A 72,089-nucleotide genomic window follows, 5' to 3' on the forward strand; every position below is an offset into this window, starting at 1 on the left:
TAGATAGATAGATAGATAGAGAGATAGATGAATGGATGTATCGATAGAGAGATAAATAGAGAGAGATAGGCAGATAGATAGATAGAGAGATAGAGAGATAGACAGATAGACAGATAAATAGATAGATAGATAGATAGATAGATAGATAGATAGATAGATAGAAATAGATAGATAGATAGATAGAAAGATAAATAGATATGATAGACAGATAGATATAGAGATAGATAGAGAGATTGGCAGATAGATAGATTGAGAGATATATGTATATATAAATAGATAGAAAGATAAATAGATAGATAGATAGATAGATAGATAGATAAATAGATAGATAGATAGATAGAGAGAGAGAGAGAGAGAGAGAGGGAGAGACACCTTGACATCGCCGACGCACGACATCTTGCACGTCGTGTTCTCGGTAACATATTATTCTCGTAGTCATCCTGTGGGAAACAAAAATCAGTTTAACAAATGAAGTCATTCTGATTACACTGGGTGCAGCTGAATGATGACGATACCCCCCCCCCCCCACCCCCCACCCCCCCACACACACACACTTCGATCCCATGTTACTTCATAAGCAGAGACGCGGAGAAGATTCGCCCTTGCTTGTTATTTTGGAGTTGTTGAAAATGACCGAGTGGATCCACAAATTGGAGAGGGTATACCGATGATTTATTGACTTGTACCAAGCACATCCCATCTCGAGTCTATCTTCCCTCGCTCCTTAAAAAGTCACTTCCTTTCAGAACTTCGCTAACGTTAATTCAAAAGTTATGGTAAAAACATGTGCGTATAAGTTTGCTTACGCTCGGTGTATACATCGTTTTTGTGCTTTGAGATTTTATATCTTTATTGTTGGTCTGTTTGTCTGACGTGTATATAATCATGATCATTAGACCATTCTGACTTGTATAAAAATAGATCCAGATCGTTGATTCATGTAGGCACCTAGGTGTTATCTGTCATTTTCACCTCCATCTCTTTTCTCTCTCCTTTTATTTCTTTCTGCCTCTTTTTTTCTTTGCCATTTTTGTTTCTCCATATATCAATTATCACAATTATAAACACTTATTCGCACTGCTGATATCTTCGCCGGAACCCGCAGTTATAAAATCCGCTCTTGGGGTTCCTTCATACTTCACAATCTTGCATGTAAAACGCATTTTCCTTTTCCTTTTTTTGCTTATGATAATCATTGCGTAGTTTGATTATTGTATATTTATATCTTATAATTGTACCACTTTAGTGACATATACTGTAATTATGTAAAATGAATACACTGGAATTGTCCATCAAGTCTCGGGTGTAAGATCCATGCAAATTCAGAAATCGAATCAAATGAAAATCAAGAACAAGAGATGTCCATACCGACAATATCCCATTTGACCCTCGACGAAAATCATGGTCTCAGGCAAAGATGGTTGGCTATAACTGTGATAGCAGGAAGCCTCTGGAAAATGGAAAAGCAGTACTGCTGGCACTGAAGAGGCTTGTCAGATAAAATATTGTTATTATCATCATCATTATTATTAATATTATTGTTATCATTATCATGTCATTAGCATCGTTATCATTACTATCAAAATTATTATCATCATTATTATTATTGTTATTATCATCATTATTATTATTACTACTACTACTATTATTACTATTACTATTACTATTATCATTGATATATCATCATAATCATGATCATGATCATCATCATTATCAATATTACGAGTCCTATTGTGTACTGTACTGTGATAGCGTGATTGTGAACACGAGGAATGGTGTAGCATTACCGCAGACACTAATGGCTGCTGTCATACCACAAACTCAATGGATTAGTAATATACGGGGACAGTATTGTCTGTTCAGCGACAGGAAACTTTTCCCTACAGTCATGTTCACAGTAATGCGAAACACGCGCATTCATGAGAGATTGCACGAACACGTACGTGCAGTCCGTTATACTGGCAATGGGGAAAAAAAAAAGATAAAGCCTGTGCGTGAAAACAGCGATTATGATGGTCGAAATTTGTGAATCACACATACACATTAACACGATCCCGGAAGAAGGAAAGAATATTCGGGAAGAGTAGCAGCAGAATCAGGGCTTGCCGGAAGTTCTCGTGCTAAACATGACCACGGTTACAGTAATTTGCACATTGATATATCATGGACACAATATAACCGAACGAAACCTCGCTTCACAGATAGAACATCCCAGATGTGACAAGATGATATTATTAAGACAGTAAGATTGTCACAATGTCACGTGATCTGCTGTTTAATCCAATACAAAAGTGTATAGTAAATCCCAGAAACAACATCATGGGATTTTGGCTTTGGAACTTTATATCTCATTAACGTTTACTACCCAATACTAATGTATTCCATAAGGTGCCATTTCATTATTGAGTCCCTTGTTGTCTATCTGCATAGATACTATTTGTTTTGGTCAGGGAAATATTATTATTTTTTTTTTATTTATAACTGTACACCTGACACGTTTTTAACCCGTTGAGGACGGGCTGATTTTGCTACAACACGCATTTCCCACTATAGTCCCCTGCCCGAGTATACTCGGGACTCGTCCTTAACAAGTTTAAAGTTTAAAGTTCCGTTTTTTCTGTTTATCCGTCTGTCTTTTTTGGGTAAATTTTACTTAGATTCAATGAATTCAATCAGTTCCAGCCATCCCCCCACCCATAAAACACAGAGGAGCCAACTCAACGGTAATAGGAGGATAATCAATTCTACAGCAAACATCTGGGTCAAGCTCAACCGTGCAGCTCTTGCATTTAGATCACTCCGATTTCGTTCATTACGGAGTAAAATGACATGCCGATATGATTCACATTCTTCTCACATCCAAATCTTCCTGTAATGATACTAAAGGAAAATAAGTTTTCCATTTCATAGTACGAAACAAATAACTTGCCCTAACCGACATTTCCGAGCAATTTCACGCTTATTTCCGGTTATTTTGTGTGAAACCAACTGAGAACTTTGACCCAAATGACGTCATCGTCTACTGTTTCACACATCTCTTTAGACTGTTAGAATAAGATGCTAATATCATGTTATATTTTCAGTGGTCTGTTGTTGTCCTAAATCATTTTTTTTTTCAAATATATATATAAAACTGACCTGACTAATTGAATTTTACCAAGAACAACAATTTCCAAGAAATTCCACGCCGGGTTGTTTTTTGTTTTTGTTTTTGTTTTTGTTTTTTGGCTGAAACTTTGAGAGCTTTGACCCAAGTGACGTCACCATCGTCTAATGTTTCAGATTTCTCTTTAGAATAAGGTGTTATTATCATCATATGTCCTCGAAATTTTCAGTGGTCGGTTGTAGCCCTTTCATCATTTTATTGATAATAATGGCCAATTTGAATTTTGACCAAGAACATAAATTTCCAAGCAATTCTATTCCGGTTTTTTTTTTCTTTTTTTTTAAGCCAAACTGAGAGCCTCGACCCAAGTGACGTCATTGTTTCGGACATCTCTTTGGAATAAGATGTTAGTATCATTATAAGTCATTTAAAGGGATCGTATAGTTTTGGTTGAGACCTAATATCACGTTTCTAACATTTTTTGGTGAGATTATGAGAAACCTCATAGGAAATATGAAAGAGCATGTAATTCCAAGAGGAATTCAACGTTTGTTTGATGAAAATTGGTTTTGAAATGGCTGAAATATCCAAAACAGAGCGATTCTAGTAAAGTGTGGGACCCACACTTTATTACGATCGCTTTGTTTTACTTTGTTTATGGATGTTTCAGTCATTCCAAACCTGATTTTCATCGAATAAACTTTGTATTCCTCTTAAAATGATATGCTCTGTATTATTTCGTAAGTGCTTTTTTGGTATCTCTCAAAAAGTTAAAAGCCCAATTCTCATCTCCACCAATACTGTACCCTCCTTTTAAGTTATTAGAGGTTGGTTGTTGTCCTTGATTGATTTGATTGATTGATTTGATTGATTGATTGATTTGATTGAATTGTTTATTGATCATCAAACTTCGCAGCCGAGTAGCTGAATTGCGTCTGATATACAGGGATAAAGATACAGTGAGACAAAATAGATTACAAATACAAAACACGAACAAATCACTTTTATTGGTAGATATGGTCTGATTATTTGAATTTTGGGCTTCTATTGGTCGGCTGTTGTCCTTTCATCACTTTTAGTGAAAACAGTGGTCTGCTTAAACAAATTTTGCCAAGAAATTACAAACAAACTGTGTGTGGAAATGTTTTGACTACAGGTAAGTAAGCGCAAATAAACCACTTCAGAGGATCGACCTTGGTCATTGTTTGTATATAGGATTTCATATCGCCTCTGGTTAAATTATTGTTGCACAGTGAACATGTTAAATGGACATTTCATGCATTTTTCTTGAACAATTACGTCCCAGTTATTTTGTTAAGTGTCACTTTTCATTTCCTCTCTCCCTCCCTCTCTCTTTATCTCTTTCATATATATAATTTTCAAAAAGGCTATTATTTGGTGGCCCAATCTGGTAGCTAAAGTTGAAATAATTCAAGTTTTATGTTTCTTATTATTTCGGGCCACAAAAATTTAAAATTCGAAGATTTTCATGGTCCGAACGGGCAAACAGAGAATCCATTTTCGCCACTAAAGTCCTTGAATCTGATATTCTGTTGGCCCCCCCCCCCAAAAAAAAAAAAAAAAAAAATGGAAACATAACAATCCATGTTGAATGTAAGTGCTAGATCTGACCACCAAAGGATAGTATTTTTTAGAAACTTGGTTTACCAACATGAATTACAATTGTATGAGTGGTCCTGGGCCATCGGGTTACTGCTAATGCCCAGCCCTATATGATAATATACAGTATATCATATCCTTTTGCAGTAATGACACCCATGAAATACTCCATTTGTAGTACTTCTAATTGCTCTACTTCTGTTGCACTATACTTCAAAAACACATGCGCGCACACACACACACACACACACACACACACACACACATCCCCTCTCTTCAATATAGCCATTACACTATCATTTTTATCACTTACTATGCTACAGAACCCACATGCAAATACACAGACACCAACACACACACACACAGACACAGGATTTTACTCTTCCTTGGTAGTATTCATTGCAATGGGTAAATTCAAGAACAAATCTACTCTGTGTGCACACTAAAAGAATAATACATTGAGCAGGATTCCACAATTTATGTTGACATTTCCACAATTTATTTTCAGAACTCATATCTGTCAATTCAGAGAGACCAGTTGTCTCTATTCAAGGCACAGTAACATAACTCAGGCAACGATAACATAACATAATGCATGTGGTTGCTTCACACATATTTCCCTTTGTAGAAAAAAAAAAAGCAAATCATTTGAAACAAACTCATAACATGGTTTCAATCATGCCACTTCAGTCCAATATCATCTCAGAGAATCAAAACTTATGATGCAAAGTTTAATATCCGTAACGAGTCGAACTTTACAGCACTTGTATCATTTCTCTGACAGTAATATGTGAAGAGTGGATTTCCAAAGGAAAATTATCAAGGCAATGAAAGAAAAATTACAGCAAAATATTAGATTGGTCTTCACGTGTGGTGTATATCAAAAGTAGATGTCGTGAGTGCCAGCACTAAACAACACCACTATAAACAAAACAAACATAAATATTTAACTCTCATTCTGTGATTAACAAAAAGTTTTACATAGAAAATTGTGAAAAATACAAACATATTCATTTCCATGTGTCAAAGGCCTTTTTACAACAAATGCATCTGGACTTCTGTTTGCTTTTATTTTACAACATGCACTACAGACAGTGCAAATACCAGTGACATACTCACAGTAAGCTATATACAGAACGTGAGTTGTGCATTCAATCTGTTAGTTTGTCCTCTCTCCCGATGCAGTACAGTGCTCATGAATGCAAGAGTGAATGTGCACTGAATGGCCAGCTGACACTCACTGAATGCTGTGTGAACACACATTGAATGCATTCATTGAATGCACTGTGAACACATTGAATGCATTATGAACACATATTGAATGCACTGTGAACACAAATGAATGCATTGTGTACACACACACTGAATGCATGGCATACACATACAGACTGCAGTGAACACACAATGTCTGCAGTGAGCACATAGTGAATGCACAGTGAATGCATGGTGAGTGCATGACACATACACCCTATTCTGTGACATGAACATGTACATACAAGTTGATTCTCCACCACTCACTAATATCAAAGGCAATGCATATTATCAATCTTCTCTCTCTCTCCACACACACACACACACACACACACACACACACACACAATTTCTCTCTATGTATTCTTCTGTTTTATACAATGAAGCACAAATTGCACACTCATTAAAACATACATGTACAAACAAGTTAACACACTCAATCACGCATACATACAACAGGCTTGCAAAGTTTCTCTGTACAGAAAATTGTAAGTACAAATATAAAAAATGTGTTTTTCTGAATGTCGCCTGTACTAAAAACTATCCATGTCGTAACTCTCTCTCTCAGTACATTTCTAGAAGGCAATATTTTCTCAAAACTATATCAAGGCACAAACAACGTGAAGACAACAAACGACCCTACGATGCATCTGCAAGCCAAATGGGGGAGGTACCTCCCCATGAATGCATCCATGCGAGTTTGCCATCCAAAAAGCAAAGGCATAAACTAGCAGCTTACAATAATAGGGTTGGGTTCTGCCAACGCTTTCCCCATCCCTTTGACTTCTCAGTCTGAATTCAAACATATCTTCTCTCAGACAATCTGCATGTTTGTTGCATACATCTTGCCTCGCTCTGAATCGCTTAAAATGCAGGTAAGAAAAGCACAAAATAGAAAAGGATGTTGCACAGCGCCCAAATTGTAAAAAAATCAAACGAGACACTCTTTATACAAAACTACTCTGAAGGAATGATATGACATAGCACCTTTCGTCTGCCATGAGACATTGTCAGACATCATCAGACATTTTATCTGACAAGTATGGACAATAAATGGAATTGTATTCTTTGTATCTTTTGGACATTGATACGTTGTATGTATGAGCACCAAAGGAATTTGTCCTGTGAGATGACACATTATCGTATGGAGTTACATGTCGCTCCTGCAGGAATGTAAACTACACATCATTTTAAACAACGACAAAACAAAAAAAAATTATCAGAAAGTGGAATGTGTGTTTCGATGGATAAAGACTGACTGTTTGTAGAGGAATTTTTCCTTCATATTAGATAAGTGGCGGCAAGTTTTTCACATTCTTTTGAAAAATTCAAATGGAACTGTATCCCTGTTAAATGAAAGCCTTATGAGCATACCAATTCGAACCGAGACAAACATTCCTTTCTGGTTGAAAATGAAAATTATCTGACACATTCGCATTTGTAACACTGTAATAAATCTTAAAATCAATATTTTGTTGTTGTAGTTGTCAGGACTGAAAAACAAAATGAATCAACTATTCGCATATCCTTGAATCTGGACACTACTTCTGCACAAGCGTAAATACATACAAAGACAATAGTTCTGTTTTTCAGCCTTTCTTTACAACACAGGAAGTGCTTAGGACTTTATCATCTAAAATAGTACATGTTCATTTAAAAAACAGGAGAGAACTGCTAAATCCACCATGTCAAGCCAGCTGACATTAGCATCAATCTTTTTTTTTTAGCTTAATGTACAAAAGCATGCATCAGCACCTCTGTGTAAGTACATTCTAGACAAACTCTGGACATCCAACTACCAAGTTTTTCCTGTCTTTTCATCGTAAAACAGTCTTAAAACATGTTTAAAAAACTACTAGGAGGTGCTTGGCGAGTATCGCTAGAACGCGGTGCCCTCCTCTCTCGACATTTTTGGACGAAAAAGCACTGCATGTGCAAAAATACATAATTTTCCATCTTGTTGTGTGGTGAATGGTACGTGTACAACAGACAGTTTTGAATTCGCTCTTACCAAGGTAATCTTTAGCTGTGCGAAGCATGAATTCCACAGTGAGTGCCTCTATTCTCCTCATTATGGCAGGAGATACAAACATCTACAGATCACACTCCGCTGACCACATCCCAATCTTATGCAATCAACAGGCGATTTACACTGGACGAGATGTCACCGCTTGCACGATCTAGCACTAAACTCACAGGTTTCTCACGCATACCACGTTCAGTGACGGAGTCATAGCGGTCCTGTCGGTGGCACGGCGGAGAAACCTGCCAGCACAAGCATGAAAACCAAGTCTCGTGTGAAAAGGTAGGTAGAGGCAAGCAGTTCGTGTGATTCAAGAAAGTCTTTCCATCTCTGCGGCAACGCTTATCAGTCATCGTCCCGCGCGGGGCTGACTCCGACCATCTCGTGGAGCTCCTCCGGCGAGTACCCCAGCAGGCTCTGCAGGTCGCAGACGAAGCGGTAGACGTACCGCTTGCCCGCCGTCTTGTGGATGATATTCTTGTCGTAGTAATAGCGCAGGCCACGGCTGAGCTTCTCGTAGTTCATCTTGGGCTTGTTCTTCCGCTTGCCCCACCTCCGGGCCACCTCGTCCGGGTCGGACAGCTTGAACTCCCAACCGTCCCCGGTCCAGCTGATGATGTGTTGGCAGGTCTTGTCTGTCAGCAACTCCAACAGAAACTGCCACAGCTGGATCGGTCCACTTCCTGTAGGAGGTAAACCAAAACAACAACAATGCACTGGTCAGTGAGGTGACCAATGGACACTGGTCTCAGTGCTAGAAAGATCGGAATTAGGTCCACCCAGTGATCATAGTGAGTGGCTATTAACAACAAAGAAGAATGCCTGCCTTGCAAACATTTATGTCTGCAACAAGCATTTAAAAACTTTTAACCAATATTTGTGGGGGTGCCAAAAAAAACAAACAACCCAAAACAAAACATAGAAGGATGAAGAGTACAACTTAGTAAGCATATTCACATCAAGCACAAAAATCACTTCTTCCATTTTTGAACCTGTCAATCATGCAATACAAGTCTAGCTTTTCACAAACCTTACTGCATATGAGGAATGCATACTTAATACATGTATCTGGAAGCCAAGCAACAAAGCATGAAGTGACCGTTTCTATTGCATATATCACTCTACTGCAGAACAGATTCCATTGTAAAAAGTATGTGCACGAATATAATGGTAGAGGTGTATCAAGAAATTATATCCCACAGATATACACATGTAGGCCGTCAAGTCAATGACTTGAAGTGACATTCCAGCGACCCTACAGTCCTTCAATAACAATGCAGTCTCGTCACACCAGGAAAGCACACAGATGTAACACTTCAGAAGTCACTATGGTAGCGCAAAAGAATTAAAACTTGGCACGTTTCTGTCTAGTTTTCATTGTCATCTTGTTTCTCCTTGTTTAATAAGAGATGAAGGGGACATCTGAGAGTCACCTAGGTAAATGACACACAAGTTCATTACACAGCTAGAGAGGCGACAAGTAAGACCTGAATGCACTTTGCCATGGGAAATTGCACTCGCGGGCGCCGCCGAACGCACCTATCTTTAAAGAAAGAGGGTGCGGTTGACTGAATCTACGGTTCCAGACAAGAGGAAAGATAGCTCGCAGACCCGGTCCCGCATGAGCGCGTACGATAAACAATAACAAACGACATGAATGGCTTCGTAATTGTCACACATCGCGTCAGACAGCATTGAATATGATGCTAGCAATACCAAAATATTTAGGAAATGAGCAGAAAACCACAACAATCCTCCCCTACCTCCATCAAATCACTGAGAATGATAAAACAAAAAATCTCATGTTTGAACGAACAGGGGGTCAATCCAGGCCCTCCGTGTGGAATCCTCTGGAAAACTTTTGGTGATAACAATGTATCTCCACACTAGCTATTCAAGTGTTTGTCATAAATTACTAATTACGCAGCAAAAAAGAATGTATATTTCCCAACACAAAGAATTAGTGGACCAAAAATTATCACACACAACATAATGAATATCTTTATTCTACAAAGCTACTAACAAGAGAATTCCTATTTCAGCTATTATAACATCGTTTCATAACAAACTGTGGTGGTAACCTATTGGGTTCAACAACGTGAAATATTATGCTTTACCGGGTATTTGCAATGCAAAATTAAAATACTGGTGGGGATCTGAAGCAGTGATTGCCAATTTGAGGATGCCTTGTATCTAATGCTGATGTTGGCTGAAATAGAGGCATGCCCAATGCACACGCTGTCCTTTGAAAGAGGAAAATATGTTACTTTGGATTATTTACCAACAAACTTTCACACTTTTTCTCAGATTTCACAAACACTTCTGCTAAACTTTTGTTACTCTCTTCCTTAGATTTCAACCATTCTGATCCAGACAGCTTTCCCATCAATCATAAAAAGTTTCCTCAGACAGTCTCCCATAAAAAAGAAAGGTATTTGATAATTATCTGGTCTTGTGATAATTCAGCAGCACTGAAAAGGCCCAGAACGCATGCACGAACCGGTGTGACACAATGGTCTCGTATCTGAAAAGCTCAGCGGCAGCTAATTGGCAAGCCTCATTGTCAAGTGCGCCACCAGGCATGTCGAGGCCGGAGTCGCCACGGTGGCTGGGTTGGCCCCGGCCTGTCCTTCAACTCAAACCACAATCATCTCTCAGCAGCTATGGCTTCGTCTTGACAATGGCATGAGGTGTTACAAATATTATTGCCAGAAGTCTGTTTTGATTCTATCAATCTGCTCATTTACAACAGTCCCCCCACACACATACATCAAAGTTGGCTCAGTTTATTATAGATCTGTTTTGACCAAAATTCTAGCGATTATTACATAAACTCTCCGCAATCTTAATTGAATTGAGATTAATGTTGCCTTCAAAAATCTAAAATAAACACACACATTTTCTTAATTAGAAATGCCTGGCAATTAAGAAAATACCCTCATATAAAGAGACAACTTTAGCATAAACTCATTTGAAAGTTTAATTGAATATCATTTGCAGTGCTGCATTCTAAAAGTGTCTGCTATTAAAGGGAAGTGTAGTGATGAAGGTTACACACAATTTTGCAGGTTTTGTAGTGTTCATCAAATCATCTTGTTGAAATGAAATATTGGATGAAATTTCAACCTATTTCAGCACTTGAATATTTGCTTCTTCAAGACACAGAGTGTGGGAATTACACAACCATCTAGGCATTAAGAACGTGAAAATATTTGGGCGATGACAACATTATTTAGTGTGTTTTTGGTTGCATCATCTCACAGGTACAATGTACCAGGTAGTACTGTTCATGCATGGGGTTCAGGGGAGAGGGGGGTGGGGGAACAGCGAAGAATAAAGCCTTGTGTGCATTGTGAGGGGTAAGATGCAACAACACAAACATGGCACAAACAGGGATAGACGACTGTCCATGCTGAATTAACTGACGCAAAGGCTTGCTTGGAAGTTCGCCATGTCAGCAGGTAATAATGCCTCTGTCGAAATTGGCGGACTCCTCATTGGCTGACAGAAACTTTCACAGACATACTGGCATTTAATGGCAGCCAAGCTCGCCCCTTAGAAAATGTTGAGCCCTCTACAATGGCACTGTGTCAATCTGCTGCGCTTGAAACAAAGAACATGAATGCAGGCCGAAAGAGAAGGTAAATTAGGCAGATGGATTTGCCTTTACGTCATCACGGCAGGCATTCATGTTCCCGGCAGAGTTTGTTTTCTTCTTTTTCATAATGATGACATCATGATGAGGTGCCAATGAGCTTCATTGGAAAGGATCTGAGAGTCTCTTCAACCAGTACGCCACCAAGGCGAGACATTGCCAAAACAATGCCCTTTAGATGAGATAAGTATCTAATACACTTGCACAGATGAATAAATCATACCTATCCCCTCTTAAGACAATTAAAATGATTTTAAACAAAACAACAAAGAGTGGGACACATTGGAGGAATGGTCTTACCGGAGTAGCCCGCCAGCACAGCGGCCGGGATTACGGGGTTTGACGAGACGTCCCCAGCAAGGGGCGAGTCTGACCGCGAGGCCCCGCTGATGCTACTCAGATCGGAGCTAGTACAACTGTCAGACAGGGAACGTGGGACTTGTTGGTAAGGGGCGGGGCTGGGCTGGTGCCCCTCATAGGTCTCAAAGGGGGTGAACTGGTTGCCTACATGAGAAAGAGAACAAAAAAAGGGATCAGGAATTAGAAAAAGCAATGAAAGGGTGAAAACTGATCCTACAGATCAAACAAAATGTCAATGAAGGAATGAGGTTGATGCAAGCAAACAGAAATAAATTCAAAGAGGTGAAAGTCAATGCAAATGAAAAGAACTAAAAAAGCAGCAAAGCAGACAACCATCTCATAATACTACATAATATTGCAAAATGTGTGAAGACACTTTAAGTATGTCCTCTGTAACAAGATAACACTCCAATTGCCAGGGAGGACGAATATAATGGTTGCATTTTGTGATCATTTGAGAAAATGACCAGTTTAATCAGTGCCTTGATTGCATATTCTGGTGTTCACCACTTCTCACTCCAGAAAGAATTCTGTACGCGGTGGACCAAAATCACCAATGTTACGCCTCTTGCCATGGAATACTTTCCAAGACTACTTAGTAACTCTTCAAAATTAGCCAACTAATTCAAATGTACCTGCCATCATACGCCCTTGAGTTTTGTTTGTACTAATGTAGTCGACAAAGTTTCACTTGGGGGTTGGTGTCTATAACAAAGCATTTAATCGTGTTTTTTAGGGGCTGGCATTTGCCATAAATTCATTCCTGCTAAAAACCTACACTTACTTAACTCTTCTGCGATGTTTTCTTTCTCAAGATAATAGCATAGTAACAGAGAAACAGCACATTCTTTTTTGAGCGGTCTAAACTCCGGCTCTCAACAAGTACTTTAAGCTGTGTCATGTTATGTTTGTGTGCTACTGCACCCCAGCGACCTGCTGTCTGTTGTTTTCCATCCACCAAGGATCATACTATATTTGGTTCTTTGCCAGTGCGGCACATCTCTTCTCTCTCTCTGCTTAAAGGCAGTAATCGCGTCTAGCGCCAGATGGATTCTAATGTTTGCGTTCACGTGGAAGGTCATAGGGCTTTAAATTTAGATCACAGGATATACAGCGAGTTTTCACACTCTGAACGGGAGAAGAGACTCGCTCCAAGTTCAGAGTACCATTTCCTACTTCTCCCAGACTCTGTGACTCTTAGTCTTTCCACATGAAGCTTCCAGGCACGAGTAGTTGGATTACATACTGCTTGATGCTAGCAGCTGCTGCTCTTTCCAATGCACTAAGACAAGATTACACCATGCTTTAAGCAACAGAGTCATAATATAGTGGCACTTGAGTTCATGTTTTTATGTTTCATCACAATAACAACAACTACTGATAAAGACAGCTATGGAGATCTTAATTTGAACTGTTAATTCATTACTGAATGCTGTAGGTCAGGATACTCTACGTGATAAGTGAATAGTTCTACTTTGCAGTGGTACTTGAAGTGTAGACAGCCACTCTGACATGTCCAAGGGGAAATCATAGATGCTTTTGAACATAGATGATTTTTTTGACAATTTGCCATATTTTGCATGAATCATTCACCTCCCTATATTCTCTGCAACAGTTTTCTATTGCTGACTTGTTACAAAAACATATTTTTCCATGAAAGTTGTTGTGATGCACAATATTGTTATTATTACTGTGATGGTTTTAAGTATACATACTTAATCTCTGGTTGTTTGTGCATTGTTGGACAATGAGCTCAGGGTGAGGGGGCAAAGCATTTCAAAGAGCGGCAGTAGAAGGGGGAGGGGGACATGAGCACTTCTAAGCCAGAGGTAAACAAGTCGGCTACACTCCCTGGAGTAGGATGACAGCAACTGGGTTGGGTTGGAGAGTGTATTAGTGTGTGTGTGTGGGGGGGGGGGGGGGGGGGGGGGGGGGGGGGGGAAGAGTGGCTGATAACCATACCAAATGGAAAAAACTCCCATCTTTTAGGCTATGATACATCCTTCAACGTTACAGCAATCAATGAGTGTCATTTTGTAAAAATATGCACACTGGTTTATAAAGTAACAATAAGATATCACAGTGGACCTGTCATCTGCACCTAGACAGAACCTGTCCATAAATATGATTTTTTTTTTTTTTTTTTTGGCCATTGCAGGAACTCAACCAACAGAATGGCCATATGTGAAATCCTTTTGAAGAAGGTGTAGCTTACTGTTTTCCCTCATTTACTTTCAAGAAAAAAAAAATCATCTTCTACTACTTGTATATTTCCAAAGAGTTTTCATGATAGAAAGAGCATTGACAAATGTCCAAAGAGAAAAACTTCAGGGCCATGTTTTATGAGGAGTTGTAATTGATAGTTGATTTCTATCATAAGTCTATGGCAGCCTGTGTGGTAAGGGAATTTATAATCAAGTATATCTTTTGATAAAACGTAGCCCTGATTTGTTATATTTAACAGTGAATGGTGAGTAGCAGCATTTGACTGCCATTGGAGATGTGATAGGACCATGTCTGGGGCATAGCACCTGCGATATGAAGGTTGTGTCATCATATGCGTTCCGCTGAGGAGTACTGTAAAAGAGGAAAATTTGGCAGCGTGGAAGTTTTCGCGCATTTTGCGCAAACCAGAAAGTAGCGCAAAAATCACATGCATATTTTCACATGTCATATGTTCCAGTAAATTATGTCCTGATTCCGCGGAATTAAAAACATGCGAAATTTATCTAACCCAGCCGAGCGCGAAAAATTAATCATGCAAAAATATCCACTTTTACAGTATCTCATCCTGCCCGGGGAGGACAGGAGCATCCTCCTCGCCCGTCTCACGTGATGCCATGCTGCCTGAAGAAGATGGCAGCCGAATTCCATCAGAGCGTGCCCGCTTCTCAAAGCCTTCACAAACAGGAATTAATTGATCAATGTCATCTCTGGCTGTTTGCCCTCCTCCTGTCCGTACCGAATCAAACTTTCTTCTACATTTGGACACAAGCTGCTCCCATCCCCCCCCCCCCACCAACCCAAATATACATTGGGCTTCTGTACGCATTACTCACTACAGAAGAGCTGCTGTAGGAAACGAGTCCTGCATGCAGATTGGAACGGGAAGCCAGGAAAAGGCGCAGCGGGGCTCAGGAAGTGCCCTGCAGCAAACGCCTCGCACGTCACTTCCTCCGTCCGCCCTTATATGGGCAAAAGTCGGTGGTGAATGAACGATGTTGACAACATTCAACTCATCACTTCGGCTCTGTTTCCATGCCCCCCCCCCCCCCTTCCCTCCTTCCCTGCCATCTTTGAAGTTCATGAAGGAGTTTAGCATTGGAGATTGCTTTGGTAACCCATGGCTGACAAACGGGGATTTAGCATTTCTGGGTTGTTTTATTCGTGGGGCTTTCCTGTACGCGGCTCACGGAGAGGAACTTGTTAATTACGCCTTGGAAATCTGTTGCTTATTCTCTATTTATAGCCGTGCTGGGGCTTAACATGGCTGGTGCAATTTGTAGGGACGGCTTCGGAGTTAAATTTGGGGGATTGGGGAGGGTGAAGTAGGACCAGCGTGAGCTAAAACCATGTCTGACAAACATGGGATGACAAATACACAGACTGGGATGATGCTATGGTTCCACGCGCAGCACTCCTCAACTGCTACATGCACACATACCGATACGCTATGTGATACCAATGGTGAATGAACAGTTCGCTCTCTACCTGGCCACAGTGTTCCAAACCCTAACACGCAAACATTAAGGAGTGCTAAAAATAAGCTTGGGGGCAAAGAGGTCTGCATGCTCTACTACATGGTAAACGTGATGACACTCCACTGGAATTTTTTTTTAATAGGAAATCAACCAAAGTCACCAGAGGGAAAAGGCATTTGTGGATACGGTCACACCCTGATTTAATTCCGATTGCGATGAGCAAGCCTGTTCTATCAATTTCCTTTGCCTGTTTTCCTGACTTTTTATAGCCCCATGGGATCTCCCTCTGCTCTAACACCAGTGGAAGGCCAATGTTCAAGACTGCCTGATACCATATACTACAACGCACTGATTCTATTACCAAAAGACAATGCAAAGGGATGCCCCATAGTCACATACCCTGTGAAAAACAATGCCAGGATTCACAAGTGCTTTGTGCACTTGATGTTCTGTATGCCAAAGGGTAGTCCAAGGTGGCCCATCTCATAAACGTGACTACCAGTACTCAGTTAGATGTTAACTCTACCTTGCAGGCATGCCAGTAGATGGGGATGATTGCAAGGTGCGATTTCTGCAGTCTCTACCACTTTTGTGCTACTGATTAGATGTCAACGCATGCATGCATTGGTCCATAACATGTAAGTGGGAAGATTATCAAGTAGTAGAGCAAAGATCAGGGACTATATGGATCCATGTCTCAGCTGAAGCCCGGACGGAGGGCACGATCCGGAAGAGTGACCGTAAATGGACCGCACACCATTCCTTCAACAGTCACCCACAAAGGAATACCAGTGCCATGAGCCCTGCTCTACTTTAATAATGCTAGCACTCTGTAAAGTTGACTAACTTTTGGTACTGCTATATTAATCACAAGTTAAGGATTGAGTGAGCCTCTACCAATCTTGTATGATTGTGGTACCAGTTCTCCTGATTTCAGCACTTACGGTGACAACAAACAAAATCGATTTCATCACAAACTGAAGAACAATTCTCGGTGTTCTGATGAAATTTTTTCCCAGTGATTACATCCAGAAGATAAATATGAATCGAATGAAAGCAATGCCACAAAAGCATCAGATTTCCAACGTAAAATTGAGCACAGAGTGTAAAGATGAGTCTTCAGAAGGCTTCGACAACTTGGGATGTCAGTGAGTCAACTGATGTGGTGTCCCAAGGGAACCTTGAAATAGCTGGCTTGGTCACGTAACCACGACGTCCCCAAAGTCTCCCCCCCCCCCCCCCATCACACTGGATGACTCTAAGAAAGTCAAACTGTGTAGGAAGCTTACTTGGTACTTACTTGCCTGATTCACTCAAATCTTTGCTGACGTGTCACTTTGATTTAACATGTATTGAAAAGAACCTCACCCAATTTGTCCTTGCAGAGAATTTTGTGAGAAAATTATGCCACCTTGTACAAACTATAAGACAGGTTGACACTAAGATGTTCTATCAACGATTTGGCAAAGTTGGACCAGTTTCAACTTTGGTCAGCTTTCTATGGATATATGGGGGGGTGGGGGTGGGGGTGAGGGCCCCATGGTGTTAGTGCTGCTAGAAGGTATGGGTTCACTCTCACCTTTGAATGTACTGTGGCCGCTAAAGTAAGGCATGGGTGGTTCGTACATGAGGGGGTTGTTGTAGCACTCGGGCGTTGGCGTTTCCAGGAAGTGCTGGTTGGAGTTGGGCGAGGACTCGAGGCTGTAGTAGTCCGAGCTGCTGCCCGTGTCCTCCTGCTTGATGTTGAGGATGTCCTCGGCGTTGAACTCATTGAGCGTCTGGAGGGACTCGGAGACCTGGTACATGCCATCGCTGAAGCCGGAGGACTGGGGGGCGGAGACTGGCACCGCTTGGGGCTGGTCTACAGAGAAACCTGGTGAGTGGGTGGAGTGGGATATATTTTTTGGTGAGTGAGCATTGATCATCTCATCTTAGAAATAAATACAACATGGATTACAAAAGCAAATAAACCCTATAGCTTATGAAAAGATGCTGCTGAAATTCACTTAAACAAGAAAAACCCAACCCAACAAAAATGGTAGAAACTTGAATAGTCTGCTGGTCTGTGTTTATCTGTCTGTCCGTCTGTCTGTGCTTTTGCATCAGGTATGACTTGAAAGCAAAAAGGAAAATGAAAATATCAATCAATTTCATTACTAGCATGGCACATCACAAAACTGGTAAGAACTGATTAGACTGGGATAGGCAGAGAGCCAGGTACGCCTTGTGTAGGCAGCAGAGGTTCAGATAACCAGTCAGTTTTCAAAACTCTCGAAAAGGAAATGTTACAAATATCTGTCGGGAGTGAGACACATTGGTGCAATCCTGTTCACTACATTTTCACATTTCAAAACACCAAGAGCCGCATGAGCCTCATCCATCCTCTCTTGGCTAAAATAATCCAGGTTCCTTTCCAGGAGCAGTCACATGCCTCACAACAGGCCGATAAGTCATCGTCTCACTCAAAAAATGATACCACTCTGTTGCCAAGCAACTGCATCACAAACTTCAGCTACAACGAACCCGATAAAGTGAGCCTCTGATATCTAAACGGCGGCAAACTTCTTTGGAAACGGAACTGACCAAAACTCCTTACTACAGGAAAGAGATTCCTAAGTTTCTCAAGTGGAAGTGTAACATACCGTAGTAACAATTAGGTGGATACATCCTGGGTTCTGGTCGGATGAACGGAAGAGACATTTGTTTGCATAAAATAAAGAAGCACAGGAAATCGGAAAACCAGGCAGCAGAGTTTATTGTTTCGGTCAGCAGGTACACTCGAGGGCTTTCATCTGACATGCAGTGAAAAGGTTTCTGTCACGTCCTGTCCAATATTTCACACATTGTAAGCGAACAATTCACACGCCAGATGATATGATAGCTGCACACAATATGATCGCGGCAGCCCCTTAACAAAAAGGCGTCGCGATAGCATCAAAAGAGACTCAATGACAGTATCTCAAGAGGCACTCCCACTGACTCCCAGTGGCTCTAAGGACCAGCACTTGACTAACTAGACCAGCTGTGCCGCGTAGCAGTCAGCAACAGTGGGGAGAACAGATAGAACGAATGTTTGGGAAACTTAACACTCTGGCCTGCAAAAACCACAGAGAGATAAATCAGAAAACACACACACACACACACACACACACACGAACACACCACAACACACCACACGAGGATTGTTTTATCATCCAGCTTGTTTTGTTCTTTTTTATGAATGAGGAAAGGCAGAGTACGCCCAGAGCGTGTGGCTGGGTGAAATGAATCTGTTATATCGGGTCTTCCCACTCTTCCTGTTTCTCGGCTTAACCTGGTCTGCAGACCAGAGGAATGAGCCTCTGACGTTCAGGAACTCCCAACTTCCTCTTCTTCACTGGTATCAATGCCTAGCTATCCCACCACCAAACAAAATATCCGCTCGTGACAAACACCTCTCGACTTTCCCTTTTTGACTACATGTAGTCCTTGAGTCTTATTTCGGGCATGTTTTCTCTTCCCTTTCCAAGGACCAACCGTGTTACGCAGCATGCTCAAAACGGACACGTTGTGATAAGGATGTATTCTTACACTCCATTAAAGATGATTTACACCAGAACAGAAATCTTGTAGCACAACAAATCCTCTGGAAAAAAAAACAATGCCCTCTCAAAACAGTGTGCTGGCTCAAATTGGAAATGCACAAAGGAGAAAACTTTTTTAGAGAAAGTCATAGAAAATAACAAGCATGAAACTACTGACCCCCTTCCCCATGTTTATTTGTTTTTTAACTGCTTCATCTCACGGGAAATAAATTTCACAACAAATCTTAAGTCTTAAACTTGTTTAAGCAGCAAACTGTATGGATTACAATAATCATTGGAGCCTAACTGGTTGTCTAAACCAACCAATGGTGTGCGCTTGTTTATTGATAGTCTTGAATGCCATTTTGCTTGGCATACGGAGATAAGTATACATATACTAAAATGTTGCAGTGCATAACACTGTTCACATGCACTAGATTTATATTCAAGAAACAGGTTTAATTCTGTGGACCATCTCAAGACGATCACTTTGAAACTGCCTTGTACATAATGTACAGTAGCAGAGTAATCAAAGTAACAATATGGTTATTAAGGGGTCACTGGGTTAGTAAGTACCCAGCTGGGAGTGAACCGCTGGCAAAACAACTCACACGCATCATGACCTGTGAGGGAACTACTATGTTTAAGTTGTGTAAAGTCTTTTCCTGACAAAAGGTTTTACTGAAGTGGTGGCACTTCTGACTACTGTCTTATCACATCCATCAAGGAAGTTCAACCAATGTCAGTTGAACAAACTTCCTGGAGAGGCGTTACGAGCCTATTTGGATCGAGCCAAGCTTCACGCCAATAACATTCCCCTTTTCGGGCTAGAAAGCACACTACCTCCTCGTATTTACCGACGCACGTCCGGTGCACTGTGTGTTGTGTGAAATGTTTCTCCTGAACAGGAGTCTTGTTAATAACGCATCACTGCACGGTTTCTGAATGATGTCAAAACTTGTTATCGTGTTAGCACTGAAATTCTATTTTGTGGTTTTTCAGTGATAAAACAAATAATTTGAGGAAAACAAATAATTTGAGAAAAACAAATATCTGGTTGCAGTTTCTTCTACTTTGTCACTTACGGAAAGAAAAAAAAAAAAACCCTCAGGCAGTATTGATCATGTGTATGATATAAATTTTCAACAGTAAACTACACTGATAACTATTTGTTAATTTTGTTGGTTGACAATGATATGGTCATAAGTATGTAAAAAACTTTGATATTTGAATATAGGTAAATTGAAAATGAAAATAATAATGATAATGATAACAAAACAAAATAAAGACATTAATAATAACACACTGATAATTATGATAATAGTTAACAATAATAATACACAAATATAGGTGGTGTATCAGTAATCATCTTCAAAATGGCAGTGTTGGAAACCAAGATGTGGCAATACTGCATATCAAAGAATAACAGATGTCAACACTAAATGCCACGTTTCCTTTGCAGAGCCTGCTGATATTTAGGACAGCATCCAGTATTGTGGACATTGGGAGCTCCATCATAGTGTTGTAGTCTTGAGATTAGGGATTGTCTTTAGTGATTAACCTGACCCTGTTGTTATCTTTCCCCTAAAATCTTTTTAGTGGGCAATCCGCAGGAGTCACATCCCTCTATGCCACCAGGAATAGCAGGCAGAAGATAAAAATACACCCGTAGTTTCCTCTTGTAGGTTTCAATGAGATAACACCCAATCGATTCTGACTACATTGCAAGAAGCAAACTTTCAGCTAGTAGCTATACATGGGATGCTCATTGGGAAGTTCATTTGCTTTTTCTTGCCTGATTATACTGTACATAACTTGTGTGCACATACATGGTGTACAGGGAGGGGTGCCAACCTCTGCCTATTAACAAATATACTAATGCAGTGTAACAACGCATTTTTACAGCTACAATCACATTTTGGCTTAGAAATGAGAAAATTGTTATCACTGTGCATGCTAAATGAAATTTTTAGGAAAAGACAGCCTTTTTTGCATTTAATGAAAATATTCTTCTCTTTTCAAGAATACAAATCATACTAAATATCATAGGAACATACTTGTTAAATGCTCTGCTAGTGCATTTAATTGAGCTTCTTAAGGATGAGCATCTTATTTAAAGATAATAACAAGTTTTGGTACCTCAAAAGCTTCCCTGAATTTCCTTGTCTTGGTTTGTGTTTCAGGTTAAAGTACGTTGTCTGTGAGAATTACTCGCCCCAAAGTGCTCTCATGTCTTAGTAATCATGCAATAATGGTTTCGTACCAGAGCCGACGCTGACCAGCGTCGATAAATATTGTACGAAACCACTGACTGCGACCAGCAGCGTGCAGCCCATTGTACGCATAGCTAACTGCGACCAGCAGCCCCATACGCATAACGCAATGGGGCTTCGCATTGTAGCATTCAGGATCATGACAGAATTAGTATCGCGGGTAAATGTCAACTTAAAATCCAAAAATTTCTTCGATTTGAAGACTTACCAATTAAGTTGAAGTATTGAAAACAGGCTTCGAACAACGTTTGTTTCTGCCAATAGTCCCTTTCTGTTCGAATTGATGACTGAATGTGACTCGGTCGAGAGGACCTTGGGAGAGCTACATACACTGGATACCATGGCCAGCGCATGCGCACACAAACATCTTATCCGTTCATGGATTTGAAATTTGTGTGCACAGATGTGTTCGCATGCACTGGCTGTAGTATTCAGTGTATTGTATGTAGCTCTCCTAAGGTCCTGTCGACCGAGTCACATTCAGTCATCAATTCGAACAGAAAGGGACTATAGGCAGAACCAAACGTTGCCCGAAGCCTGTTTTCAATACTTCAAGTTAATTGGTAAGTCTTCAAATTGAAGAATTTATGGGATTTTAAGTTGACATTTACCCTGCGATACTAAATCTGTCATGATCCTGAATGCTACAATGCGAAGCTCGATTACGCTATGCGTATGGGACTGCTGGTCGCTATGCGTATGGGGCTGCTGATCGCAGTTAATTGCATGATTACTAAGACATGAAAGCACTTTGGGGCGAGTAAGTCTCACAGTGTTAGTTATATGAAAGGTACTTTAACCTGAAACACAAACTAAGACAAGGAAATTCAAGGACACTTTTGAGGTACCAAAACTTTTTATTATCTTTAAACAATGCCCAATACCCTTCTAAAGTTTTTCCAAGTAACTTAAATATTTCCACTTGCTGACGGTAGGAAGCTACTTCTACTACTCCTAATCCTGCTCATTTTTCTACTGCTTTTAAATGCTACTGTTGATAAAAGTAGTGCATTGTTTATGCAACAGGTCAGAGCAAATTTGGCTTAAAAAATGAATGAAATAAGTTTGTATACCCATCATCAAACATCGTGTAATCAAACAAACGTAATAAAATAACAACCTTAATGGCATGCAGATAAAATGGCCTTCATGGTCATATGACAGCAACTTGCTTCAACAAATTTCTTATTTGTACTATGAAGACAGAGACAAACGTGTTTGTCAACGCTATATTTTTCAATTTGTTGGGAAAGATAGAGTTGTATGATCCTGGAGGACATTTAATACCAACATTATGTTTGATATATATATTGAACAAAACAGTGAAGACAACATTTCTTTCTGGAAAACTTGAAATTGATAGCAACTAAAGAACATTGCAGTAGTTGGTGGAAAGTTTGGTACAGTATTACATTGTGAAAACGATGAGTTGATGATGAAAAAGAACCATATCTTGGCCTGCATTTGTCTCTGATATGAGATGATGGGTTTCATACAGGGCAGGGTTACGCACTTGATCCAGCGTGTTTTGGCCAAAAGTCGTAAGGCAAGACATAAGACGGTCCCTGTCACGTGTTGTAAGTTACAGGAAATACTCATTAAGACGTCTAAAATTCTGCTAATCCGATATCACACTCTGCTCAGAAGCAGACTGTCTTTACTCGATGCGTTTGAAATGAGAGTGATGAAGATCGAGAAACAAGGTCATATCGCCATGGTTACTAAGTCTCGCAGTGCTACACTAGTTGCAAACTGTTATTGTAAGCAGTTTTAATTGCGCTGACATCGCTAATATGAATATCAGGGGGAGAAGCTCGGTAGCAATATTTCACAAATCTGAGTGCACTGCCCTTGCATTCCCTACGGCTTGGAGTAGGTCTCTTCTTTTCAAAGACATTTTACATCACTTCATAGTGCCATGGGAGGTATACTTCAAAACTGTACTATTCATGTCTTATTCCATTCCTTTGTGTTTACTTGGGACTAGTGAACACCTCAACCCTAGATGGCTTTTAAATAAGGACGATCCTCAATGTAGTCACTCTTGACAACAATTTGATTTCTATAGCACTGTCAGCTCTAATTATTATACTGCATTGTACATGACAGCTTCTATAGATTGAATGTATCTTATTTATCAAAGTCAGCACAGGAAAGTAGATGAAACTGTCTGTATCTGAGATTTTGAGTTTTGACTAAATTGAGTCAGTAATGAGTCTACCTTACACGAACAAAAATATTGCTAGTGATCCATGGGTCTCTTTCATGCTTGCTTTAGATTATGATATGAGTTTGTAGATAAAATGTAAGTAATCTCCTTGAATGACATTTTGTTCAAGGAAGTTGTCTAATCTTGGCAATTAGGAAAAAGCTTACAAACAATATTATACTGTAAAAGTGGAAATTTTTGCGGTGTTGAAATTTTCGCGCATTTCGCACAACCAGAAACTAGCGCGAAAATAAAACCCCGCTAATATTTTTGCTTGCCATATGTTCCTGTGCGTGACGTCTTGATTCCGCGGAATTAAAATCATGTGAAACTCTTCTGACCCGGCCAAGCGCAAAAAATTAGTCGTGCGAAAATATCCACTTTTACAGTAGTTAGAACAGCCATGAACTCTTGATAAATTTGACGGGTGGATCCAAAAATCTCCATATACCTACAAACATAGGTCTTTGTACTAGTTTTAAGGCAACCAAAGCTACATTCTCCCAAAGATATCTATTTCTTGACATGCACAACGATGGTTAATAATCATAAGCACATTACAAGTTTTCTGTCTATTGCCGTACGAAGTTGCCTCGGTTTGGCATACAAGGGTTTGCATGGAGTAAGTAAAAACTAAAAATTTTACCCAGGAAAAGAAGTAAAAGCGGAAAAGCATGCACATAGATTGGTTTGACTTGCATCAGCCTAGCGACGTGCACCATGCCACTCTTAGATACCTTGTGCTAAGAAGTCATCCAGTCTCGGCATACAGGAGGTCGTGTTGAGATAGCCCGAACTGACAGTCTCCAGCTTAATCGACTGCGGCGATGAAGAGACGGGGGCGGCCGAAGTGGTGGTTGTGGTGGTCGTCGCCGCTGGCTGTGTGGAGGCTGGAGACTGGGCTGGAATGTTGGACGGGTCGCATTCTGTGTGCAAGGAGAGGGTGGAGGGGAGGATGTCACCATTAATACACATCGGCCAGATTCCAGGGCTCAATGTTTGGAAAAAAAACGAACACCTGAGTTCTTCAAAGTGGCAGAGGGAAGTCAAGACATGCATCTCATTACCACTGTGTTCTCTGACAAACTTTCGGTTATATCATCCGCTTGCAGTGAATTAAAGTTTGATTTCCCTTTCCTTGTTGCCTATAAACTAACTACAAACAGATTTGGTGCAATAACAATCATTATTTTGATGCATTGTCATTAACAAGCAAAACTAAATAAAATTTTGATAAAATAAATTTGTAACTGTGTTCTTATATATATATATACAGTTTGTATATATTTTTTAAAGATACAATTGACTCAACTTCACAAACAGATCTCATAAGAAAGTAGAAGGCACTCCGAAATCAAACATGTACACCAAGCTGCTCATTTCCACCCATATTGATGTCCACCATACATGTTTATTCTAGTCCTACTTTCAGACAGTGATCCGAATCACTGTCAAAAATTTAATCGTCTGCTCCTTGTGTCATTATCAACCTTTCCTGAAAATTCCATCCAAATCCGTTCATAACTTTATTTTGCAAACAGACAAACAAACCATGCTCCCTGAAAACTTGACTCTACCCTGATTGGCCGGTTTCAAAGGCAAAGCTCACCTTTCCTGAGCATGTCAATGTGTTCCCACAGGATGTCGCCCATGAAGGGGGGCGCTCTACTCAAGAAGTCGGTCTTCGGCAGGCTGCACAGGTCCCGCCCGCTGATGCGGAAGTTGGTGACGGACACGCCCTCCAGACTGAACTCCTTGATGGCCCAGAGAACCCAGGCGACCACCTGGCATTCCGTCCATTGTGAGGGATCTAGGGGGTGAAGGAAGGAAAGTACAGGCAACATCCGGATTTAAAAAAAAATCAACTCTTGAACTCAACCTCATCACACCCAAAGGTAGGAGTATCATGTAGAATAGGATGACATTTTACGACTGCTGATCTGAGAGGGCCAAAGGAAGACAACCCTAAAAAAGCAAGATGGTCTTCCAATGAAGATTTTCTCTTCTGACTATAAAATCAACAAACAGGGCAGAAGATCATAACTGCCAAATTAGTAAATGAGAATGAAGGATTAATGAAGAATAGATTGCTGTCCAAAATACTGGGTGATCTTGAGAAGCATATTCAGCTCTTCAATGTTGAGCTGATCAATGGCATGTCTGTATTTTTCAACTTTTAAAACTTTTCAACCAGAAAATTAGTAGCAAAGTGGGCAAAATCAAGTAAATTAGAGGTGAACTCGACAGGAAACTCTCATGTATAATTAGTCCTAATCATGGTCACAAAAAGAGATCCCACTTCGCAGTACATTGTGTCTTTGCCTTCTCAACATGCAGCTCGGTTACCGAGGCAACGCATCTTGGAAGGGTGGAGGGCTCTCTTCTCACCTTTAGGGATGCCAAGACGCTCCTGCTCCTTCTTAAAGCTGCTGAAGCTCTCTCTCAGGCAGGCATTCATGAGAGCGTTGGTGCCAGGGGTGGGTGGGGGCACTGCCGGGTGGAGGTCTGTAGGTGTGGAGGGGGGGGGGGGGAAGAGAAGTCAAACTTTAAAACTTTCTGAAGCATACCTTTAAATAGACCCATTTCGCTAGTATTTATACAATGCATTTTCATCACCAGCTTCATAGCACTGACAGTATTCACAAAGAGATGATTTTTTTTTTAAATTCCTACCATGATATGTATAACATCTTGCCAAACAAAGCAAATTATTACACTAATAATGAAAACAGTTAGGATGAAATACTGAAATCATATTGACAGAAAGTGAATTCTTAAAAGAAAAGAGAGATTTATGACATATCATGAGTACACATGTAGAATGGATTTCAGTGTGCATAAATGAAGTGAGTGTGACTGGCAGGTCCAACACTTAAGTTTGATCAGTTTTACTCTTCAAGTTAATGTTGTAAAATATTGTAGCACTCTGTTCAAACCCAAATACATGCATGAGCTATCTCTAATACTTCATGAATAGTTTTCGATCAGTACTGTGTGGTTTAAATGAAACAATACAGGATATCAGAGTGCAGATCTTCAGTGTTATATTGCATTCTCTCCAACAGTACTGTACTATTTGAATAACAATTTTAATAAGCTTTTTACTACATGTAGGTACAGTAACAGTCAATAAATAATGGTGATAATCATGCTACTGTATGCTCAGGTAAATAATTAAACTGAAAGTGACTTCACAGAAATACGGAATACAGTACTAAAGGGAGTGTAGATTGTACATCAGACACGTCAATCGCTATGTGTAGTATGTATGGACCAGGCAACCTTGTGGGAACTTGCTGCAGCTGATCACTGGAGTGATATTCGTGAGGTTAATCTCGAAGATTACAGCATGATCACAAACAGTGTCCCATTTGCAGCCTCCACACCACCCTGACTTTCTGTTTACTCCTCTCACACTGCAGGCGGCCGCAAAGTGAAGAGCGCCCAGCCCAGAAGGACATATTAATTAAAGCCCGGGTCAAAAATAAACCGCCAAACCTATGAACTGCCATCAGCCCCTGGGTTGAAAAAGCGACAATGGTTTTGTTGCGCATAATCATGTCGTAACATCTCTGAGGCTCTAAGGGGAGCTGACAATAGCTACGACGTTTCATCGTGTATGAGACGGTGAGTTTAGTAGCAAAAACAACATGGTGTACAGCTATCAACTGCAATTATCACGGCATGGACAGGTGGCTACACAACACACTGACTGACCCTCCACCCCACACATGAATACGCAGAACTGATAAATACATTTGTATGTTGCTTTACTCATGCATTAATGAGTAGACATCAAAAGTCAACATCCTTACACACAGTCATGGGGCATTAGGCCCATATCCCTGTGCTAGCCGATTCCACCACATTCAGAGAATATTGTCGACGATTTGAAGCAAACAGCTGTTTCATGCTTTATGTCATTGTAACTCCATGAAACAAAAAAAAAGTGTGCATTGTGAACTGGCATCGAACTCCCTGTTTACCTCTTCCACGCAGCCATGCTCTGGTTCAGAAAAAAAAAGGACAAAATATGAAAAGCAGATTAATACAAGACCAGGCCCCACTGATCTCCTAAGCCAGACAGTAAGACCAGATAGGCCCCGCCTCCTCATTGCCACGACAACAGGCTGAACCCAGGGCTCATCCCCACACATGCCAGGTCAATGCCCTCTGAGAGTGGTAACACCACTCAATGGCACAGCGCTGGTCCTTCTTACTGTAGTTTCCGCTCTGCACAGCTTTGTCTCTTTCGTGAAAGAGACAAAGCAGGGGAGGGCGCTTTATCGATTTTATCTTAAAATTCTATCCTCGCTGCATTCCACAGAGTGTCCACGGCAGGAATTTGCTGATTTGCATATCAAAGGGCTTTGACACAGATTTGGCAAACATCCTTCCTGTCTTTGACTCTCTATATCACCTTTCCATGTGAATATATTTGAATATCAGCAACCCTTGCTGGCAGGCTAGAAGTGGTAGAACCAATGGAATAATACTGCCAGAAAAAGAATGGTGAAGTCATAACAAAATAGACTACTACACAGGAAGGAAAATATATGCAGATGTGATGCAATGCATAGAATTTGGGTACTGAAAAAACCAGACAAGTAAAAACACAAACAGCCATGGGTGTCGTAAATATATTTTGAAAAAAAAAGAAGATATTGATCGGAGAATCTCATAATTTACAGAACGAAGTGACACACAAAGCTCTAAAGGATAAAGAATTGAAAAAAACGGCTTCAGGATGAAATATTCATACAATAAACAGAACGTCAGTATTCCACTGATTAATCACTGCCCTCCCACTGACAAAAAAGGTACCAAAATTTGAATGTATCACAATTTCCAACCCCAATCAAATGTGGGGGTATTTGATTGAATGACAATGGTGTCTTTACCCACCCTATTGACAAGCTGGAGAGATGGACGATTTCCTTTCATAGCTCACAACAACACCTAGCATCCTCAGAGACGAAAAGCTTCCTAAAAAAAAGCGTGATAATCAGCGGGTGAACCCCCTTTTCGTACGAGGGTCACGAGGGTGCCCCCACTGCTGGAAAACCTTAAAACCACAATCCGGAAGCTGGGGCGGGGCCGACGAAGTCCCTATTCACTGGCAGCCCCAGGAGCGATGATGATGGCTTTCTTTAGTTACTGACACACTATAACCAGTTTGCAACATTTCAAAAATCTTTGCGGCCCAGTCTTCATCATCAGACCCGCTGAAAACAAATACAAGTTTGCTCAGAACTTGGGCAAAGTCAGACTAAATAAGAAGAATCACCATGACACAAGTCATCCTTTTGGGCAAACTTACTTTGCTGGGTAAGAATCAAACTTACTCCAGTAAAGGATTAGAAGTAAAAAAAAATAAAAATTGAGGCATTATTTCTCCCCTTACATTTACAAATTATCTCACTGGAATTATTTCTTCTACAGATATTTTACTGAAGACTTATCACAGACACTGTGAAAATGAACTATGAACCAGAGTAAATCTTGATAAATCATCAAAATGTATGGACTCCAAACCTCCCCTGCGAGGATATGGTTTTTGATCAACAGATGATGACATCTCTCGAATAGCATTCATCCTCTGGTTAGTGCACATGGAGACAAAATATACTTCTCTTGAATTGTCTGAATGATGTTTGACTCCCACTGCACAAAAAGTCTAAGGTGTACTAACCTGAACAGTCGCTGCTGCATCAACTCATGTAGCTACTTAAAGTAGGGTTTGCTCAATTGCAGAAAGTGCAGAAAAATCAATCAAAGAAATGCTTTCAAATGCTGCATTGCACTGGTGATATTCCATAAATGAGAAGTGTTTCCTTTTCCCCTCGCCTGTGGTATCTTCTCTGCTTGTATGCTAGGTCTTGTCAGCAGACTAAAACCATAGTACTGCTTGTTTGTCTTATTAATGCCATTGCACCAAACAGAGCAATAATTTCCACTGGCTTCTCTTCTCTCTCTTTCAGTCAAAAAACCGTTTGACCCCGGTCAGAAGTTGTCTCCCCCCAACACTGCGCTTGGATGGTCATGTGAGCATCTAATTGGGACAGGACCCCTTTGGTACCCATCAATCATCTCTTGTCCCCCATTCTTTGGAGTTTTGGGAGTTAATAACCCCCTCATTTGATACAAGCAAACCACAATGGTTGGTATAAAACCTGTTTATGAAAATTGGTGGGTTACATCCCCGCCCTCATTAAAAAGGAAGAGAGCGAAAGACGAAAGCTATCACAGATCAGCAGGCCTGGAAAAAGAGTGCAGCGGTCCTTAGTGAGCGTCAAACAGGACGCATTCATCTTCAACCGAGCAATCCGGTCGTTTCGTAGTTTATGGGTTTATTTCAGCGCAGCGGGCGGAAGGAATCTGTGTAGTGTTCGCATACATCACGTGATTAAAATTGTGGTCATTATGTAACCTCTGATTTTAATGAAAATGCAATCAAAGAGATTATACTAAAAAGAGAAAGAAACGTCAGGAATACTTCTATCTACTAGCACTAGGAATAGGAGTACTTGTAAAACGGAACAACAATTTGTGAATTTTTACTATGAAATCATGCTTGAGTAAAATTTGGGTAGAAATGAGATCTGTCAGAAAGTCTCACATTTATAGGATTCAGAAAATCTTGAGCTAATATGTGTTATTCCATCGGAATAATCAATCTGTTTGGTGTATGCATATCTGCATAGGATAATAAGAGATTAAAAATAATATAACAACCTTTGGCATCAAACTAATCTGAGAAGTTTTGGTGACTTAACATTAATATACATGGAGTCAAAAAGCCAAAGAATCAAGAAGTAATTTACCAAACACTGTATTGATACAATGCGATTCTGCCATACATTAATTGTACACACACACACACACACACACAAACCCCAACTTTGGATAATATCAAAGTCATTTTGTTATTAATGTGCAATAAATAGGAGCGAATTATACCGATGTCTTGCTCAAAGATATGTCTTTCCTACATTTTCTTCAAATGAAATTCTTTAGTTTAATAAAAATTTATTCAAACTTTGGATTTGTATGTCTGTTTTCTCTAACGTTTTTGCTACATTTACATATTAAATTTCTATGACGTATGCGTAAACTTCATACCTTGCAATGTTTCTCATGTTTATTCGAGAATAACTATGGCTTTAAATGGCTCATTAAAAAAGTGGTAAAATAAAATTAATGTGAATGACCATCATTAACATTTTAGATATGATCCATGGTTTAACATACACATACGGATCACACCTGATTGTGTACACTCATAAAATACATGTACATTATATGCCTGTAGTGTACAGAGCATATCCAACACAGACTGTGTAATCCTGCTAGTCACCTGTAGAAACTGCACGCACCGAGGTTATGGTAAACCTTGGCATTTTGACAAAAAAGAGTTGGCGAAGACAGTCAGTTCACAACGACCGTGACTCAACAATGAGTTAGCAACGGGGCTCGGTATTTGAGCAGTTTCCAAAGTGACAAAAACAGCCACAAACCCTCGTGACAGTATCTGTCACAGCTTTCGCAAGCCACGGAAAACTACGAGTGAATTCGTCGGCTAGTGTATGTAGCAACCTACCTGGCCTCGTCTTCCTTCCTGAAATAACACTGTTAAAAAAAGAACCAGAAAATCACAAAATAATCACTACACCGCCTACCCTATACAGAGAGAGCTACGACCAGTTCAGTGACAGTATCAAAGCCACTTGGGCCAAAAAAGAAACAAAAACAAAACAAAACAAAGATCATTACATCTTCCAGGAAACATCCTAACAAGCCACACTGATCGCACGATTGTAATGTGGATGGTATGCCTACACCATCTTAATGGTTGTACAATAGAATATTACTGAATTCACTTTTGCTCAAGAGAAGTATGTCTTTGTGATTGCGCTAATGACTTTATGTTCCAAAGATCTGAGTCAGGCGGAGTACCACTACATAGATCTACTACAAACACTAATCCACTTTTAGCAGTCTTTCAACAATGTACACAACTTTCATCATAATGCTTTCCATACATGTATTTTTAAAAAAATTATTCATTCTGATTAACTTTCTCATTGTTCGGGTATGATAACACTTATTTCTAAAAGGATTATCTCTATATCTTGAAAGTTCAAACATGACTTATTCCAAAAAAATTTTGAATTAGCACCATTTCATTGCAAAATTGCTAATTTTCATAGAATATTTGTCCGAGTATATTTTGCTGTCTTGAAACTATGCTGAAAATTTTACCACTTTCCTCCACTGAATATGACAGAAAAATGTTTGTTTAAGGTTTTTTGATGTCTAGATTGTCTTTTCCATACTTCAAATCTCAGTTCTGTTGGTGAAATTTATGATGATCAGTGTAAGAAAGGCTGTGTTTATCAACTTCCATATGTTTGAAATGCTGTTTCAATACCCACTATCAAAACGCGTTTGTAAACAACTTTGGATTGCGTTTCTTGAGTTGTTGCATTAACTCTGTTATAAGTTGATTGGGAGACCTAGTCACTGCACAACTCCATTTCGCAGTTTGACCCGTGGAACAGAGAGGCGTACAATTGTAGTTGGCATTAGGTCTGAACTATAAATGTGTTTCAAACAACTTTGCGATTATTGACTCTGCAGAAATGCATTTCAGGATCAAACATGTTCAATCACATTTTTTTTTTTTTTTTGGGGGGGGGGGGGTGTGCATTTCAGAAACGTGTTTCTAACCCCATAATCAAAACAACTTTGCATTTATCAACTGCCTAAAACTCCCTGAAAGTTGTTTGGAAACCTGAATTCTTCTCCAGAAGTGAGTTGATAAATGCAACCAAAGACACCAAAGTCATCTTCCAGGCATTGATAATAAAAAAAAGAAAAAAACAACAACAAAGAAATCCATCCCACCTGCTTCACTTATCAATATTCCACAAATAAAAAATATGTGCAACTTTTTGCCCTGTTGTTGAAAACTTTTATAAACAAAGAGAAAATGATAATAATAAAAAAAAAAACACCTTCCTGTCTGCTCTTTAAGGATGGAGCATATGACATCTAATTTGAGGAAAGACAAATTGTTTAAAAGCAAGCGGGCAGGTGAATGATGATAAACAACTTGCATGATCTAATGAGACAGGGTACGTGAGAAGTGCATTTGTACCAGAAATACTTCTCTGGGGCTCATAGCCGGAGATCAGGGAAGGATTTTTTTTTTTTTTTTTTTTTTTTTTTAAAGTTGTGAATGGACACGGAGATTTGATAGGGATCTGAAGTTGACGATAACAGTCAAGCCTTTTCGTGACCTACACTTTGGAAGGTCATAGGTCAAGCCTTGTCAGTAAACTCCCTTCTCTCCTTCTCTCACTCTATCTTTCCCTCTCCCTCCCGCCCACCCTCCCCTTTCTTATTTGCTTGGCCCGCTGACAAAAACAGGATCTGGGCGGAAACAGGTGTGGGCCAGCGATAGAACCACCCCGCATCCTGGGCACACTTATCACCCTCCCTCACGCTACCTCACTAGACTCGGAGCAAACCGTCCAATCAGGGCAGCTCTTTTCACTCACTCTCTACTTTCCTTACTTTCCTCGGCCATCGCAGGTTAACTACTGTACAAACTAGTCTGCACGACCAGACCTTTTGCACATGCATGCTGTGGAAGTGCAGCTGAAAATATTACTTTGATAGGCATGGAAAGTAGCAAGCATGTGTGTTTGTGTGTGTGTGCGCACTTTTCATGTGATGGCACTTCTACTCTATTATACTCTATTGAGGCTTTTTTTTTTCCTGTATTTTTCTGAACAGAGGGACTTTATTTGTATCAAATCAAATGTGAAAACTACTTTCACATGACATGTTCATCTATGTCCCCTCATGCAAAGGTGATTTGAATGCTCTGATCTCTTTTGCTTTGACAAATAAGTGTTCATGTATGTTTAATAGCACAAAAACCAGCATTTGTCACAAAATTGTGCCATCGTCCTTCTACAAGACTATCCCAGAGTTTGTCTGCAATATTGCCTAACGTAACATACAATGTACATGTAGCAAGAACAAGAAAATTGAAGTCCATGTTTAAAAAAAAAAAATAGAAGAAAACAAAACAAAAAAAAAAAAAAATGAAAGATGCAGGTGACATGAATCGTCATCACCAAGCACTGCAGGCAGAATCAGTTGTAAAGATATTTTAATACTTGATAAAACCTGCTCAGGAAACTGCACCGTTTCCCCAGTTGCGGTGATGGCTATTGTTCTGAAGATGCATTGTGATGTCATCACCTGTCTTGCACATATCAACAGACAGACAGACAGACAGGAACATCAGTGACAGACGGGGTCTCTCACTGAGATATGTCTCAACAAGGGCAAGATGAAATGGCACTTTATAAAAAAAAGATCACATTGTCACCTCTTTTCCTTGTTTACTTTCACTTTCTCTGTCTTCCTTGATATAAAACATAGGGCCTACTTCCACTGCTCTAATATTCTTACATAACCTTGTACAGTTGAGTCATTACCTGTATATAACAGCTTATGCAGAACAGAGAAATTGGTATCAAACTCAATACTACAAAGGCTATCTAGTCTATCAAGTCACTATGTACCAGTGATCACTGACTCCCGTTGGTTGGTATCAATGAACTCTACTTGTCAAGATTTCCCACCAACCTCAAACCCCCTTTCCCCACAAAGTAGAGACTGTGTCTGTAATGTATTGAAATTAACGATGTTTCTTTTCTACCAGCCTGATTATAACAACCCATTTTATTTACCTGCTCCTTGCTATTAGTTTCTCAGGCAAGGATTCGCTTAGCATTCATCAGTTGCTGCTATAGGTAGGACAAGTCTGTGGTAAGCTTTGTGGTTGTTATAACGGCAATCCACTGAATACATTACAGAAATGGTCTATTGTGTTGAAACACAGATTGCATGTATGCGGATGTAGATAAGCTTTCAGGCCCTGCACGCACCATGATTTATATCTCCCACTGAACATCATATATCTCACAAATTTGGACTTGTAAGACAATTCTGTGAGTGATTAAAACCTCTCGATCAGGAACCACAGGGATGGCATAAGAAATTGAGAGTTACGCCCATTAAATAAAGTCTGAATTTAATAACTGATTGTCTCTGTTGCACTCCCCCCCCCCCTTCTCAAAAAAAAGAAAGAAAAAGGAATGCCGTTTCATCAGCTTGTACAAACTGACAAATCATAGGCATACATTGCAGTCCATTAATACACATAAGTTAAATAATTTGATTCTGGGATTTTTTGCAGTTCCTTGCATCACAATCGTTATAGATTCTTCAAATTCTCTCCTAAATCCACATGACACCATAATCCTTTGACATCAAAATCACTTTCAAAATGCACTGAAAGTTTTCATCACTTTCTAGTTAACCATAGCACAGCAATGGATGTGAAATCTGGAGGGGGACACTTAATTTTTTGGTGGTGCTATTGACAAAAAGAAATTCATCTTTGAGCTGGTGAGTCTGGGCTATGTAGAGAAGCGACCCAAGGCTGCTGCTGCTGACACTGCATAGACTAGCATGCCCTCACTCACCGCTGATGGCTCATATTGGTCTAATAAAACACATCCAAATGGAAATCCTGTAGCCACGGAGCGGCCGATATCATCCAATCTGAGGCTGCCGCTAGGTCAGATAAATGCATCTCTCTCTACAGAAAAACTCTATCATGCTTTCGCCATAGTTTATACCCTAAGTAACCTCTTTGGGCATGAATGAGCTATTAAAAAAATAATAATCTCTTTTTCTTCTTCTTTTTTTGTGATAATGGTTTTATGGAAGTAAAATCTGAAAAAAAAAATCAACAACCAAAATCTAAATCGCAGCTTGAAGTGATCGCATCACAATAGAATAAGATTAATCTGCTCATGTTCATGGACTTCACCGGGAAAAGGGTCTACAGGAGTTGAAGACTGTGATTCTAATGCATGAAGATAATGTCTTCTCTACATGTACAGCAACTTCAGTTTAGCGTGAGAGGCCGAGCACTAAAAGATTTGGGTATATCTTGGGTCATTTATTCACTATGCTACAGTCAATATGGTTTCAAGTAAAATGCAGACAAAATTTATGCAAATCTAATCAATATCAAAATATTGATTCATCAGTTATGCACATTGTGGATCAACAAAATAATAAAAGTGACAAAATCTAACCCTGATTACACAGGGTTTTGTCAGCTATGTAAAAACACTTGGCAAAAACTGTGCCCCTATGTTCTTTCTGTTGTTTGTGTTGCTCCAGAAGGAGCTAGGCACAGAAGCTTTTGGTTGGAGCAGTGCCCGACGGTAATCATGTTTTGTTTCCAATTTGGCACGAATTCATCCATGCTTCTCCCAAGAACGGTGAATTAGGCAAGCTGGGCGCTATAAGGAAAGTCAACAACAGTTTACACAGCTCTGCTCCGGCATAGTTTGAATAAATACATAAAAAGGACTTCCTTCAAAAAAAAAGAAACTCTTGTGACAAGAGATATGACGCAAGACGTGTTTGACTCCCCCCACCCCAACCCCATCTCCTATGCCCCCTCCCCATCACAAGGTCATTAAACTCTGTGGGTGTCAAAGTTCATTCAGTTCAATGTGTGAGATGCATTAAATTTCAATGCATGGTCACAGCTGCCTACAGCTGTGAATGTTTCCACGAAACTGTATGCCTTCAGGTGTACATACAATAATAAACCTACACTGTTCAAGGGGTAGTACAATCTCTTTATATTGACTGTGATGGGATAATGGACAAAACTATTGCCCTGCCATAAAACAACATACCGAGTGCTGGAAAAATCAGCATTATGACAATTCTCTGACTAATGTTAGACTATCTGGGTAATGTATGAAAAAATGCAAACATTGATTATCATGACCATAATTTCCATGGTCACTGCCATTATCATTCTGATCATCTTGAACTTTTCTTGGACTTATTATCAGCATCACTGATATACAATCATCTCTACTTTCACAATCACACTCGTCAGAATGACTTGTATTATAGACATACACATTCTACCACTGGAATTCATGTGCAATGTGCATAACAACTTTGTTGTTGTTGTTATTGACTGTTTCTAAAAAACAACAACATTTCACTTTATACAGAGGGTACTTTCTAGCCTCTGCTGTTTCTAAATACCTTCTTTAATACCCACTGGGCATATAACACACACTCTTTTTCAATTCATTTTCGATGTGATGATTTTGTCGTTTGGAAGGCAGAACAGAAATGCATTCATACATCCATGCACACACACTGTATAACATCCATGCACTGTGTGCAGAACAGCAGCCCGTTTTCCAGCCCCTTGCCTGATAAAATGGTTTCCACAGTAAAGAATCTCCTCATTATAACATCAACACATGTGAGCTTAATGTATGCCACTTTAGACATCATGTACATGTACACTCATATCCCCTCTTGAGCGGCAGAAGGACGAGTTTGCTCATAATATTTCAAGGACCACAAATTCTTCCTTTCTCGTAAATGAAGCAAAATCCCCATTCTTGCAGGTATATGAGCATTTTCCTAGTGCAATAACATCCATACAATATACTGCTTTGAAAAAAAAATATTGATTCTAAAGAGATTTTCTTGCCTGTATTGAACATTCAGTGTACCTGCACAAATGAATCATATATATACCTCCTACCACATGTGTTGTAAATCCTATGTTCATATGTTCATAATGGAAATTTCTGGTACACTATAGGAAGGTGTCCATTATAGGCAGGTGGCTACAAAAATCTGCGCTGCATTTTCTTTTCTCATTTTTTTTTTTTTGTGTACATGATGTCATTGATTTTTGGGGTAGTCCTCAATACATGTATAAAGAAAATACATTCATTTGCCTATTTAAGTATTCTTTAGATTTAATATGATTTCTACAACTCCATGGCGTATTCTGTTGTTTTTCTGGGTCTAAGGCAATTGCCCACTGAGCAATTACCCCAGACCGTTCCCCTAACCCTAATCCTGAACCTATAAATCTTAACCCAGACTCTAACCCTAATCCTAAACTTCTTTTTTTTTTTTTTTTTGGGGGGGGGGGGGGGTAATGGATGAAGTGATAATGATGATGATGATGAAGATGATGATGATGATGATGAAAATGATGATGATATTAATGATAATAATGATAATAATAATAATGATAATGATAATAATAATAATAATAATAATAATAAGAATAATAATGATAATAATAATAACAATAATAACAATAATAATAATAATAACAATACTAAAAAAAATAATAATAATAAGAATAATAACAACATTTATGATGATGATGATACTCAAAACATAGGGAATATTTGCTCTCTCAATACTGTAAACATTTCATGGAATCGTTGTTACCTATGGGGCTTCCGGAGAGTTCGTCTGGCAGCTCGAAACCTGTTGGGACTTCCTGGGCCTTGGGTTCAGTCTTGATCCGGAGGGCCTCCCCGCCGCCAATCATAATGTTATACCGATCAATGTCCTTGGCTAGCAGACCGTCGGGGTATCCCAGCTGGACAATGGACCCAACAAACAAAAAGAAACAAACAAACGGACAAAAACGTTAAAGCGACTGTCGCACTCGTGTTGGTCATTGACTCGATTCTCTGGCTGCACTTAAGAAAATAAACAAAAAGAAACAAACAGACAAACATGTTAAGCGACTGCAGCAATCGTGTTAGTCACTGATTCGATTCTTTGCGCTTTAGAATATTCTTCAGACTTCGTTTTTGTTTTTAGACAAGTTCTTGACCACTTTGGCACAAGTGACCCTCTGGCACACATTGCAAGTTAAAACCTCAACCAGCCAGCTATGACTATACATCATACTAACACAATGTACTTGCACAATCAATCATCCTCCTTCCATAAAACTACCCATGAGTATGATAGAACAAAAAAAGCATTAAAAAAAGATTCTTCTTCCAATTGTATATATATTATGTTTGATACTGCTGCATTAAATGCATTATTCCTGAAAAAAAGTAATCTCCCACCAATGATCAGCCCCAAGGGGCACAGGGGCAAAGGAAAAAAAATGAACAAACCGAAACCAATCACAGCCTCCACAATAAAAACCACACTTTACTATTAAAACTACATGGATATTGATACTGTATAGAGAGTATCACAGTGATACCTATGATTTTTTTTTTTAAAGTTTCTAAACTGATGAAATTTACTTTCACTTTTCTACCTTGACCCTCTGCAATGTAAACATAAGATGTAGTCACAAATATTCATAGGTACAGTGTATGTGCATCTGGCGGAGTATCGGAAGGGACGTGTACTAGGTGCACCTGTTAATGTACAGCATGTGTAATTTAACACACAACCACCAAAGCTTGCTTGTGCTTTCAATTGCTGAGCCCGACTCAAGAACCAGTTTTCATTGCATCATCAAACTACATGTATCACTTCTTTACTTTCACAAGCATTCATAGCTGGATGATGTTTACAATAACAAAAATCTCTGTAATTCGACTCCAGTCAATGAAAATAAACAAATATGCACAAAAGCAAACCTCTCTCAACTTTTTTTGTTAAATTTCATGTACAACTTCTGATGTTGCTTGTACTACATCTTTTTTCTCCTCAAATAAAAGGTTAGAAAAAGTTAGACTAAACGATCTCTGAGACATTGGTATGAAACTGGTGTGATGAAAGAGAAACTGGCTGCGGTTTTGCTGATATTGTAGACACATTTTTTTTTTTAAGTGGGTGAGAATAGAGGGTAGTGTGTATCACAGATGATAATAATGTGGGTACTGGACGACTCATTAACCTCTTCAGTTAGAAGCCAATTAGATACATGCTTGATGTATACATACAAGTAAGGCCTACACTGTACTGTACAAGAATTGTCTTTAGGTAGGTCCTACAAGGTACGTGTACATGTATCAAGTTGATACACTGTAGTACTAGTATGAGTATATTTTGAAGTAGATGGATGAACACAACCTTATAAAACAGTGTATAACAAGTACATGTAGTAATGACATTACAAATGGATAGAAGATGGAACATATTTACATTGTAGGGGACTGATGAGGTATGTACAATACAAGAATAGATCTTTTATAAAGGGATGGTTTTGCAATATCTATCAAGCAATCCAAAATGATTGTATGATCAACTGTACAATGTATCTGAGTGGAAAACACAGCATTTATGTCCACATGAAATCACCTGCATATACCATGTACAGTATACTCTATAATAAAGCTCAACTGTTGCTAACAGTTCATTCACTTCCATGAAGAGATGTGTACTTTTAAGATCAAATTTGCAGAACGATATGATAAAGTATGTACATGTTAGCAAACAGTCAGGTAAACATTGACACAGTATGGAAAATCAGAAAGTCGGTTCATCAATTTTGACACACTGGCCAATAGCGATTCACTATAAAATTGCTTGCATACAAAGTCAACATACTGACATCAAATACGGAAACACACAAAGATACATTTTCGTACAATACGTGTACATTGATTGTCGCGGTACCGCGTCAAGTCAAACTAACGGCTCGTTCGAATTTTTCAGAGCCCGCTCTGGTATGAAACCATTATTGCATGATTACTATTAGACATGAGAGCACTTTGGGGAGGGTAAGTCTCACAGTGTTAGTTATAAATGTATGAAAGGTACCTGAAACCTGAAACACATGCTAAGACAAGGAAACTCAGGAAAACTTTTGAGGTACCAAAACTTTATATCATCTTTAAATCTAGCTTATTCATTCATATCTTGTTGCTTTGTAAGAAGTGGTAAACCATCATAATATCTTTGGTATATCAGGAAGAATCAGGGAGAAGTATGTTTGAAATAAAAATAAGATCTTGGTTTTCTTATGTGGGCCTGTGTGTGTGTGTGTGTGGATTGGGTGGGGGGGGGGGGTAGGGGTCATGTTTGTCTTCAAGTTGAATAGTACCGGGTACAGAGCATTCCAGTACTAATCTAAAAATATCAGAAAAACAAAACAAAATAGGAAATTATATGCAGAAAAACAAGAATTACAGGGTTGATTATGAATAGACATGGCTGTCTTGTAAAGAGTGGAATCATGCCATAGGTCTAAATATATCAAATCATATAATGCACATTGTGTCATGATGCAAATACAGAGACTTTACATGTACATGACAGTGCAATTGGGGGAATACTTAAGCACAGAAAGAAAAGGAATAAATCATACAACATGAATTGTAAACTTTGATAAATGTTTGTCTGACATCAAATGACATTTTTCTGAGAATATAAGGTAAGAGTTTGGACCTTTTTCAAGGCAGGTACTTCACTTAAAGAGGTAAGGATGATGAGGTAAAGATGAGGAGGAGGAGGAGGAGGAGGAGGAGGAGGAGGAGGAGGAGGAGGAGGGGGAAAATGATGGAGGGGCACCGCTGTGGTGATTAGTCTTAATCACAGCCCAGCAGATGGAGTTAAACTCTGATGGTGTTGAACTATCAGATGGGGATTAGGTTGGCAACCCTCTTTCAGCACCCCAACACAACTGGCTCCACACTGGGAGGGGAGTATTAGGAGTGTCACAGAATTCTAGTAGTACAAACCATAGCTGTATTCTGTACAACAACAACAGCAACCCAAAACCTTAGCACCAATCACAGCTACTACTACATGTAGTTCCCACATTGTGTGCAAGCCACTGTGTATACTACTTGTAGCACTTGTTTCAGTGTAAAATTCACAAATTTACAGAGATATCTATTCACAAAAGTAATGTACAGCTTAATAGACAAGATAGTATTTCACAATACATAGTCCCATGCATAAGCCCCACGCAGACAAGATGTAACAGTATTTTATTACTATTAGTGATTATCACAGGCAGAGACCTCCTATAGTGTAGAATGCATTCTGTATTGCTCTACAATTGTATCTATTGAGTGAGGGAGACAATTGCAGACTCGTGCAGTGAAAGTAAGTGCTCAAACTGTTGATGTAATGGTTCACTGCTGAACACTTGGGCTATAGTCAAGGCTAGCTTGATGACAGAGAGGCCATATACAGTACACTGTACAGTGTGTATGATGACAGAAAACCTGAGTTTCACAGGCAGTACCTGTAATTCGAGCGTCGTGTGGCAAACTGCTATAGCAGACTACATACGGGGCATGAACGTGAGAAGGAGCCTGCAATCACACTGCTGTAACTATTAATCAACAGGTGAGTTACAGGAGTCTTTGAGAAAACGATACACACCTCTTGGAGTTATGTCTCAAAATTAGGCTGGACCACTAAATCCGTATCAATCCACGTGTTAAAGAATGGAAATTGTCCACAGTATCCTTTTTATAAAAAATGTTCGGTTGCAGGAGAAAAGAGATGGCCCGCTACACACTTTCCAACATTATTCCCAGTGGAACGGCAAAAGTAGGGACACCGAAGAAACACACATGTGGCTGTGATAAAACTTTGCAGCACTTTAACTCTCCAGCAAAAAACTTGATCCTATGCAACAAACAAGCCTACACATCCACCCCTCGTGAATCACCCCCATCTCCCATTGGTCTAGACCTAATTGGCATTTGTCAGCCTGCATGCAAATTAGCCCCATCTGTTTGGGACTGATCCATTGTTTCAGAATGGGGGTACGCAAGTCGACTCACGGAGAGAGGGAGCTTTTGTCCATTGATTAGGTGGGGGGAAATCGCCACTTTCCTGTAATCTCACCTTATTTGAGATACCCTATTTCTGGGCAGGAAACTTCTCTTTAGCAGCAGAAACAAAACAAGACGAGACGTTATCAGACGCGATGCTACCTCTTGGAATTTTTCGGCCTGGTGTAGCTTTTACTTTGCACGAAAGCAGCTAATCACCTCACTGCATTGTTTTGCGCTTCACGATCTGCTAATGAGCCGCTCATGACTAAAATCCCCCATCGTTGGAATAGTTTGCTCTGTGCCTGCACGACGTCTGCCAATTACTCATAGCCAACTGTACGTCTGAACTTTTTTTCCCTTTTCTTTTTGAGCCAACTATCTCTTGTCTCTGCATAGAAATTCGGCCAGCATGCTTCATTACTTACACTGATGATGATGATGATGACATCATGATGTGTACATCAAAGGCCAATGTGAACATGACTGTACTTACTGTACTTCACTTATGAATGGAAACTCTCCTTTTTGTTTTTACATCCAGATTGTTTACGTGTAGTGCCATGTTGAAAGTTAAAACAAAGCTTCTAAAAGACTAATAAATACTGCAAGTCAAATCTTGTGAGTTAATAAACTCATTTCTCTCACTCCCAAACTGAAAGAATGCTTTTTGAGAATTTCGACAAAAACCTATTTTAGAGTGTCATCAAAATACAGGCAAAAGTTTGTGGGTTAGCTGTATCACAGAGACTCAAACCCTGTACAGTAGGTTCATATGTGTTGTGAAAGGGAAGACTGAAGTGAAACATACAAAACGCCAATTAGTTTATAATCGACAAGCGACAGAGGAATTTAATACAGCGATTTTGGCATTTTAATGAAATGCAGATGGAACAATTCAAACATTACAACAAACATACAAACTTCAGAGGGCACCTTTAAAGTTCATTTGTGGCAGTTTCAGTCTAATTTTCACACGTTAACAGCAGGTACAGATGTGTGAAATTGCTCGCTATGTGAGAATTATCACCTCTTCTAACCACCATTCTCTGAAACCTTATTTTGTGCCCAATTTATATGAGGTAGTCTTTTTGCAAAGACCACAAAATTGGTCATGCAAAATCTGACTCCAGATTAATCACAGTTTTAGATAGTCACAAGTATTAAATTGCTGGGGAGTAAATATCCCAAATAGGTTCCTTTTTAATATTGTGTATGCATGTGGGTACACTGGCATTTTTTTATTCTTTTAAACCAAAACATAATATCTATATCACAAGGGATAATAGTACATAGTACACAGAATAAGAGGCTTCTCTTTCTTTTCAAATTATCAAAGATCTCTCTCTCAGAAGGAACTACTTTTGAATGAACTGCTGGACAATGATACACACGCAGATCAAAGGAATTATGAGCTTATTTGGTGTAAATATGACAAACATAGCTGTTTGGAAACCAGTAAGTCATGTCGCACAATGTTCTACTTGGAAATTTATTTCCAAATAGAGCCAGCTTGCTTGTGTAACAATTAGATCCTTTCTATGCCATTTAAGTAAGCTCATTTTGTTTGTTCCACAAATTATTTTTTTGGAGGATCGTTCTCAATTTTTGCCTTGGGGAAACGACTTTCAGCTGTACAGTACAACCATGGAAAAGCACGAGGTCGTGACATTTCACATACTGTACACGTATAAAACAAACTACAGTGCTGTGTACACTTTGTCTCAAGCTTGTGAGCATGACATTACTTCTCACATGCCAACGAAAACTACATTAGTTACCTGAAACTACATTGTATGAGCAGCCGTGATTTTCTTTATACTTCTTTATGACTTTCCTTGAAGCTTACTATTTGACTCTATGATCATTGAAGTACTTGTTTCAGTTTACCTTCTTTTTTTTTCCTGTTTGCTTTTCAACATAAATTCTTCACAGAAAGCTCTGACATTTGGAATCCTCTTGTTGCTTTAAGGTCATCGTTTTCCCTATTGTTATTGAACTTTCAGGAGCAATTATTCGCATATTTTTATTCAAAGACACTACAGTACGACCATAAAACACAAATGAGCAATTCAATGCTTTGGCCAAACAGTCACAGAAATTCTAGAATGGCTAGACTACATCTGAAAACCAATTGATTGCTACATTTGTTCTTACGTTCATTTCTTTTAGGTCATGCATTTCACTCTTTTAACAGCATTTTCTTTTTCTTTTTTTTTTCAATGCCCTTCCATTTTTTCCCCAACTCAGCAAATTATGCATCCAAATGTCATGCATTATGAATAGACTTTTAACGTCACATATTACCAGGAATTCACATAATGCCTTTCACATGCTCATGTAGGAGTAGGCGTGCTGCATAAAGCTTTTTATTTCTTCTTGGAAACCATCATATTCTGCCCCAAAACATGCATTCTTAGAGACAACTGGAGTATACAATAACACGATTAACCCTCTTCCCCCATTGGTGCTGATAGTGTACAAAAGACACACTGCAAGTTCTTTTGACCCACAAGATTCTCAATGAATTAGTCTGATATACAGACGTTGTGTTAAATGACATCATAGTCAGGAGCATTTAAAGCCCTTGCCACTGATTCCTGTAACACCTGCCTTGGTAATTTTGATTCAACTAGCACAAACTATAGTATGAAGATAACATGTAGAAAAACCTTGCAAATTTTGTTCTCTCTCCTTTTTTTTTATCCCCCATGAGAGGAAAAAGTCAGCTGTTTACATTTCTGTCCCCTGCAAAAGTTACCCGCAACAGGTTAAAGCCAACTGCTGTGAATCCAGAATAATTAATAATGAAAAAAAAAAATCAACTTTTAACCACAATTTTCTACCCCTGAATCCCAGAGGGCCATACCCAGAGGAGAGCCCCTTTGACCTGAACGAACTTTGGTTTAGTAGCCTGAGTCATTCCAATACCTTACTCGCTGCCTGCTCCTAGACCTTTGTGGCACTGGTTTCCTAGCCTTAAAGCTGCAGACCCAAATGGTCAAAATGCTCAAAGGCAATCTGCAATTTAATAGTCATGAGCAAGCCTTTCACTGCCACTGGTACCAATAACACGCACAATATTAATGGAATTTTGAGGCTGTGGTTTTGAGGGGGGTTAATGGCCGACAATCAGCGGTCTTTTATAAGTGGCTTTACATTCAGTAAAAACAGCATGTTATTTCTCCTTTCACCTGTAGTTCTGGAGTGAATTTTTTTTTCCATGAAGAAATCAGTGCAAAACCTCTTTCCTCTCTGACTCACAAACTTACAAAGGATAAATTAAAAAAACTTGCTGATGACAATGCTATTATGTTAGCTATTTCTGGTGAACTACATATATGGCAAAGTAATCAGCCAGAAGTGAGGTCAGATGATACATTTAAAACTCTTCTCAGGTACATATTTTGCGATGTATGAATGTAAAAAAAAAAAATAGCATTATGATGAATAATTGCTTTTGTTTTGTTTTGTTTTTTACTAATGTTACTAGTAGTGTCTTATCAGAAATTATTGTCACCTCAATGTCAGATTAATGTTTTCTGTGGTTCTTAAGTGTGAGCTTCTAGGTAGGTAATCTCAATCTACATGTTGAAGTCCATCAATATGATTTACATCCTCCTGCTATACCTTTCTGGAAAGTGATAAATCATGCTTCATGCATGCTTTGATATCTTGTGACTCTTTCTTATAAACAAAACGCTTGACTGGGTACAGAAGTGCCTTTACTTCACAAACAACATATTTTGGGGGCAAAAAAGTAACACTTCTTGGGGTGGCAAAAGGTTGCCCTCAATGGACACGATAATACAAAATATAAAACGTGTTGCAGGCTTTTCACTTTGCATTTTTACAAAATGCTTCTGTTTCTAGACTACCATTAAACAGTTCACGGTAATCACAAGGTAATGTGCACTTTCAAAATTCTGGATTGTTTCCACAGACACACATGTTGTGCTGTGGTATAGTCTGTGATTTCAGACTTTCAATATTTCACTCTGAATATTCTGCCAACTATAAACATTCTAATCAATTTGATTTTCCCTAAAAAACAAAGCAACACCAACAACACAATGTTAGCTCTGCTCCTCATCAAATACATTTCTCCTAGACTGACCCTCCCCCCCCCAAAAAAAAAAATAAAAGCAGCAACCTAATATCAACATCCTAGCCTATGTTTTGAAGACTAGCTTTCAAGTAACCCCCCCCCCTTTTGAGCAGAACGGTCATGAGTTTATTTCATAACCCTCATCCAGAGGGCTCTCAAATCCATATGCCTAGTAACAAGTTAACATGCTGATGCTAGTTAGCCTTCATTAACCTACACACCATGATTTCACATTTACGTTTAGTTATTGAATGACTGTTTGCCTTTATTTGTGATCAGCCTTTGATGCTAATGTAAATCACAGACCTGTATTTCATAAAAAGCAATGTCTGAAACAAAATAACAAAAGAGGAAGAAAAAACTACAGAGCGGATCTCACTTAGTTGCCAATATCAGGCAAATGTAGAAAAAGAAAAAGAAAAAGGAGAAGATGTTTGCCTTCCATATATATATTTTCTCACAAAAGTCATAGAATAAGTTACAAACTGAACAATTGCATTGATCTACTGGACGACAGGGGCATGAGTCAGATACAGAAGTAAGGTAACTGACTCTAGCAGACGATAAGCCTTGTTTGCGCAACGAAAGCACTTTCACTTTCTGACGTCTCAAGGCCCGGAGAACAAACAAACAATCTTGACCGGCAAGTGACAATAATGAAAAGCTGAGAAGGAAAACCAAGTCAAGCGCGACGCCTCTCTCCTTTCTTTCCCTTTAATACAAGCATAAAAAGCACAACGTATCAACTGCACTGCGTAAACTATAGTAGTGAGAGGATTAGCAGACCCTTGAAAAGTCTCGCGAGAAATACGAAGACCCCAGCTTCCATCAGCGGCCAAACATTGGCAGAGGTTATTGATCTCATGACCACAGGCACGACTGTCAACTGCGGGCTGGCAACGGGGCTTGGTGCATTGGCCCCGCATTTCATACAGGAAATCTTGTGTATCAGATTTCTCACAGATTTTGCAACTCCTAAACAACAACCATTCACTCTGTCCCCATTAACGTATAACATTGTAGAAGCTTTATCACACAGTCAGCTTGCTCCTCCCATATGCTGGATTAGAAATGAAAAGAGCCTAAAAGTGTTTGACTGCAGTAAAGCACAGAAAGAAGTTATACAATCAGCCATAAATTAGCTGACTTGAAATTTGGTAAGCCCACAGGTTCCTACACACAGAAACACCAAGATTAACTTGTTAACTTCATGCAACAGGGCCATGCAATACATTATCCTGGCCTAGCATCAGTAAAATGTGCGTCTGAAACAACCACTTTGACAGAACACTATCTGGTATTAAAAGTTCAGGAATGTTTCAAAGTGTGTTTTCTCTGCTCAATTCCACACTTCATGTTTATTTCAAGTTTTTCCCCTTCCCTCGCTGAAGTTAAAATCACACCATCAGTGTGCGCACGAATGCCTTCACACTTGAGATACAAGTCAAACTGAAGATAGTGAAGATGATTTCTGCACAGCTGTTGAAAATTTTATCCGCCTTGACAGATCCGCAAAAGATAATTCAAAATCACAAAACTCGCACATCTCTCCATTTCATTTCAATTTGTCGCCAGAAAATTCTTATAGTAACTGTCTCTATTTGGAGCACTATTTAAATCATCAAAATCAAGTTGTGTTAGGTGATAGGAATGCAACTTAATTTAGTGATATTATGCCCCTGCTGCAGTACTGTATGTGTTCAGTAAGTTTTGATCCATACCATCCTCCAATATCTTGGCATTAAATGTGATGACAAGATATAAAGGAAATATGTAATTAACAGATTATTTCCATGTTACTCCTTGCACTTGTAGAAATTTAAGATGTTCTCAAATTGCACAAGAGAATATTTTTTTTATACTTTATAATTTTCCATGAGGGTCTTAACTCATTTTCATGACTAATATCACCCACAACATGATTACAGTCTGTATGTATTACCATTATCAGTGTTACTGTCATAGTTGTACTGCTATCAAATCACAGTCATCATTGTTCTCAGACAACATGATTATGTATTACCATTATTAGTGTTACTGTCATAGTTGTACTGCTATCAAATCACAGTCATCATTGTTCTCAGAATTGATCTCTATTTCCATCACAAATCAGCTACGCCTACGATTCAGACATTTCAAGAATGGACACGTTGAGATGAAATAGGTGAATGACCCCTAGTAAGACTTCTAAATGGACTCACTTATACTTTAGTACAGCGGAGTCAAGTGGTGGGGATCAATGCGACAATTTGTTTACCCCTTCATTCTTTGCCCTCCATGCCCATCACCCGTGACTAAGCTCCTTAAGGCACTAAGCTCCTATCATGAGGTGGCAGTTACTTCCCCCTCTTCCATTCTTCCTCTTTGTTTCCATGGGGACATAGTTGACCAAGCATTCCGCTGATCCCTACATCACAATGCCAGTTGATAGCCGCCTGTGAAAAGCTTTATTGTTGGAGACACAAGCCTCTTCAAGCTGGCTGAAAATAGACAAGAGAGAAGTTCAAAAGTATTCCATTTCAATCTCCGCTGATCAACTTCAAGAATTCCCTGTGGGTTGGTCAAGAGTGCACTCGAGGATTCACTCGTTGCTGGGTTTCCGCGGCTCTGTGCAGCCATGGCCAGTCAACCAGATACACAAGGAAAGTCAATGAATGTTACAGTCTCTTCAATAAGAGATCTCATTCTTTCCATTAAAGAATGAAGTATTACATGGGAGTCAGGGTAAAGTCAGCTTGACAAATTGAAATATTCTGACTATTCAGGAGAAGGCTGATGCAGCTTTAAAGTTAGATAAATCATACCATAATGTAGAATCACTGATGCCTCACAAGAACCTAAATCTCAACTTTGATTGCATAGAGTAATCAATTTCCTATGTTAACCTGGTGTAAGATACCATAAAATCCATCTTCCTTTTCTTGAGGACTATCAAAAGTAAAATGTGTCAAAATTACATCTCATGCCCCCCCCCCAAAAAAAAAACACACAAAAAAGATAGGACTTTCAAAGTGAAATGTGTAAAAATTACATCTCATGCCCTTCCCTCCCCGCCCCCCCCCCCCCACAAAATAACAAAATCTGTACAACTTTTTTGGGATGATGTGCATTTCCTTTTGCTCAGAAAACTTTTTTCCCCTAAGTATTAATGCTCTACGATGCAAAATGTCTTGTAATTTCAGTCAAGTAGTATTCAAATGACAGTAATTCAGTCTTGTCATTCCAGCTACTTTGTGGTGAAAATCCCTAGATACATGTATATAGCCAAATGACACAAATCAAATCTACTAAGTAAACTGTTAAATACTTACTTTATAAAGAAAATGTTTAACAAATTGCTCTTTGCTCTAAAATTGTCTCTGAAATGGCTGAATAAAATGTTGCAATTTGTATCAAATCTGGGATTGTTAGGGTCTCTGGCTTGCAATCCACTACAAATCAATTATGATACAACTGTACACAGGGCATTGGCCTAAAAGGACTGATTAAGACTGATCACATCTTCATTGATGATTAGAATGACAAAAAGTTCCATGCTTGTTTGTTTGTTGTTGCATTTTTCACACAGATTTAGTCATGCAGATCCAAAATTTGTGGAAGTAATTGCTCCATTTCTGAAACTGATTTCAAGACTTGCAATGTTGAAATTCATTCTCAGGTGTGGCTAAGTTTTGTCATGCTTGTTGTCTTAATGTTAAATATATGTTTGCAACCTTGTCACTGAAAAGAGCTCATTAAATTGAAAAGGAGACAGACAGACAGACAGACAGACAGTCAAAGGGGGAGGGGATGAACTAGAACTACTCTCAAAGTGGTATGCAAAGTAAGCAATGCTAAGACTCTTTTCAGTCCAAGAATAGCACTTTATGTGACAACAATGTTTTGTCTACAACTATTCTCAACACAATGTCAGGAAGACTGGCATATATGAGAATGTGAACTTTACGTCATACTTCTTTCATTTTATTTTTTTTATACTGTCTGTCTGTCCCTTTTCTTCACACCAGTGAACTGTTGAAGTGAGTCCAGTGCCCGACTCTTGGGGTGTGACACCACCAATTTCGTTCTGCTCCATTCCCCATGTGAACTTAGCATGGCATTAGGGTTTGTGAGAATCATGCATCACTACTGGCGCCAATCCTTTCACGCACGCAATTATTTTCAGGACTCGGACAATGGAGGGCCACAGTCCGCTGAGCACCCATAGACCAAGACTTCACCACAATCCTAACAATGCTTGGGTAGTGGCATTTATTTGCTTTTGTTTGCTATTTGTTGGTGTAAAAGTTTTGTTGTATAGTTTGTTTGTGTCCTGGTTTTTGTGAGATAAAAGGCCCGTGATGACCTATTTCACACAATGACAAAATGTGGCTTTCCCACAAAATGACCCTATTTTAATGGTGTAATCCTACAACATGTGCATGAATACACCCACTCACACAGCAATCGGCAGTTTTCTACAAATCTGTTCTAGAGGAGACAATATATTTTACATTAGTTAGGATCAGATGCTGTTTCTAATCTTTTAAGATTTATTCAAAGTTTTAAACTTTGATGATTCACTTGTAGTTTAGCACCACTTTCTCTAAAAGAATAGGTGGATGTGCGCAGTAGTTAAAACTTCGAGTTGATTTTGAAGATTGGAAATGTTGTGTGAACCTATTTTTTCCCAATTTTCAGAGCTAACAAGCTGGGAAGGATTAAAGGAGACCGCCAGATGATTTTTAGACTTTTGCTTTTAATATCTATTTGAAGATTGGTCATATTGGGTGCAGAGTTTTTAAATTTATGGTAACTGGGATGAGGTATCTATGAGAGTATTTTCACAACGAACAATGACGATTACACAATATGCCACTATTGATTGCTCAAGGAAGTAGAACAAAAGAAGAAAGCATGCATGGATTCCACACAGGTGAAATTGTTGAGCAAGTGGTCAAGGAATTGAATTACATTGCTATTACTGGAATGTGTGAGCCTCCCATGTCATCATCCTTGTTCAGTGTACCAGGTATTATGTTTTAGGTTTTCTGAGTACTGGTTTAACTGCTATACAGCAAGAACCACAATAAATTCCACAAATCTGTACAAAGCACTACAGTGTGCATGTACAACTATGGAATGAGGTCAGAATTTGTAGGTCCATGGTCAGAAGAAGGGGGAGATCATACCTTCTGGATGTGAAGACGATGAGGCCGGGGCTTCCTGCTGTTGACGTCGGGAACCTGACAACACTCCTCCAGCAGCATGATGTCACTGTGCTTTGGCTCGGAGCGGTTCATCAATTCAGCCAATCAACAGACGAAGGTGCAGACAAGGTGAATGGCTACATTCAGGTGAAGGTGGGGGGGGGGGGGGGAAGTGGGGGAAAAGAATCGCTTGCCTGATTAAAACACATTCAAATACCAATAAGGGTTCTTCTGTACAGCTAATAATTCCCCTGGCATTTCATTTCTTTCATTTATTTTATCATTTCATCTACCTTTCCAGACAGTTTTCATTCTAATCCCCAAACAAAACTAGACGGACTACAAAGTATGTTGCTCATCCCTACTACAGGTGAGTTATTTTTATCATCTTTTAACTAGAGGGTCTACCGAGTACACCAACAATATAACTGCATGAACAAAGGATAATACTCAGCTCAGTGTCCCACCAGTAAAAATCATGCAAAGCACTGGGATAATTCGTAAAGCACTATTTAAAGGGACTGTACAATACTGGTTGAGGTAGGGATTAATGTTTTGAACATTCCTAAGTGAGATAATGAAAAGCCTCTTATGAAATATGAAAGAGCATGTAATTTGAAGAAGGATTCAACATTTGATGAAAATTGGTTTTCAAATGGCTGAGATATCCAAAAAAGTGCTAATAATAAAAGGCGACATGCCCCAACTTTATTAGGATCTCTTTGTTTCACCTTGTTTTTGGATATCTCAGCCATTTCAAAACCGATTTTCATCGAATAAACTTTTGATACCCCTTAGAACTGCATGCTATTTGACATCTCATAGAGTGGCTTCTGAATATCTTGCAAAATGTTAAAAGCTAAATCTACACCTCGACCAGAACTGTACACCCCCTCTAAAGCATGCTTGAGGTTGACAACATCATACATCATTTCTCATTTCACTCTACTACCTAGATTCTACATATTGTATCTTTGGTTTCTTCTGGAGTATTTTCAACCCCAGCCATACTAAGTATAAAACTGCATCAAAGTTCGACCTCCTGGACTAAAATTTGACCACATGCAAAAGCACAGGTTTTGCATGTAGCAGGTGGTCAAATTTTGGAAGGCGTTCCGGTCAAATTATGGGCATCTCGCATGCTTTCATATTGCAATTCAAAAGTTTCAAAAATGTCATGTTCAATAAGAAAAATGACAAAAAGCAACAGCACATGACTTCAGTTAGATGCAGGAATGGAGGAAAATAGAATATCTACTTTCGCCATCAGCTGCCGACAAATTTGTGACATTCGGGAGCTAGCAAGCAAACCCCAAACCTGCCATCAATCACTACCTGTCGTGAAGTCAGCCGACTGTTTTTCAAGTCGTGCGTACCGTGGCACCGAAACTAACCTCGGGTTTTTCACTCTCTTCCATTTGCCTCACACACGTGTATGTACATGCTCCCTCCCCTTCTCTCTGTGATGCAATGGTCATGGGACCTAGGACTAAGAAGGAGAATGAAAGAATTTCACATTCCCTTCACATTGATTAGCCTGAATTGTAAATGTACAGCCCAGGTCTTAATTACATCCCACCTGACCTTGAGACTATCGTTAATTTGATAACTTTTTTTCCCCCGTTCTGAGCAGATTTGCACGTCTTCCCTTCCGTCTTTACTGAGTAACGTTATACGCTAACTATTCTAGTTAGACTTCAGGTTTTGGGTATCTCGAGCTCTTCGATCTCCACGCAATTCATAACAAATAAAAGCAGGTCGATGTCACTTGTCAGACAACTGCTAAATCATACATATTGGTTAGAAGAAAGCTACTGTGATTTACTATCTCAAGTTAGACATGTAGTTCTGAATGACAGTCGGTTAAAACAACAGGAACTTCGTTCACTCACCTATTATGTTGGCAAACTATAATCCCAGAACGGGTCGTTGGTTTACTGTTCTCCAACGTCCTCGCACACAAGTCACGGTGAACGTACTCGAACTGCCACCACCACTTGCGCGATGCGCGACGAAAGTAGCCAAGGGATTTCGAGCGTGCGAGCTCGCAAGCGAACAGGAGAAACACACCGACTTGTCGCGCACACTAAAGCAAGATGTAAACAACTGCTCTGCCATGCAGAGTCTGCGGTTCTCGCACAGTTCATTCATTAAAGCTCCACGTTCCATGGGGGGTCTTTCAGCGGCGCACTCATTGGATGACGGGGCTAATGAATAAAGTTACGTCACAAATCTCCGGGCGTGCAGCCAATCACAGTACATGCATCCTGCATAATTGATTGCAATAATTTGGCTTGCATGGGAGTCTATGTGCGGTCAACAACATTACGCAATTTTTTTTGAAGTTTTCTTGAATGATACCTTAACCGTCTTTACCAAGTTTGTGATTTATTTATTTTTGTTACATGAGATCACAACACGTTTCTCTCCTCATAATAAACATTTTATTCTCTCCTCATAATAAACATTATATAAGGTGATGCAGGTGACTATGTATTAAAAACAGAAAGACTATGGGCATTTACCAGTACGTGTTTACAAGGTACTGTGGGACCTACACATTGTATAGCACTTGATCACTTTGCTTTGGCAGTCTGGCATATAGTGTACCAACAGTTTCGCGTTGCAAACGTACTCTTTGTCATATCTACCCAGTCTTATATCTAATACAAGATCAATGATGAATGGAAAGAAAAATCATGCATGCAGTAGTTCCTTCCTGGCATCATTCTCTTCCCAATAATGATGGTAATAACAATAAAATACCTACATGATGTACAGCAGTATATCTATCAAGAAAATTAGAATGTTCAATCCAATGTTATTTCTACCTTTCTTTCATGTTTTACAGATGTTTTAAATGTGATGTTATTCCTTGTAAATCCCATTTCCTAAGGCCAACATACACACACACACACACACACACACACACACACACAAAATCACGTATGGAATACAGAGATATAATTTGCTTCTGATGTTGGCTGATTGAAAATATCTCTCACAAAGTAGCTAATTTATAAATAAGTTTTAGAAAGAGAGGAACAGGGTTACTTTGCATAGCCACTCGGCTTTTCTTTGGGCGACCACTCGTATTCTATTTCACCAGTGAATTTTTTACCGTAGAAAACTTTGATTATCCATGTGCAGTGACATGTTATGATATAAATGAGCCCGTTCGTAGTTCTGACTTGCGGAAAAGGTCATTTGTGATTGCAGGCATGTTAGCTTTTAAATTCACTGAGATAAGCATTTGTGATTGAATGGTTATCATGTATTCCTTGTGGTGTTTGCCAGCATGTCTACCTGATACCAACAAAGTGCTCATCAAAGCCTAGTATTTGGCAGTAATGATAGAGAAAGATTGTTATAATGCGTCCTATGTAAAGTAATGAAATGGATACGTCCCCAAGTGTTGATTGACGAACCATTCTGGTCACCTGGTTCTCTCTTTGTTTGAAAATGAATTCCATAGAATGTCGTTTCTAAGCAAGCTTGTGCATTATGTCGCTTTGAAAACAGAAGTGCCTATAAACCAACTGAGAAAAAAAGGTCATTTTGGCCATGTGCACATAAGCTAAGAACAATCCGGCCTATTATGTATGCCAGCTGATGGGCCAGCATTTCAAGTTACAAACCTGTCTATTTTGCTTCAAAATCCCGACAATATAATACACAGAGGACTGTCGTTACCTGTGAAGGAAGGAGTTGGTGCTATCAATCTCCCGGTGAATTTAGAATTATGGATGGATATTTTCCTCCCCAAGCACCTAGCAACAAGCTTTCGGTTCACCTGCTCCTCTCGATAAAAAAAAAGAAGTTCAATACTGTAGCTATATTAAGCCATCCTCTTTGAAGCTTTCTGGCTATGAGGAAAAAATGTAGTAAAGATATGCATTAAACACTTGTGATTGTGTCAGTAAGCCAGTAAACGAGTCGGCTTGCCGATGTATTCAAAGTTAGGAATAATTTACCCTGAGGAACCTTCTTACGACATTCAAATACTCGGATATCCATAATATATGCAAGGCGGCATTCAGGTAAGCTTTCTGTTCCTCATAAATGTGTTCATATGTCTGATTAATCTCGTGAATAAACCAGACTAATGGCCGGAGACGTGCTGTTTCGTTTTGAAGACAAGGTTTCGGGACAAAAACAAACAAACAAACAAAACAAAAAAAATATAAGCAAACAAACATTCAACAAACAAAATGACATGCTTTGTGTCTTCCTATACAGACACTGATTTTCAGACTAACAACGAATCTATACTGTGGAGATTATACATCATAAATTTATGGTCAATTGAGTTTTGTAGCATCTAAGTCTTTTTTTCATCAATCAGCAATCAACCTTTCTTGCATGACAAACTATATTTCATCGTAAAGATCTTGTTTATCAAGAATTCACATTTAGTCATTACTCGTGTAAGGACGAACAACTTTGAGTGTAAGTGACTTAGCAAATAAAACTTGTTATGCAGACTTAACGTGTTTGATTGTACCTATAGAAATGTTGATCAAATTAAATTTATATGTGAGACTCAGTTGAAGCTGAAGAAAACATAACGTGGTAAACAATTTACAGTTATAATATGTACGGGATGTGTGTGTTTGTGTGTGTGGTTTTGTTTGTGTGTGAACGTTTGCCATAATGCATCGAGACGATTCTAATCGCCACTGCCGTTCAGTGCGATCGATAAGCCATTTTCTGAGCGAGGAATTTTGCACACGGTGACTGCAAGGCTCTCAGCTTGAATATTCTTCCGTGCATTTTCCCCGCTTCTGTGCAGACAGCAGCGGGCAGCGCGATAAGCAACTCCACCTTAGTGATTCTCGCCAGTATCCATGGCAACCGTGACGTCTTGACATCCCGGTATCTCTCGAGAGTTTGCACGGCATTACCACATGTCTTCAATAGGCGTATAGGCCCTTTTTTTTTCGTTCCAAAAAGATATGCTGTAACTCGTGTCATCCTTCTCACTGTAAACCCCGCATGTATCACGCCGATGTATGTGGCTGTATTTTTTGTATGCGTGGACTTAATCAAGTAGGATGCTCTTGCCATCAGCTGTTATTAGTGTTCGCATGGTATTTTTAGCTATACCATTAATGACTTAACTTCGAAACCCACGCTTCTAGCTTTTACATGCGAACTACTTAAACACTATCTACACGTGACCTTGTATGAACATCAACCTAATTAGAAGCAGTCATCAATGTTCACACCCAGTTGCTGCGTTAATGAAGCTATACAGTGTATTGGGAGGATACTTAAAAATGCTAGAAGATTAGACCATGATAATGTACCTCTCCATTTTCAGTGCATGGTAACTTACCAAATCGCTGTTTTTTTGTTTTTTTTTTTGTAGTTTTCTATAACAAGATATCATGACTTTTATTACGATACCCTGCCGTTACCTGATGTAATATTGAACAGAGTAGCACGCTGCGTGGAGAACAAAGATCAGGAGCGAAGTTGAGCATGGCTGCAGCGAAAACTTACTTTCTTGTTCAACACGTGCACACTCGATATTATGTCTCATATTGTGCATGTACATGCTCTGCATGCTCTGCGTTACACGGGTGTACTGTATGTTTCACATCATTGTCAGTATATGAGTCGAATTGGAACATTATGGATTTACCTCAATTTCTCATTTTCAAAGTGACTTTAATGATAACCAATGTAACTCATCAATGACATAATTCAATCAATTTAATTCAACTGAATTTATTGAGGATTTTCTGCATTGAACATATATTACAAATGAAATACAGTCATTATCTCTTTGTTTTCAAACAATAAAACATACAGTGTGTACATCGAACATAACTGAGATATACATGTAGCAGAGATCATTAAAGAAAAGAATAAGAGAACACGTCAATTGGGAACCATTCGGGATAAAGTGAATCAAATGATCTGACTGAATTATGGCGCATGTGTTGGGAGTGTGAATGCAGGAGACTGTCGTCAAATAAGCATATAGCTTGAAAATACGACAGCCTTGAAAGAGAAGAAGAAGAAAAAAAGATAATGGGCAAAACATACATCATTAAATTTTATACTTATCGAAAAAAAAAAACAGAGTCATTCTGGTATCACATGCGACATGACCGTGACATGAACCGGACTGTACTGATAATGCCATCCCAAATGAAATTAATGAAAAGGCCCTTCACACCAAGTTTTTTGCTTTCCCCAATATTCGATGCTATAGACCCACATAACAAACAGTGGGTAACGGCGAAATTAATGTCGTTCTGGGAAAGATCGATATGGGGAAACACCGGGAATTTTGTTTTGCGGTCCTCTTTTCAATGTCAACATTCTGAACGAATATCGGCAGCTGGATATACTCAATTCAAAAATCTTTAATGCAATATGTGTACGTAAGCGGCTGAGACTAAAAGACATGGGAAATTGCAATTCTCGAATATTTTATATTTCGCACTTCTGAGACTAGTTACACATAATGATTGTCTAGTTTGCGGTGTCATGAATGATGGTGAATTGTCAGTTCATTGACTACTTGTATCAGTTACATTGCATCACATCATTCCTATGAGCGGATATTCTTCTTTGAGGAATGGAGGGGATGACACAAACTGTTTACGCTCACTAAGAGCAAAATTGTACTAAACCCCAACAAAAAGTCTTCGATTTTTATTCTTATTGTTTTAGTCAGGTAGTATTATTGTTAAATGTTCTGAATGCTTAGTGGTTGACGCTCTTATAGTTATTATCTTTTGTCGTGACATTTTTTTTTTTGATCCGAAGAGAAAACAAAGCAACTGGATTAAACTGTATTTTTCCTCCTCGTTCTATGAAAAGAATACTCGAGAGACAGATATACTGAGTAATGTGCTCACGGTCAAACCAAACCAACACATTCCTGTATAGTGTGTAATGCACACATCATCCAAACACCTACACCCCATGCAGCACGCACACATCCGTACTGTGGATTTGTCAAATACACACACATTCTCGATCAGACTGTGAAACATAAAGCATTATTTGAAGTGGTATCCATCCATATAAAGCATCTGTTCACCGGAATCACGAAAATCAATTCTACGAATGTCTAAAATAATATAAAAACCGTAAAAAAAGTCCGACAAATCAATGATACAATCTCTTATATGTCATAGTGATAATTTCCACTTTCTTATTGTTTTATTTGTTTGTTTGTTTGTTTGCTTGTTTGTATTGGGGTTTTATCACTTCACGTGTCCATGAAACACACTGTATAATGTGGGAAAGGTGAGTTCTATGTCAACATTCCAGTGAATACTAAATGTTTCGCTCCTGGAACAACGCAAAACTGGTAAGCTAACACGGCATTATGTCTTTACCCTTGCCATTGAATTCCGTGTAGTGTCAACACTAGGATCCCCTTTAAAGTGGCAGACTTTTCACTTCTGAGACTTAAAACATTATTATCTAAATAGTTTTCTCGTAAGAAGGCGTGGTTATTTAAACTTTATTGTCTTAACAGTGTCTTGTAAATGGTGCTTGCTGAGAGAGGCGATCTTTAATGCCGTAAGAAAAGAGCAACGCTTACAGTCTATTGTTGGTAATCGCGCACGCACACACACAAAACAACCATCACGCGCTCCATTATCCCTGGCAAGGACGGATTAAACAGTGCAGATTATCAGCGCGTTGAGATGATGACTTTCGGAAGTTTGTCAAAAGAGTGTTGTGCTCGTAGATTTAACTTTATAATTGTTCGTACGTGACCTTTTGATTTTGTATTGCAGAATGAGCACTTTGTTGTCGCACCCTACTCATTCTTGTTTCTAACCACAGAAGTGCCCAAAGACGCACGCGCACACCACTTGCCAGCCGTCTTGATTAAACTATGAATACTCTGAATCGAACATTGTACACTTTGCGTGCCCGAATGGACACGAAAAGCTACATTCTTTATTGCTTTGTTTACTTTCTGAGTCCTCGTACAGATTTCGTCCATACAATACTCTGCAAAAAATAACAGCAGTTCCTTCATAAGTCCTTTCACCTAACCTCACGAAATACACTATACCTCCCAACAGTCCTGTAGTTTCATTGAGTCGAACTCATCACTGTATATGAAAGACGGTTTTTGCGTCGAGCCATCGTAACTTATGTATCATGTGAGAGTGATTTTATTGTGCTGACGACATTTACTTTTGATGATGAACACGCGTAGGCGTGAGTAAGATTGAATACAGTGTACTATATAGTAAATGAGATGTTGGGTGTGTTGATCCAGTGCGTATAAAAAAAAGCATGGCATTTATATATATTCTCATTGGCAATCGATCAGCGCGTCCTTGAATGGCGCATGTTTCCCCGTGTGATATTTATTCAAGTCAATTTTGTCTTTTGTTCCATTTCATCTCTCTACCCCCTCTCATACAGACATACATACATACACACACACAAGTACAGAGATGCCCATCTACTTGGACCATGCACTGGCTCACGTCAATTTATAGAAAACTATTATCAAGTAGCAAACGAATATGGCAGTACTGGTAGAATCGCATGATATTATTGTCATCAAGATGCCCTAAATTATACTCTAACACATTTTCTTTATAATTATACAATATAGTCACTCAATGGGATTGTTCTCATGGACCTCGTATAAACCACGTGTGATCTTTTTTCTGGATACATACATACATACATACATACATACATATCTTTGGTCGTTTGGCGTTGAGCTTTAATGAGTAACGATCTTAAAGGTAATGTTTTGAATCATGACTGCGCATAAGCAAAAGTTTTGATTGTTCATGTTTCTACGGTTTTTTTTTTTAACCAACCGAATGAATTACTAGTAAGGCAAGGAACGGACAACATATTCTCGACCTCAATATTCTCGTCCTAAGTATAGGTAGAGTCTACTGATTGATAACACAATAGTACTCAATGGAAATGCATTAAACTGGATAGCGGAGTAGATACGAATATTTAATGGTCTTATACAAAATTCACTTTGGATGTTATATATATGAAATAGGGACTAGTCAAAAAATGCACACACAAATAACTTAAATCGCAACGTGTGAATGGTAGTGCCACCATTACATATCCTTAATTATCACATTTGAAGCCCATTTGCAAATGAATGATCAATAACATTGCTAATGTTGTATGTGTTGGATAGCCAATCAATTTGTCACTGACGGATCTATCTATCATCATAATGCTATATGCAAGTTGACTTGAGAGGGTGACGTTAACAAGTCAACCAAGAAGTGTTTGTCGTATAATATATAGGAGAATAGACAGAGAAGTATAATGTATACACACCGTATACGTCTACCTCTGCTTTTACGATTCTGTTTAAAGCTTTTTACTCCTGCAATATTACTATTGGTAGTACTATACTACCTGCTGCTGCTGCTACTACTACTACTACTACTACTACTACTACGTGGAATACTACAATAAGTACACCACAATTTCTACAATATTACTGCTTTGTGGACCACTAACCATGCACGCTACTACCACTTTACAACTGCAAAAGTGCTACTGCTGCAACAGCATGATGGACTACAACTACTTCTTCTTCATCTTTTGCTATGCATATACTACTTCAAATTCTACATTTGTTTTACTTTATTTGACTATCGTTTTGTTGTCTCATCTAGCCTTAGTCACAAAATATCAAGTGCTTTCCGCCAAATCTTTCAGTAAGATATGTCTATATACTGTTTTTTTTCTGAGTTCACTGAAATGAAAGTCTTCCCACCTGCTAGATGTGTGTTTTTTAAAGCGTCCAATTTATTTTGTGTTTGTGCATTTACGGCAGTCATCCGGTTTGTCTGACATATCTACGTGATATTCAAGGTCAACAGACTGTTTCAAGGGGCAATTGGTGCTCTTCGCATGAAATAAATTAACAAATAAAAGATAAAACCCATTTATCGTCTTTCATGACAGTTGGTTGTTCTATTAATGTCAGGCGAATCTCATGCAGACACTTTAAGCCTGTGTAAAGACATGATACAATGAAAAACAGAAGACAAAACACACAAAACTAAGTAGACTTAAGACTAGATCGTGCAAACTTAACGCAACTCGCAGAAGAAAGATACCTTATACATTTCGATTATAATATATTGCAGAATTAGGGCACGGTTCTGGTTTGCATCAAATAGCCAATGGCAAGGCTATCACGTAAGGTACACAATGCCATGTTGAAGACATCTGACTCGAAAAACTAATATCTCTGCCTCTATTATAGTCGTGCACTGCGCGATTTCCAGAGCACTTCATTAACCCTTGCTGTGTCATTGAGTCAAATGTGCACAAATTACACATATAGTACTAGGTGTTACAAGTAAATTTCCCACTTTTGATCCTTAATAGTTCAAAAACTATATATCAGATTACAGTGACATTGATATGAGCAATAGCTGAATAGTGTACAATTTTGTTGGAGGTAATTTAAAAATGATAGCATAAATCAGTTTCATTAAATTTGAGATTTATCTTTAAGTTAGGTTTCAGATTTTGCTGTTTTCAACCGTCTGTACAAAATTTTAATTTTGCACAAGGGTCAATCGGTGTGTATGGGAGTGTGTGGTTAACACCCTGACAGTGGTCCTGAACAATGGCCAGGATAGGAATGCTCTATTACATATTCATGAGAAATTCGACTATCACAGCTAATCTTTATTCATCCTGAAATGTAGTGTATGCAAGCACATGAAAACATGTGCTTATTTTTGTTCATGTGCATGCATTTTACCCTTTACCATGAATTCAGACTAGCAGTTCCTATACGGCAATCCATCATGAATTATTAATAAAGAATTCATGTGCCTTGGAGCAAGAGTCCAGAAGCCTAGTCAACAGAGCTTTGAAAAGGTGGCATTCGTGGCATTCATATCTTTTGTTCAGGGTCATCGTAAGCACACACTCACATACGCATCATTGGTTCTTGTGTAAATTTAAATTTTGTACAGATGGTTTAAATTTGACCAAAATCTGGAACTTAACTTTAGAATTAATCATGGATTGAATGATACTGATTCATGCTCTCATATTCAAATCACCTCCAACTAAATTGTACGCTATTCAACTATTACTCATATCAATGACAGTGTTATCTCATATATAGTTTTTGAACTATTAAGGATCAAAAGTGGGAAATGTTTTTTGTAACACTTAGTACCTCTGGACAGGAAATCAGTGTAGCAAGCCGAGGATTAAACGGCAAACAAGTGTGGCTCATCCAAGGGCGAGAATCGCACTCTCATCCCAAGCGATCCGAACAGCATCCATCTCGTGTTTGTTGTTTCTGCTAATTCATAAAGGTGATCTCGGCATGTGGTGATTATTCTAATTGCGAATGATGACACACGGTGATATACGGCTGCTGCTCTCACGACAAGGCAATGACATGACAATACCGTGACAATGTTTTGATGTGATGCAACAACGAAGGCTGCTCCCAACGCAGTGAAGTGCCTTAAAGGAAACCAAAACCCAAAGAGAAATGTGGATTGAGTGAAAGCAGCAACATTTTTAGTAGAACACATCAGTGAAAGTTTGAGGAAAATCGAACAATCGATGCAAAAGTTATGAATTGTTAAAGTTTTGGTGTTGGAACCGCTGGATTAGGAGACCACTAGAGTTTATGGTGTCATGTGTGGACAACAATATAAAAAAAAAAGATATAAAGGATATTCCACAAAAATTCATTTTTCATGAAAATTACAGATTCCATCAACTTGATACTGACATATAAGGGTATATAGCAATTATTCCCCCTGCTTTCTGAAAGCGGTTAGTCAAGTGCTCTTTCATTATGCTAGAAAAGTGATTTTTGTGGAATTCCCTTTATATTTTCTTTATATCTTTATATGTAAATCCTTTCAAGATAAAGAATATGCACAAATTAAGTACAATTCCATTCCACGTACAATTAACTCTCATGGTTTACTTATCTAGACTGAATTAAGTGAACAGAAACAAAAGTATGCGATCAATCCTGGACTCAAGACTATACAAAATTATGCGATTTTTAAAGTTTCGTGTCTTCCTCAAAAAACAATGGCACGAGTCCAAACCACATGTGCCACTCAGATGAAAGGGGATGATAAACCCAAAGTCTGACTTTGACCTACGAGCAACAAAAGCCTTTCTTTCCAGTAGATCACTCACTTCCATCGCTATATTTACATCTTCGTTATACCCTTGTAAAGTATACATCGTTTCTTTCATTATGATATTTATTCGAATACATATTCGTATTGTAATCTATGACTTCTACTGCTCACAAATTGTTGAAACAATATGATTTATCAAATGTATATTTTCTATTATCTACTACTTATCTTTTGTTGGATGAAAATAAAGTAACTGAATCGAACAAAAAATCTTTACCATTTTTTATTTCTTAACGAAATGTAGAAGAGTGACTTGTATCCCTACACCATATGCTGTTTTGTGATGATCTGACAGCGATGAATCCTAGGAGGAAGGGAATGTAATTTGCCAAATTATCATGACTATCAACCAGAACATGATTAACATATATAGATTTTGCTTTGGAGAGTATAGATAGTGAGGTGATGACCTCATCATTACCACAGATGATACCCATTGCTGGCTGTTGCATCCAGAGTAAAGTTGAAGTTGAAGTTTATTATCTATATTCATATGTTTACATGGCATGATATACAACAAAAGACACTCCCCATGCATGAATACAGGATGAAAGGTACCAGAAAATAGCATGATGCTAATCAAGTCCGATACCTGTCTGATACAAAGGTTCTAAAAAGGTAATAAGTACAGTACAATCAATAGCTCTACAAATTGTATAGTTTAATTAAAAATACATAACACATGTACATATTCATAACTATTTACATCATAAAAGATTTGAGTTGAAAACTTGACATGATAATACATCCCCTACTATAAGTGTAAATAAATATGTGCATGGTCTGAAATAGTGTAACTTATAAGCAAGGAATATGTACCGATTCGTGAAAACACGTAAAACGTTGACATTACATAACTTTGTCATCTTATACGTCCTGTTTCATTATAACTTTAAACCATTCTGTTTGTTTCATTCTTTTCTATATACATAAGGAGTGAAATAAAACATGAACTGATGGCACAAGGCTCAACATTAGCGGTGGTCCGGTGATCCGGTGGCCCCGTGGCCCCTTGGCCTCGTGGCCCCGTGGCCCGGTGGCCCGGTGGCCCGGGAATTTTGATGTCGGCCGCCGAGTTTTCTTTTGGTGCAGGGGAATGCCATGTTTCAGTTTATTCCGGGCCACCAAATTTTCAGATTTAAAGACTCTAGCGGCCCAAATGGGCCAACAGAAAAAAAAAATAATGTTCAGCCCTGATTACTGGCATAACATAATTTTAGTGTTTATTGTTGATTCAAAAAGAATGCAGTTTCACTGAAAACATCGAATAATAATGTCCAAGTGCCACTTGACCAGTTTCAACATCGCTTATATATACGTCTATTATAGACGTTCCTATCAGAAAGGTCTGAGCTATCCATTCGTTACACTTATATCCTTCCACTGAGATAGTCGGCAAAATCTGGCGCATCCAGGCGTTTCACTTCTAAGCCGTCTTTACGGTCAAAGTATTGTTAAACTTGCATGATTTTGAAATGTCTTTGGTGTGGGTGACATTTCATAGAAACTGGGTATACTTGCCGAAAATATAAATAGTAAACACGTTTTAAGTGGGTGACGTAAAGAAGCCCCAATCATATGATAAATCGTGTTGAAATATGATGATATTTCTTTCATTTTTCAAAGGTTTCTTATACGTTACACTGCGCGTTACACTGTACACTCCAAAACCTTATAGGCCCCTAATCGTCATTACGCTACAAAAATTCGTGGAAATTCCGAGGAGTACTTGTACTTGGTCGGAAGGGCATCCACCTTTAATGTAAACACCAAGAGTCAAGAGTGTTGCCCCCCTTTTTTAAGGAATTAGTTTTCCCTCTCACAATCCATATTATCTTCACGTTATGAATATTTGATCATGATCGCATTTCACGCCCAGTAATCAGGATAGTGTTATGTTACGTGACTCGACACTTTACCACAACTTTACGGGTTATAGCATCAGCTCTATCTCTGATCAGACTCGATGTGTACTATATATTTTAAAAAGTATATCACGTATCAACGTCCCATGAAAATTTATTCCTTTCTTTCTCTATTTCCATCTATCTATCTTCTGCCGTATAACCATGATGGGGCGTACTTTTCATCTGCATTGATACGCACGAAGCGCACAGCTGAGAAAATCATACATTGCTCCTCGCCATACACATCATGCAAAATATCTTAGATACATAGACTTGAGCGCATATATATATATATATATATATATACATTAATGTGATGTGGAACTCGGTGCTGAGTGAAGGGTAAATACTATTGCTTCCACAATTCGAAGCGAGGGGTAATCAGAACATTTTCTCCAAGTAAATTCTGTCTTTTCAATCATTCCAGCCTTTCTTGCAGGCAGGATTTTCCCCCAGCTTTAACATTTAATCCCGGTAATCATGCCATTCCAATCAAATTCTGGGCGCATTACCAACTTTCTGATACAAGCTGTCGATAAGTGCTACGCGAAAGAACACATCAACTTCGAAAGTTATCTTTGGCTCTGATATCTTGTCGCCCCCGAGGCGTCAACTCATTTCTCATAACGGCGCATTTTCAGATGCTCTAAGCATGCTGGGTTGTATATCGTTAATTCAAGTCTGACTTTCACGTCCAAAAAACAGTGGGATTAACATCGGTTACCAGCAGATAGATCTCTTGGGTCGATCCCATCTCGATTCGACGTCGGAGGGGAAAGATTGTGCGGATGGTGGGGGAGGCGCCGGCGAGCTCAGTGATTCTACCCCGTCCTAAGCCGCTTGAGCTTGTCGAGACGCGTCGGAAGAAGGCGGAGGAAACCTGGCAGAGTTTACAGTCGAACCCGTTTGGTTGAGCATCGTTCTCACACTCCTCCCCCCCCCCCCCCCATCGTAGTTTGGATTAATTTCTTTCGTTGGATATATTTTCAAGGGATGATGTTCGTTATTCCTTAGCTTTCAGAAAAAGGAAACAAGGTTCGTTATTCCGACGACGGTTCGTTCATCAGATGAAAAAAAAGGAAACAAAAGTAGCTTTCAAGCGAACCTTAATTAATATTTTTTGTTTTCGGATGAATGAATCTACGGAATTAAGAATCTGAAAAGGCTCAATTACGTCTCGAATTCCTAGTATCTGTAGGTTGTAACACTGTTGGCATTGCCTTAATTGTATTCCTTTGTATTTCAAAATAGTTACTGTGTATAATTATGATGTTTTTATTACCTGCTATACATTAACTAATTTGGGATGATATTCAGTACATTATCACGAATTAAGTGATTCACGTTTTACAACTTTGCTTTTGTTTCCATTTGTTTCCCATTGTTATATATCTATTTTTTTTTGTCAACCTTCCAAAGTGTTCATTATTATTCTTGATTATTTTACGAAATTGCATATATAGTTTATGCTTTATGATCCTCATATTATGTCTTCTTACAAAATGATGAAGCAAGAGTTATTGCGTAATGAATACTTTGTATTTTGTTTCAATTTTCTTGTATGGATGGAAATAAATACCAAACTGAACTGAACTGAACTGAAAAGACAAAATCCATTTCATTTTCGGATTAACGAATCTTCGGAACATCGTGTCATTGCTCTCCAACCGACATCCAAACGAAAATTGACCTCATGGTTTCAATTTGATAAAACCTCATAGGATGTATGGTATGGTTTATTTGATGAAATGTTCTCGCAGCCAAAAGGCTGAATTGTAACATTTGTTCACACAATACATAGTTGATTAAAAAAGAAAGCATTTACAATTTTCAAGTAATTCATCACTATTTAAAAAATAACCATTGACATCATTTACAACATTATTCATTATAAAATATATTACATTCACTACATTCAACACACTGTACGTGACGAATAAACATAAACTGAATAAAAGGGACCCATGCGGTTACTTCCTTTTCTTACTTTGTATTCACATCTTTCACCTCCCTCTCTCTCACAAACACACACGCACGCTCAAACACAGGTACACTCACAAACACATACACACAATCATCTCTTCATCACATCCAATAAGTGACTCTCACACACATAAACACATACAGACACTACAAAATGTGAACTGTATCACTCGCAGCAAATTATTGCAGAATTGGAACAACTTGTCTATCAGTAATGGCTTTGAAGGAGATCGATTATGAAATCGCTAGATTATAAACACACAGACACAAAACCATAAAAGAAGTGACTTTTATAGCAATGTGCAATATAAACGGTGGTACATGTTATTGTATATCATATTATGTTTAATTATGTTGATATGTATATGATTTTGTTAGAACGTGGTTTGGAAAATCTGATTCTGTTGCTATCACTGTTTCATGAATAAGAGAAATTCTGAGATTCTGATAATATACATTTTTTTATGATTGATTGTAGTGAAAGCTTAACAGTCTATCAAGTGATGTCAAACAAAGTGCTTATTATTATTATCTTTTTTTTTTTGGATGGGGCAGGGTGCATTCAAATGTGCAAGAGACAGTTCATATACAAAAGCTAAAATTTTAGACAGTAACAATCACTGCTTTATGTTTTGCTTTCGTGCATTCTGTGTTACGTTGAAATAGTCCCAGTTTTAACATTTTGGGGGGCTTATGGTTTTGCATGATTTTCTTTCACATAATAATTTCTGTAAGTTTAATTGTCAGTGAGATCACTTTAGTTTAAATTGTAGTATGCTTGTTTGAGTTTTTACTAGGATTTTAATAATTCATTTTCTTTTTGTGATTCAGATCGTGTTTGAATTATTGTCAAAATGTCAATGGAAGCAAATTTCGATGTCCTCAGTATCATAGATCAATAAAGATGAATCTGAATCTGGAGTTCGTACCATTGTTTTCTACTTGATATTAGTGAATATATTGTTGATTTTACATTACATGACTTTCACTTGTTTAAAATTAAATGAACACAAACTTAAACTGTCTCTTTGTCTGATATGGAGTATTCTCGTTACATTACACTCTAAAAAATCCTGGTCAGAACTGACCCGGAACTGGATCCGTTGGGGGTCACATATCGTTCCGGGTCAGAAATGACAAGGAATGGGGTCAAATATGACCCCATCCAGAGACATGAATTGGGTCAATGTGACCCCATTCCTGGTCTTCATGACCAAATTCCAAGTCATTTTTCACCCGGGACGGTGTGTGACCCCAACGGACCCAGTTCCGAGTCAGTTCTGACCCGGATTTTTTTAGAGTGTATATTCAATGAGAAAATCACTTTATTTGTCTCAAACGTGTTTTCCACTAAAAACTCAAGTTGCTTCATTTCAGCCCTGGACTCCATTGCATAAAAAAGCCAATCAAAATTGGTCTGACTTTTAAGTTATCTTTGATCTGAAGTTATATACAACAGGGCCTGGGAATCTTCGATTATGAATCTTTCTGTCCAACATCTTGCCAACAAAAGACTTATAGCCGGGCTACATGTTGGCTTGATATTTTGTTTTCAATATGTTACCCCTCTTTATTCGTGATTGTAAAACATTAATAATTTTGCTCATGAAGTTTATTCTTTCAAAACTTCTATGATATGACAAGTTATTCCTGAAAGCCTGAAACTAGTTAAAGAAAGCAAAATTCATGTGCGCAAACTTGATTCTAAGAATCGAAATGCATTAATATACAAAAAGCTATAAGATTGAACAAGGACGGGTATTACATCGCTGAGAAAAGTCTGGGTAGATGTTAAAAGGGAATTCCAGTGCAGTTGAAAGTTACTCTGAAAAGAAGGAGTAAAATTTTTGCTAGCACAACACTGAAAATTTGAACAAGATCGGATGAAAAATAAGGAAGTAATCGCATTTTTGAAGTTTCGCTGATTTTTCAGGAAACAGTTCTTTTAACATAAATATGCAAATAGTGAAGTATTGATGTCATCCCCTCACAACTTGCCATATACATGTACAGTTTATAAACATACAATTTTGTCTTTAATTTCCAGTCATTTAGTCAAATACAACTACGCCCCAGACTCAAATCCTGACATATCGAACTGATCATTATTCTGAAGTTATTCAACCAGGAATCAACATCATGTTTTACACTATAATAACAGAAGCATTGAATTTTGTCATTTTCATTTTTTCTTACACGATCAATGGAAATCATGGAGTGATGACATCATCAGCTCACTCATTAGCATAATTATAATTATCAATGTCAACCGTACGAGAACTGTTTCGCAGAAATTAGCGAAACTTCACAAATGCATCAGGGGCGGCGCAGCCGTGGGGGCCGTGGGGGCTCGGGCCCCCACAATTTTTGTGCACCATACAAAGAATACATAAGGTGTCATCACTTTGAAGTACGTAAGTGGCACTAAAATGGGAGGGGAGAGAATGAGCTGAGGACCTTTTTTTTTTTTTTTTTTTTGCTTGTTAGCTCATGAAACCCGGAAGTGGGCCCCCACACTTTTGAAAACAGTGCGCCGGCCCTGTGCATTATACTTCCCTAATTTTTATCCGATTTTCATCATATTTTCAGTTAACTCTTTCTTATGCGAGTAACTCATAACTGGACTGAAATTCCTCTTTTAATTACTGGAAATGACATTTGATACATTACTTAACTCATAGTTTGTTTGTTTTCTTTTGACATGTATTGGCAACAAAAACGTGTCCTGAATCCCGGAAGAGTCTAAAAGCATGGTGCGGTGTATAGCTTTCTTATAATTAACCCTCACTCACTCACTCACTCACAAACGCCTGTTTATGGAACAAGATGACTGTGCATGCGGTTTTTTTCAGCCTCAAGTTTACTCTCTGATTTAGGAGGGACTCGACTGTATGCCCCGTCAACTCTTCTTGTCGTACTAGGTACTGGTGATCATAGTCTCGTGCCTACGCACGGGATCTTTCATCGCTTCTCGCGTAGAGCTCCGTAGAAAGTCAAGAACACGAAAAGCGTTAATACCAGTCTTACGGTCCCTGATCCGACCCGTTGACGGATAGCTTCATGCTAAGTCTGTTCACACCAAATGTTAAAACCATTCATAAAGAAAAAAAGGTGACTCGATTGTGTTCTAGCAAAGATGGGAACATGAGACTGTTTTTTCCCCTCTGCAAACGGCGACCTTAACACAATGAAACGCAGGTGAAAATGATTAGTTCACAAGAAATTCAATGTCGTCACAATGGAAAAAAGTTTTGGAAGTACCGATTGTGTCCTAACCTATATTAACTTCGTGAAGGTTATCTGTGTCAAAGAATTAAACGGTTAGCTTTCTCTTTACGTTGTGTGTGTGTGTGTGTGTGTGTGTGTGTGTGTGTGTGTGTGTGTGTGTGTTTGGTTTTCCTTTCGAACACAGTGATCTCAAAAGTATCACTACGCAGTGTGACCCCTAAACACTATTGTTATAGTGCATGCAAATTTCAGTTTCAGGGTGGCATAATGTATACTTGATGCAATGATCAGGCATACGTGATGGATTAAGATAATCAAGGTTTTACACCCATAGGCCTATACTCAATACGTCAGACATCAAGGCTGATTACTAGCGGAAAAATAAAACATGAAATATTAGTAATTTCCTCTCAGACGATATTATTACTACTTTTTCACAAGTTTGTTTGTTTGTTTGTTGATGTTTTGCTTTGGGTTTTTTTTTTTAGTGCATGAGCTTACGGAAATTCACTTTATGCCAGGCTACAATAAGCAAACGTCTTGAAACTAGACTACAGTCCATAATGACACCGCAATAAGCTATCTATCGACTCATCCTATGGAGGTTCGGCCGCCCAACCACATGTTGAGCTATATAATCCGCATTTTTTACACCGTCAGCTCGCGTCAAACACAGAGACAGTCACCGTATGGTCATATGAGAGACATCTCCCCATTCTGAATTATTGCCAGAATATCTAATTAACCAACTTTCATCGCTGATCGTGGTGCGATGTATAAAGTGAATCACTCACACAAAGCATGGGAAATGCGGATAGGTTTTTGCGATTAATCGCTACTTAATTTCATAAACTTCACGAAAGAATCAATTCCCTCTAGAGTATATTTCCAGTATGGAGAACCGGTTTTTGTTTTTGAACGCTCACTTGCAGTTGATAATAATTTGTCGAATCAATTATTGTCTACTGAAATACAAAGGAAACTGATTAGTTTTTCACTTCGCAATTAACTTGCCAAATGCATATTATGCATTGTCTGTAAATGTAATGAGGAATAGAAGCAGTCGTAAATAGGTATTCAA

At 38.8% G+C, this 72,089-nt stretch overlaps 1 protein-coding gene across 1 annotated transcript; it reads right to left on the reverse strand.

The window, feature by feature from the left end:
* Positions 1-5,509: 5,509 nt before the first annotated feature.
* LOC139727498 (protein C-ets-1-like) lies at positions 5,510-53,683 on the reverse strand. The gene is made up of 9 exons (XM_071638472.1): positions 53,601-53,683; positions 51,691-51,845; positions 38,150-38,303; positions 26,150-26,266; positions 25,371-25,571; positions 24,499-24,687; positions 17,296-17,589; positions 11,956-12,159; positions 5,510-8,683 (listed from the first exon to the last, which is right to left on the reverse strand). The coding sequence occupies exons 2-9, from the start codon at positions 51,799-51,801 to the stop codon at positions 8,346-8,348; spliced, it is 1,608 nt and encodes a 535-aa protein (XP_071494573.1). The 5' UTR covers positions 51,802-51,845; positions 53,601-53,683; the 3' UTR covers positions 5,510-8,345.
* Between the last annotated feature and the right edge of the window lie 18,406 nt (positions 53,684-72,089).

Source organism: Diadema antillarum, unplaced genomic scaffold, assembly GCF_040938485.1.
Source record: "Diadema antillarum isolate AM-2024a unplaced genomic scaffold, OU_Dant_1.0 seq00000134_RagTag, whole genome shotgun sequence".
Classification (NCBI taxonomy): Eukaryota; Metazoa; Echinodermata; class Echinoidea; order Diadematoida; family Diadematidae; genus Diadema; species Diadema antillarum.

What these genes read in the sequence shown, in the direction of transcription:
- LOC139727498 (XM_071638472.1), bottom strand. Translation starts at nt 51,801, where the DNA reads ATGAACCGCTCCGAGCCAAAGCACAGTGACATCATGCTGCTGGAGGAG. An exon ending in ATCGTCTTCACATCCAGAAG is followed by an intron (nt 38,304 to 51,690) that starts GTATGATCTCCC and finishes TCCATTGTCCAG; the next exon opens with CTGGGATACCCCGACGGTCT. An exon ending in CATTGACATGCTCAGGAAAG is followed by an intron (nt 24,688 to 25,370) that starts GTGAGCTTTGCC and finishes CCTTGCACACAG; the next exon opens with AATGCGACCCGTCCAACATT.